Below are 72,089 nucleotides of genomic sequence, written 5' to 3' on the forward strand. Positions count from 1 at the left end.
TTAAAATTACCGACCAACGTTGGTCGGTTAATGTAGGGGAAGCATTTACCGACCAACTTTGGTCGGTAATTGTTATTTTCTGCAAAATAACCGACCAAAGTTGGTCGGTTATTACGTCAACATTGATCAAACTTTCGAATTACTTTTATATTTACTATCTAAATAATATAAATGTAATTCGTTAACACTTTTGTAATACAAATAATCAATACACTAACATATACTATATATAACATGCTATTTGTAAATTGATTCATCGACTTATAACTTACTTAGATGCATCGATGAATATTAAAAACAAAACGTTTGACCTATATCGACTAATAGTAAAAACAAAACGTCTCGACTTATATCGATTAATCTAGCTATGCCATGCATTATTAGTGATGAATGAATGAAAAATAAAAGAATTAATACTAAACATCTTTGACATATATATATATATATATATATATATATATATATATATATATATATATATGGATCACAAATTAAATAAACGAAAGAAGATATTAGTATTAAGTAAACGAGTTAAATTAATTGGTCAAACATGGTCAAACTTTAACAAGCTATATATATACACACTAACATATACTATAACAAGCTATATATATAGTTAAAGTATTACAGTGAAGTGTGTTTGTATGTGTATATATATATATATATAAGAACACGAAGCGCTAGAACCACATGGTCGGGTTCTTTTAGGGATAGACTTGGGAAGATACTAATTAGTATATATACTTTATCATCAAATATATCTATTTGTAAATTGATTCATCGACTTATAACTTACTTAGATGTATCGATGAATATTAATCGATGATTCATCAAAACGTCTCGACCTATATATCGATTAATCTATGTCATGCATTATTAGTGATGAACGAATGAAAAAAGAAGTTATTAGCATCAATTACAATATAGTGTATGTGTGTGTGTGAGAAATTACTCACATACTTAATTATAACTTAGAAAATTTACTTAGATAGATGCTATTATAATTTATTAAAATTAAATAGTTAATATAATTATTTATAAAGATTATGCTTATAGTTTATAATTATTTATAATAATTGCATAGTTAAATAAAATAAATGCTTGTAGTTTATAATATTTTTTTTATAGTTTATAATATTTTAAGAAAAAAAATACACAAAAAAGAATTTATTTTTTTAAAAAAAAAAACGACCAAAGTTGGTCGGTTTTTGGTCAAACGGTCAACACTTAATGTACCGACCAACTTTGGTCGGTAATTCTAAAATCAGAGAATTGAAAAACGGGGGAAACCCCCATTTCTCTGAAATTTTCCCCTCTTCACTCAAAACCTTCCCCTCTCTCCTTCTCCCAGCCCTCGCCGTCGCTGTCACCGCTGCCACTGCCACTGCCGCCCCTCTCATTCTCCATCTCCTAAAAATTCTAGGTTTGAATTATAATCCATTTATTTATTATTTATAGGTTTTTTTAATTAGTTATGAATTAGTTTCAATTGACTAGTGTTTCAATTATTTGAACATTGCATTTTATTGAGGATTAGGGTTTAGGTCTTGTTTTAATTAGTTTTGTTAATTAGTTTTATTAACTAATTAGTTTTGTTAATTAGTCAATTAGTTATGAATTAGTTTAGTTTAGGGTATGGGTTGAATTTCTTTAGTTTAGTTAGTTTATGTTTAAACTCGTAGGATATGAATTGAAATTTTAGTTTTTAGGATTTGTTCTTGTGAATTGAACTTTTAGGATATGAATTGAACTTTTAAGATATGAATTGGACCTTTTGGATATGAATTGAACTTTTAGGATATAAATTGGTGTAATTAGGAAAAAATAATTATCTTGAATTAACTAAAAAAGATATAATTAATTTATAATTGTAGAATAAATTAATTTGTTCTTGTGAATCGAACTTTTAGGGTATGGGTTGAATTTCTTTAGTTTAGTTAGTTTATGTTTAAACTCGTAGGATATGAATTGAAATTTTAGTTTTTAGGATTTGTTCTTGTGAATTGAACTTTTAGGATATGAATTGAACTTTTAAGATATGAATTGGACCTTTTGGATATGAATTGAACTTTTAGGATATAAATTGGTGTAATTAGGAAAAAATAATTATCTTGAATTAACTAAAAAAGATATAATTTAAAATAATATAGGGTCGCTACCAAAGTAACGTGGAGGAATTCATCCATAGTCATCCAGCTGGTGAATCGGGTGAGCCAACCCAACCTTCGGACGAGGATGCTGAAAAAATATGGTTGGAGTCTGTTGGCGGTCCAAAATGGGGGAAGGTATACGGGCTTCCTACTAAAAACTTTCATCGCTATAAGTGTGGAATGCGAGGAATAGGGACTTCCTCGCAAGGCGAGCAACTTAATAGGGAGAGCCTCTCCGCTATGCGGGAGACAGTGACAAAGCTCACATCAGAGCTAGAAGAGGCCAAGGAAAGAGAAAGGCTTAGAGATGCTCAATTCCTTGGCATGCAAGCTCAGATCAGAACTCTCCTATCTAGTGGAGCTTTTTCGTTGCCCCGATCTCGTGAGTCATTTCCAGAGGGCCGACCTCCACGTGATCGTTCCTCCCGTCCTGCTCGTGATCGTTCCTCCCGTCCTTCCCGTGATCGTGCTTCCCGTCCTCCATAAGACCGTTCTCTATATCGTCTTGTAAATGAAAGTTCATCAGACGATGATGCTGATGTTGTAGAAAACACCCCTTGAATTTTATATACTTTGAACTAGACAAATAGAACCAGTTTTAAACTAGTTATAATTAGTTTTAACTTGGTTTTGAATTTTTATGTTCAATTGAACTTTAATTTGTTAGTTTTAAAGTATTTATTGAATGTTTTGGTTGTTGTTGTTGTGTTGTTGTTGTTGTTGTTGTTGTTGTGTTGTTGTTGTTGTTGTTGTTGTTGTTGTTGTTGTGTTTTTGTTGTTGTTGTTGTTGTTGTTGTTGTTGTTGTGTTGTTGTATTGGTATGCTGGCAGGTGGTGTAGCTGCCAAAACAGGCATTTTATGCCAAAATTAAACCCAAAAAACCGACCAAAGTTGGTCGATTTTTAATAAAAAAATAAATTATTCCAAAATACCGACCAAAGTTGGTCGGTTAATGAACATTGAATTCCCAGAATTCAACATTACCGTCCAATTTTGGTCGGTATTTTGCTTGCATTGTTGAGATTACCGACCATAGTTGGTCGGTAATGTTTAATTTTAATTATTTTTAAAAAATATATATTTTCAATTACCGACCAAAGTTGGTCGATTTTTTTAAATTTTAATAATTAATAAAAAAAATATAATTTAGTTAAACCGACCAACTTTGGTCGGTAAAATTAAATTAATAAAATATGTTTCCGACCAAAGTTGGTTGGTAAGTAATTAAACTTGTCAGATGGTCGTTTTAATATACCGACCAAAGTTGGTCGGTAATTTCCGATCAACTTTGGTCGGTAAGCCATTCCGACCATCAAAACACCGTCTACACCGTAATGGTCGCGTTTTGGTCGGTAATTTTCCATAACCGACCAACGTTGGTCGATTTTTTTGGTCGATTTTTAGCGAATTTCTAGTAGTGTATCCTTATTTACCATGTTTTCACTTTGTTGTTTTACCTTATCGGATTAATTTAATCCACCTGTCTATAAACCACGCTATAAATTTAACTGTACCGTTTTTTCAATAAATAACATGGACAATGAAGATTCATGTAGCCAATCACGACTTTCTTGGAATTGAGACATACTTCTTGTTATATTGATATTGTGCTACAGTTTCATACTTTTTATCTCTCATGTTCAGGTAAAAGTAGATGGATAAAAGCAGTTGGATAAAGGCAGTGTTGTATGTTAAGAGACGATACTAGGAATAGAAGATGAAATAAACTAATTGAAACTAAGTAATTTTTTTGAAAAGAATCTTTATCAACACAAACCAACTATCGCTTTTAACTAAAAGAAACTTCAATATGATGCCACTGGAATTAAAATTACACATGAAGTTTTAAACTTTCAGAAACCCAGTATTCAAAATTTCAGAAAACTAAAATAAATAATCATACTAAGTTCTCATCCATTAGAAATAGAACCAAAGATTAGATTAGTATCGTAGTGAGACTATTTTAATAGTCGTTGCGTATAGAGAAGCAGGGAATTTTTTTCCAAAAATGTGGCCAGTGGTGTGTTGTTTTAGGGTGTGTTTGGTTTGGCGGAAAATATTTTTCGGAAAATGTTTTCCTATTTTTCACTGTTTGGTTGCAAAAAATAGTTTGAAAAATATTTTCCTACATTTTGCTAAAATTGGAGAAAAATGACCTCCCTAGAAAAAAATAGGAAAACATTTTCCAAAAATTCCACCTACCCTCACATCTAAACCCAACCCCCTCCTCCTTTTCTCCCCTACCCCACCTCTCCCGCCCCTCTCTCCAAAAAGGTTTTTTTTCAAATTTCAGTTTTTTTTCTTTTTCGTTACCACCCACCTTGCTAAACACCCCCTCCCCCCCTCATAAAAAAAATTATTTATTTATTTGTATTTTCAATTTCTGTTTTATATTTTTTTTATTTTTCTGCACCACCCACCCCCCTCCCCCGCGACAATTTTTTTATTTTATTTTATTTTATATTTTCAGTTCTGGGTTTTTCATTTTTCAGTTTACAAGTTCTAAATTTTACGAGTTTCAAAGTTATGAGTTCAGAGGTTTATGTGCTTAGAGGTTTGCGGGTTTAGAAATTATAGAGTTTAGGGGTTCGAGAGTTTGCGGGTTCGAAAGTTTAGTGATTCAGAAGTTTATGAAATTTGTGGGTTCGGAAAGTTGTTGGTTCGAAAGTTTATGGCTTTATGTTTATTGTATCTAAATTATTTATGAATACTATTGAGAAGCTATTTTCCTTAATTTGCATACCAAACACCGAAAAATGAGTAAGATTAGTACTTATTTTCCAAGAAAATATTTTCTTGAAAAATATTTTTCATAGAAAATATTTTTAGTTGTACCAAACACACCCTTAAAATTGCAATAGTGGAATGAGATTTACAAGTCGAATTCTATTTAGTGCGATTTATGCTTTCCACTGCGATTTACGTTTCTCCCCTTTTTCTAAAAGTTTTTTCCCATTCTGGATTTTGACTTTGGACTTTCTTCTTAATTACATTAAACTTTCTTTTTAAAATTTAACTCTTTATCTATAATTCTCCACAAGAAAGTGACTTTTAGAAGAAAGAAAAAGATTTCTCTCTAATGGTAGCTCTTTTATATAATCAATGATCGTCAATTATTTGATAAATGTAGTAATTTATTGATGTATATTTGTACTCAATTATACTACACTAAAGAATAACTTCTTACTCTTTATAGGAGAAATCTTATTTTTAAAAAATAGTTTTTATTTATAAATGAAGAACTAGCACTTTAAAAAGAAATTTTTTATGTGACAAACAGAATCAAAGCAGGAATCTAAGAATGGAAAAAAACTGAGGTGTGTCGGTTATTGAATATATAAATCGCATCAATAAATGTGACTTATGTAATTACTAGTTATAAATTTATTCTACAAATACGACTTATAAATCTCATGTGCCATATGAGACTCATAAACCACATTCAACGTATGCAAGTTATAGAAGATATAATAATGGCTTCCATATGTTCTTTCTATTATCGTTATCCTTAAATATTAAATTTCAGCTTTATTGATTTCATAATATTTAAGATTGTAATAGACAATATCTCGGAGTTGATTCAAACATTTAGATAGCAGATATAATAATTGTCACTTAGTGACAGATTTTTTTTCATGAACTTATTATTCATACTAACTCTCCTCTATATATATTTTTGGAAAATCACCCAGCAAAAAAATTGTCGTTAACATTTTGAAATATATTTGTATGGAGAATGTTTTGATTATTGTTTTTGGTATTCTAGTACTAGTATCGAATATTGTATGCGTTTAAAATTCATTAAATAAGTACAAATTTCGATCCTAGTAAACTAATGAGTTGTGATAAAATATAATTCCGAATTTAACATCCAAATCTTAAATCTGCAACGAACCATTCCACACAACTAAACAACAAATATAAACATGACTTTGCAGTATCTAAATACCAAAACATAAAATTAACATTATTTTTATTAAAAAAACAAAACATTAATCTAACACCAAATAATACTAGTCTGCACTACATGCATGCAGATAAACTAGACAATTTTGAAGAAAAAAAAAAAACTATTATGAAAAAAAAAAAATTTATTAGGCACCACCACTTGGTGGCATTCTAGCAAAAGAAGCAATAATGACAATAATAAGCAAACCAATACAAATTAGTGGCATAGGATTTGAAGTAGAAGTTGCTGCTGCTGCAACTGTTGCTGGTGATGGAGTCATTGATTTAATAAAAACTGCTACCAAAAACAAAACCCCGAAACCACCGACGAATAACGCGGTCTCGTCCATGTCGAGAGAGCGATCAGGGTTCAGGGTTTAGAGTTCGGGTTAACGGGCTGTGATGAGGAAGAATAAAGTTGTTCATGCAATGCAACTATATATAGGAGTACGTAGTTGTAATGTTTACTTGCCATAATTAGATAGTCATGTGGGAAAGGAGAATAATTAAGACACGGAATTAATATATGGAAACTTAAGGATTATGAAAACAGAAATTAAAATTACCATAAGTTATATTTTGAAAAAAATTACGCTATAACAAGCCAAAAGTTGTTTTTTGGTTCAAAAAAGCATCTAATTATGGAAACGAAACCATAAATTATATTCTGAAAAAAATAATGTTTACTTGCCAAATATGGATAGGTCGGAAAAGGAAAATCAAACGCGGAATTTATGGGAACTGAAAGATTTTTTTTTCAACATGGGAACTGAAGGATTGCCAAATCAACAAATTACCATAACTTGTATTTTGAAGGTATTTAATAATTTGTAATAGTAATAGATGGTAGAAATTAAGGGCTTAATTAAGTTTTGTGTCACCGCCGGTGCAATAAATATGTACTTATATGATAAAGTTCTTTACGGGGACAATGCAATTTTTTAGCTTCCGTAATTTTGATGTGGTGCATAGATATGTATTTGACAACTTACTAATATTTCAATAAATACCAAATGTACTCCTTCTGTCCTAACTTATGTAACGATGTTTATTTCTGCAGAGAATTAAAAAAAAGACTTTTAAATTTGTGATCTAAAATAAGTCATAAATATTTATATGATCATAAATATTTACTAAATATACAAGTGTGTCATTCTTTTTAGAACTAATTAAAAAGAAAATAGTGTCACATAATTTGGGACAAATTACAAAAATAAAATATTGAAGAGCTAACATAAATAACCGCCCACCCGACCACTTAAACTAAATATAGTCGATGATATATATATATATATATATATATATATATATATATATATATATATATATATATATATATATATATATATATATATAATATGTATATTAGCTAGAAAAAAATTAATAGTAAATATGTAGGCTATTTCCATAAAGATCTCAATAATATTTAACAACATTTGGTAGAGGAGAAGCAGTAATGTGCCTAATGTTTTGAAAAATGGACCACAAAATTAGGAGGAAAATCGGAAATAGCCAGATTTACAATTGATAATTGAAAAATAATTCACAGTTTCAAATATAATCGAAATTTAGCCACTTTTTCATGTAAAAATAAAACTGAACAAAAATACCCTTAAAAATTCGGAAAAATTCCAACATAATATGTTAGAGTTCAATTTTTTTACATGAGATTCCAGCATAATGTGCTGGAATTTCATAATGTGTTAGAGTTCCAACATAATATGCCAGAAGTTTATATGCAGGAGCTCTATAATGCAGCATATTATGCTGGAACTTTTCAATAACTTTACAAACTCTGACTATTTTTTAATTACCAGTCCGGAAAATGGCTAGTCCGTTTTATTTTCACTAGAATTAGTACATCCTAAAAGGCCTATTTGAGTGGATTAACCACAGGCCCAAATCCTCATTTCCATTGTAATTCTACATCTTGACCCGAATTTCCACAGATTTTGTCTTCACTTTTGAATTCTACCTCATTGCTGCAGTCAATTGCTTGAATTACAGGTTTCCCTCTTACCCTTTCTTCGATACATTCTCTCATTTTGCTTTTTTTTTCTTGTTTCGACATCAAATCCAAAACTCTAATTCTCTTTGAATAGTTCGGCAAAAATCTGTGCTCATTTCTTATTTGCATTTCTCTGTATTCTGAATTTTGCAGGTCCAATTGTACTTTTTCTGTAATTTGCTTACTGTGGCCTTTTTAGACAGAATTATTTGTTGAAAGATGTTTTTCTTATTGAGTTTATGATCTGTTTGAGAGGAATCCAAAATTTTAAGTCAGCGAATGCTCATAATTGCTGAACCCATTAGCAACGTGTGTGTGTGTGTGTGTGTGTGTGTGTGTGTGTGTACACATTTGTATATTTACATTGCTCAACTATGTTGTATACACATACACATTTGTATATTAAATTGCTCAACTATATATAGGTCGAGTCGAAAGCAATGGGCACCTGTTGCCAGAGGCGTATGTATTGTTATAGTACCGGGTTCATCTGAACCTAGTACTTTCGACACAAAGTATAAATTAGTGTAAAAATTCACCAAAATTGCAACATATAGTGGGTCTGAACCTATAACTTTAAAAATATAATAGGTTCAATACTAAGAACCGTAAATGCTTAACCCATAAAATTGAAATCCTGGATCCGCCTCTGCCTGTTGCACATATACTACCTTAGCCTATATTGGAAAAAGAAATCTTTTGGGGGGTTTCTAATAGTGTCAGATGTAGTGCATTGTCATGGGTTCATCTGAACCCAGTAGCTTTGGCTCATACCCTGTATATATATTAAAGATTGACTATGTATAATAGATTTCGAACCCAGTTAGTCAAATAGGCTGTGGTAGAATCTCGAACTCATAAAGTTCGAATCTTGGATCCGTCTCTGGTTTCTAACAAGGGTTTTGCCCCACCTTGAATGAAATATTTGGTTGATAAACTTATGATGTATTCTTTGTCAAATACTTGAATGCTTTCTTGTGTCTCTCTGGGTGTATATATTGCATTTGTGTGCTATAGACTGACACGATTCTGTAAATGTTGTTATGTAAGGAAAGATTCAAACTCAGTGAAGTGAGTTCAAAGTAATGGATAAGGAGAAAATTGAGCAGTTGCAGATTCAAATGCAGCAGTGGTTATATGAAGTTGAAGAATATGTTCACCATATACCTCCTACTCAACTTTATGCTGCAGTCGGGGTCGTCTTATTTACCATGATTTTGTTTCTAATAAGTAAGCTGTTACTGTATTCCTTGACACATTTTGCACTTTAAAGTCTTTCTTGGGTGTGTTCAAATGGCTATATATCCTTTCCTTTTGAGCTCATCTCATGTGCGATTTACTCTTATATTAAATGTATCGTCCTCCGTGTTTGACAATCCATTGTGTTGGGGCAAAAAAGTAACCACTATAAACAGAAGGAGAATTGGGTAGAACTACATTGTGGTTGTACCTTAAAGTGTTCGAGATTTTCCAAATCCTGCGGACTATTAATGCGTACGTCGGCTTACTACATCCAGTTATTTACGTAATTCAAGCAGTAAAATCATCAGCTATGTCCTCTTTTGTAACTTGGAAATTATCTTACTGTTCAAGAAATCTCTGTAATGCAACTTAATTTGCATATTGTGAAAAGGAAGTACCTCAAACTTGGAGAAGGATCTAGAAGGATAAGTATTTTAGGAGGTACAGAATAGAGGCGAGATGACTCTACCACATTATTGCCTTCCTTCCAAGTCTGAATTAGCTTTTGAGCCAAGACTTGGCAGAAGATTCCTAATTATTCTGGATAATTGAAAATTCTCATCTTCTTGTACTGGATGGTCAATAGGTTAAAGGAATCTTAGTGACTCTATTGGAATTTCAACCTATCTATCATCACTGTCATTGCCAATTTAAAGCAACCAATGCTGTCCATTTTCAGCATATCATTTATATCTGTATCAGATCTAATTTCTCTTGACGCAAAGCCCCAGCGTCCCAATATAATATCTCCTGTAGTTCATAGTGCTACTGTCTAGCATATCTTCTTCTTAAGTCAATTTAAAGCACCCACCGCTGTCCATTGTTCAGCAGATCATTTATTTATAAATCAGATCTAATTGCTCTTGTCAAAGCCCCAGAGTCCCTTATATAGTGTCTCCTGTAGTTCATAGTGCTACTGTCCAGCATATCTTCTTCTTAAGTCGCTAGGTGCTTTGCTTCTGACTTCATGGTGCTGCTTCTTCCTAACCTTAATGAAATATTTTTGACTTACTAGTGTTCTTCCTTAAGGATGTGTATGACCAATGAAGACAACAGAACCAACAAGTTCATCAATGGCCACTATTGTCTCTGCTGTTGTAATCTATAATTTTTTAAGTGTTATCAAACGTTTGATGCATTTTGAAATTGCTTTACATATGCTGGATCCATGTTGGGTGATAATGTGATAACAGAAGAAAGGATTTGTAGTAGTGATGCTTGTAGAGGATATTGATGTAGCCACAAAAGCAATGCAGATTGATTAAAGTTGATGTAGGTGTTGTAATCAATATGTGAACTCTGTTCTTTCTTTTCCTCTGTAAAGACAAGTCATAATAGTTCTGACAGTACGAGCATTTGTTACATATGTTCGATGAGTAGATGTTGTCCGGTTGTGGGTGTGAAGTGGAATATGTCAGTGGGAACACTAAGAGTTGGCTTGGGTGTGTAGTGGAAACACGAAGAGGCAAAAAATTGTGATGCCGATATTAACTCTTAGCAACAGTAGTATGTCTCCTGGTATCAGCTGCAGGGAACAATATATAGTTAATAAACTGAGTCACGTGATTGTAATAAATGATTCATGGAGAAGTGGATATAGAAATGAACCACATGCCGTTGAATTAAAATTGTCCTTAAATTACATGCCTCGCTCGGTCTTTCTGTTATTTTCTCCCAAAACATTTTTCTTTCTCTCTGTAAGGAACTTATAGATTAAGTCTTTTTTTAAAATCTGCTTCCTTCTTGGTCCCTTCCCCTAAACTTTTATGTCTCTCTTCTGTCCTTAAATGCTCCATGTTACCTTCTGAATTTTTTCTCATCAAAAGCTGAAATTTAGAAATTCTTAGTGTCTTTTTGCAGTTCGCCTTTTTAAACGTACAACATCTAATACAATTTTACTCACTGGATTGAGTGGAAGTGGCAAAACTTTCCTCTTCTACCAGGTAAGTGCTGTTGAATGAACGAATGCAGGACCTGATATAAGCTTTTTATAAAAGGTTATGTGACTTTATCTTTTTATGATGTCTGTTATAGCTTAGAGATGGCTCAGCCCATCAGGGTACTGTGACATCGATGGAACCAAATGAAGACAGTTTTATACTACACTCTGACAGAGACAAGGTAGTGATGACCGTATGTTTTTCTTTCCCTTTTCCTGCCATGTAACTAGATTATCATTCTTTCAACCTTCAATAAGGGTGGATTTTGTCAAGTGCTAGAAGTCTACCTTGGCTGTACTTAGTTTTTTGCTTAATTGATGTGCGGAAGTGCCATTTATTATATTTGTCCGCAAATGAACTTCACAATTCAAATTTTCAGACCTGTTTTTGTTTGGCTGCAGAAGGGGAAAACAAGACCTGTTCATATTGTTGATGTTCCAGGGCATTCTCGTTTGCGTCCGAAACTAGATGAGTTTTTGCCTCAAGCAGCTGGCATTGTGTTTGTGGTGGATTCAGTGGAATTTTTACCAAATAGCCGTACTGCTGCAGAGTACTTACTTTTAACTATTAATCTTCATCTGGATTATTTGCTTGATAACTGATTCTGACATTTTAACGCCCTCTCACAAAAGGTACCTGTATGAAATATTGACAAAAGCAATTGTGGTCAAGAAAAAGATTCCAGTACTTCTCCTGTGCAACAAGGTTGATAAAATAACTGCACATACAAAGGAGTTCATAAGGAAACAGCTGGAGAAGGAAATGTAAGATAACTCTACACTCCCATTTTAGTCAATAGTAGCGATATCGTTAGCTGCTATTTGCATCAGCAAGCTACTCAAGTCCGTGTTCTTAGAGTTTCTGAAACAATATCAGTTGATTATTTCAAAAAATAAAAACTAATGTCAGTTGACTAATGTTAGGTGTAAATATAGGATTATATTTGATAAAAAAAAGCGCGTCCTCTACCAGGACTGCCTCATGGGAAAGCTAACTCAATAGTTCTGCATTTTATCCTGTCACGTTTGTTTTCCTTTTATTTCCATTTTTCTTTATAGCAAACTTTTCCTTATGTCAATGGACTTATCTAAAACTGCTTTAACTTTATGTTGAACTCGGAGTTTTCTGTTTTCTAAATGTGTTCCGCGGTTGTTTTGCCATTGTTATTCAGCGACAAGCTTCGTACATCAAGAACTGCAGTATCTGAGGCAGACATTTCTAACGAGTTTACGCTTGGAGTATCCGGAGAACCATTTGGATTTTCTCAGTGCTGTAACAAAGTAATTGTTGCCGAAGCTTCTGGTTTGACTGGTGAAATCTCTCAGTTGGAGCAGTTCATCAGGGAGAATGTGAAAACTTGACTACACAGTTAGTCAACGACTCGAAGAGCTTTCCTTTTACCCTTTTATTTTCTTCCTCATTAATGAGTATGGAGGAGGAAGAAAAAGACATAGTTAGATGGGATGATCAAGATTAGAATAGAATTTGGATAGTCTTATTTTCTCTCTTTATAATTTGATTCATTCAAACTTTGTTAGTTTGTTATGTCTTGAAAAACTTGTTAATGGCAAATGCCTAGCTAGCTTGGACTATCTTTGTGTCTATTTTTGTTGCTCATTCCAATTCCCCTTGAGCCTTGGCGTAACTGGTAAAGTTGCTGCCATGTGACCAGGAGGTCATGGGTTCAAGCCGTGGAAACAGCCTCTGGCAGAAATACAGGATAAGTTTACGTACAATAGACCCTTATGGTTCGGCCCTTCCCCGGACCCCGCGCATAGAGGGAGCTTAGTGCACCGGTCTGCCCTTTATTCCAGATTCCCCTTTGCTTGTTATTGTTATTACCAGTTGAGGTTGGTTAGTTAACATTTGATAATTGGAAGTTCTTAGGGGAGGCTTTGAATTCTTTTATGGTAGTTGGAGTAAAATGATTGCAAATATTGAGATTATTTTGCTGACTGTTTTCACTCTTTAGGCAAATCAACTGACTAATTGGAAAAAAATAAAAATGGGGTGGGATGAAAGTGTTCATTGGTTGCTAATATTAGAGTTTAAATAAATATTTTGGAAAAGCTAAGGGAACCATAAAACGGTCAAGAAAAGAAAGATAAAAACAAAAGCCAAAAAATAATGAAAAGACAATTTGAAACAAAATCGTCCTCAAAATTGGTACCTATAATAGGAGCTCAATAACCACAAATTTTCTTTCCAAGATTGAGCTGTCCACATGGCAAAAAATCATTGGCTCTGAAACCTTTGTTTAGATAAGAAAATGGATAACATACCTTATGGAAATTCACTATTTCCTTTTTGTTCCTTACATGTATACATATTTTTAACTAACACCAAAGCCAAACCATTCCTTTGCACAAAACTGAAAGCAAGTAATAAGCAATCAAACTAGGAAAATTTTTGAGTTGATCAAATGGCTTCAATGACAATGACAACCTCCTTGGCAGGCGGCTCCGTCGCGGCCTTGACCAAAGTCTCGGCCGCGAACCGCCGAGGGGTTGTCATGGCGAAGGCAAGCTCAAAGGTGCCATTTGAGGGAGAAAATGTTGTAATGAGCTACAAGAAAGAGAGCAACAACAGTGGCCGGAGAGAGTTGTTCTTCGCCATGGCGGCCGTTGCCGCTAGCTCAGTGGCAAAGGCCGCCATGGCCGACGAGGAGCCGAAGCGCGGCTCCCCGGAAGCCAAGAAGAAGTACTATCAAGTTTGTGTTACAAATCCAACTGCTAGAATTTGCCGCAACGCAAATTAAGAGAGGGGAAGTGTTGTCTTTATTCTTGTTATTATGCATGTTTTTTGTTAATGTAAAAAGGAAAAAAAATTAAATAAGACATTGTTAAAGCTTTCTCGTGCAAATTTAGTATTTCAATTACCCTTCTACTATTAAATTGCTTTTTTACTTTTCTAATATATATGTACTACATTGTACATATGTGTATAAACTAATAATCAAATTCGAGAGCGAGGTAGTGCACGATTAGAAACTCAGCGAATAATGAGTCCGTTCGTTTTCTCAAATTATATAATAGTTTGAAATTAATCAATAACGAGATCATGCGAGGAGGTGTGGTGGAAGTAAAAGTTTTTATTGGAAACTACTTAAGAAAAGACCATCATCTAAATACCATAAAAACCAATTGTAAGTATTACATTAAACTATATAAATGAGTAATACATAAAATAACATAATCTTTAAAAGGATAATAGACTATGTATAAAAACACAGGCCTTCAAAATTTTCCAAACACCAATGAGTAATTCTGGCTGGAATTTGGCATTTGCTTTCCTTCATTTTTCTTTAAAAATTCCATTGCTTTTGAGTGAGTTTTGAACCAAAGAAAACCATAGCCCATAGATTTGCCAGTTTCTTTATTTCTAATCACCTCCACAGAAACAAGCTGAAAATAACAAATCAACTAACTAATCAAAATTTACTTCATGTTAAAGAACATAAAAATATGAAATTAGATAATTGACACATGATTTGTATAGAAACTGTTGGGCGATTCCAAAGTGTTAAGCATTAGATGTGTTTAGAGTCGGGTGCTTAGGGCGTAAGCCTCATAAAAATAAGTCTCACGTATGAGCCTCCGAACGTTTTGCGAGTGTTCCGCCTAAGGGCGAGCCTCGGGCAATCTCAAAAAAGCCTTTTAAAATACTTACCAGTCTGAAAATTATACTATGAAGAAAGATAAACAGTAAATTATGCTTAAAAATTAATTACCTTTTTGAATGTGTAACAACACTTGTAATAAAGATAATTCTCATCCATCCAGTCCTGCAAATTATTAACCTTAACACAGCAATGCTTCTCTTCTTCACATTCTGCAATAAATAACCCCATATCAAAAGAAAAAAAATAAAATATAAGGTGACCAACTAAATTTTAGGTGAATATTGTTTAAAAACATAAAAATTATTCCATACGTTTAAACAATAATAGCCTTTCACTTTCTCAAGTCAATTTTATCAAATTAGTATCTTTTGAAGGAAAAATACTAAGAATTTTAAGAAATATGAAAAATAATTTTATTTTTTTAATCTCCTAAACAATTTTACAAGAATTTCTACTCATAAACTGAATAAGAAAATGGAGTGTTATTTTTAGTAGAGTTTGACTTTTATGTATCAATATTGTACATACTATCATGTTTAGGTGACCTACAATAGCATGTTATTCACTATAATAATAATCTAATTTATTAATTTAAAAAAAATAACATAAATAACATACTATAGCAAGTTAAAATACATTATTTTTGTAAGAAATTCACTACTAAAATAACGAAAATTTCCGATGGACATTCCGTCGGAAATCCCTTGGAATCGGCTGTCGATAGAAAATTTCCATTTTTTAGTAGTGATTCGTACATCGTCGTCAGTATATATAAGTTAAATTATTTTTGATAATAAAGAATATAAGTTACCTGAGAGTTTCGGCGCATAAGGGGCAAGTCGAAAAATCTCAACTTTATAACCAGTGTTGATTTTTTCCCAGACCTTAGCTTGATAATGAAGAATTTTCCTAGAAGATAAATCCACGACTTCCAAAGTAATATAATAAATTGCACCAGCAGTAGGTTCAAAATTAACATTCATAATTCTCAATAATTCCAACTTTGAATTCTCTGATTTCTCATTGTATTTATCTACTGCAAAAGTTGTAGCTTTCTTTGCTTTTTCAAAAGCTTCAGAATCTTGGCCAATTTTCACTATTCCACAAGATGTTTTCCAACCAAAATCGTTCATCACATAGAAACCCTACATATTTTCATTTTAAAAAAAAATTATCAAAAAGAGGAAGAAATTAAAAAGTATTCAACAGCCAAGGAAATAAAGAAGAAAATTGAAGTAAACAATATCAAAACCTTAGAGACCATATAGCTACAACTAAAACATAATACTAATAAAAGTGAAATTACTAAAAAAGCAAAGAAAAATCGTACTTGTTGGATAGCAAGAAAGGGGAAAAAATTACTGTCTATTGATTATATATGATGCATCATAAGCGTGCTAATATGTGATAAGGGGTTAGGGATGATTAGATATAAACAGTGGCGGACCCAAATTTTTTACTAAAAAAATTCAAAATATAAAGTAATAAATACATGAAGAAGGCAAGGATTCAACATAAAGCTAGTATATATATGTAAAAAAAATAATTAAAACTACATAATGTAATTTTTCGATGTGAATTGACTTCTCTTAAATAAGGCTAGCTCCATCCTAGGATATAAAGGCAGTTATAACAGATTAACATTCGCGAAAAAAGTATTATACTAGCTTAGAATAACAATAACAACAAGAATAACACATATAACACAACAAACGGTTCACGTAATTGACGAAAATTTTATAGGTAAAATTTAACAAAAAAAAACTGAAAACTTAGATGAAGATTACCTGACTCTCAATTACATCTTCAAGGTATTCACTTTGTTCGAAAGTATACGTTGCCATGAAAATTGGTAATGAAGAAAAAGTTTGTTCTTAATTCTTATTGGTGAAGAAGAAAGAGATTAATTAATTGAAGATGAAAACAAGAAGTATAAGAGGAAAGAACCAAAATATATATAATAGGTGTTATAACCAACATTTATATGATAAATCCCATGCCAACAAGGAGTAGGAAGCAAGAAATTAAGTTTTATTCCTTTTAGGATTTTAACTAATAATTAGGGGGCGAATCCAGGTTAGTCGCGGCCTAATGAGTGTATAGAACATTAGGTGTAAAACAATTTTTTTTTTATATAGAATTGTTTTTTGGTTGGTTGAAAAAATGTTAAAAAACTCCAACTTCCTAAAAACTATCCTGTAGTTCGTTGAAAAATAAATTAAAACTCTAGTTAACTTTGCTAACAGTACTTTTGTAATATTTGAATTATTTTTTTCATTAATTATTGTAATTAATTGACTTCATCCTCAATATAGAACTAGAACATAAATAAAAAAGAAAGTCAAAGGAAAAGTAAACGATATAGAAAAAAAAAAAAAAAGACATTCAATTATCATGATTCATGCCATTGTTGGTATCATAAAGTCTGAAAATTAAGTTTTGAAGTGGCAAAGTGCTTGAGGAAACAAAACGGCCCCTTTCCCCTGGCATCACCTCACAAAAATAATTGTAATACAAAATAATTATTATTTAAAATAGAGGTATATTTATAATATACATTATGTATGCTTGAAAACTTTGTTCAATTATTTTCTTCCAACATTATATATGCCTGGAAATTATGTTTCCCTTTTTTACTTTATAAATAAGATTTATTTATTCCATAGGTAAGTTCATAATATAGAGTTAAAAAAAATTTATGATATCAAAAAAAGATAAAGGTTGAAATTTAGAGGTAAAATATATTTGGCCAGTGAAAGTTTGAGAATTTTAGTTAAATGACCTTCTGAGTGTTATAAAAATAGTTAAGTGATTTTTCTGTTACAAACAAAAGAATGTTTCTTCATTTTTGGTAAAATCAAGTCCAGCGCGAAGACATTCATAAATAACTCAACCGTCTTACTAGCAATTTAGATAGTTAAGTGATCATTTGAATAATGGACTCTCGATAAATATAAAGAAAAGTTTTTCATGTTGGGTATTGGACAATATGTCACAACCAACAACAATAACAAAACTTACGCCTTAGTTTCAACCAAAATTCGGGTTCACGATATAAATTCTCACTCTCAACTCATATTATTATAGCCGAAAAAGAATGAGAGTACTAATGGAAATAAGTTTTTCATTTTATATATAAAATATTTTTTCCTTGTATTAAATTTATAGCTCACTGAAAAACGTTGTTTAAGGGGATTATCAGTCCCATTCCAAAAGTAAACGGGTGTTATTTCCCAATCCTTAGGGCCGTTTAGTTGGGAAACAAGTTATCCTATGATTAAGTATTCTGAGATTGGTTATCCCGAAATTAGTTATTCTACCCTCTCATAGGGATAAAAAATACTATAATCCCGGGATAACTAATCCCGGAGTAGTTATACCACAATTAAATTCATCTCAAATTTAATATCGGGATTAATTATCCCTTATCTCTCGTGCCAAACAAGCCCTTAAATGCTAATGGGGTTATGTGGAATTTACTCAAAAAATAAAATAGTAGAGAAGACTGCTAAAACGTCACCGTTTTAAAGTACCCACCAATGGAGGTCGATCTTTCAATTCTAAACTGAAGAAAAAACTCTTTTGATTGGGCTGTCCGTAATGGTGATTTACAAATATACATAAGATAAGAGAGCTCCAATTGCATAATTTTGGTGAAAATGATGAAAATAAAATTTCAATTCATCTTATTACTTTCTTTTATAATTTATTCAATTGACAGATCCGTATCTCTTCCTTCAATTGACAGTCTCGGAATTTCCCCTCAAGGTTTTCCCATTAATTTGTCATACACTCATTTTTTTGTTTCAATTTATTTTCCTTAAAAATAATATAAATATTCAATCTTTGCTTTTTAATGGGATTACTGATGATCCATTTCGTGATTTTATAATTTTCCGGTGAAAATATTCGTTATTTTTTACTGTTGAAGTACAGATGAGAATTATTACAAGGGTTTATCATTGGGTGCTATAAAATGCAAAGATGGGTCCAAGAAATTCACCAAGTCTCAGTTCAATGATGATTTTTGTGACTGCCCTGATGGGTCCGACGAGCCAGGTGTGTGTTTGTGTGAGTGTGTGTGTGTTTTCCCTACTTTCCCTCTTATCACTTGTTCCTTTGTTTATGCAAAAAATATGCATTTGTAGTGCATTTCAATCAGTGAAGTATCGTGCAAATGTTGAACTATGTAGATCACTAGAGAAAGACACTTCCATTTACTTAGTTTAGGTTTGTAAACTGCCCCTCATGGAACCTTAGCACAACGGTAATAGCTGCTGTCGTGTGACCAAGAGGTCACTGGTTCAAGCTGTGGAAACAGATACGTACGATATAGATCCAATGTGGTACGGCCCTTCACCGGAACCCATAGATAAGAGGAGCTAAGTGCACCGGGCTGCCCTTTATAGTGCCTCTCATGTGGGAGCCTGATTGTTTATCTCGGTCCTAGCATGTGAAAAGGTTTTGCTTGTGCAGTTGTTGAGACTCGAACCACTAGGATCTCTACATGCTCTGATAGCAATATAAGTTGCTTTAACCACAGTATCTAAAAATGGACATCTTCCCTTATTTATTTTAGGTCAGCAACACCATAGTTGGGTTTGACTATACGAATCCTCTATATGCATTTCACATACTGGGGCTCATTTCATGCAAATACTAAATAATTTGTTATTTTAGAAAATTGAGGATTTATTTGCTGTACATTTCAGAGGCAATATTATGTTCTGACGAGCCATGTGTGCAACCCCCCCCCCCCCCCCCCCCCCATGAACCCTCTTTTTTCACTCGCTCCTTTGTTCGTGCAAAAATATGCATTTCTTGTGCATTCAATCAATCAACTATGCATCCATTTTAAATATCGAACTATGTAGACCACTACAGAAAGGCACTTCCATTTCCCTTATTTATATTAGGTTTGCAAAGTGCCCCTCATGCGGAGCCTGATTTTTTATCTCGGTCCAAGCATGTGAAAATTTTTCGTTTGTGGTGTTGTTGGGACTCGAACCACTGGGATCTCCGCATGCCCTGATAGCAAAATAAAATTGCTTGAACCATCTTGTCCAAAAATGGACACTTGCATTTGTTTATTTATTTATTTAATATTGGAGGTCAGTAAGAACATAGTTGAGTTTGACTATATGATCCTCTATATATATTTCGGCTTATTGGCTTATTTCATTCAAATACTAAATAATTCGTCTTTTTAGAAAATTAAGGATTTATTTGCATAGCATTTCAGAGGCAAAAGTATGTTAGAATTTCTTTTGGGTTCAAAGATGTTTGCTTTACCTTTTTTGGCTCTAATATGTGCATGTCGTTGAATGTTGTTTGTGCTTGATGATTGGTTTTGCAGGGACTTCGGCATGCCCTACTGGGAAGTTTTATTGCAAAAATACAGGACATGTTCCTATCTTCATATACTCATCTAGGGTTAATGATGGCATTTGCGGTATGAATCATTGCGCTCTTGCCTTTCTGTATAGTGTTTGATTAGCATCTTTTTATTTCTACGTCACAGTGCTTTGTGTGATTTGCAATAGTGCATTTTTAGTAACTGCAAAGATGTTTGAATGACGATCAATACAGAAGTGCTTATGAATAAAAAGAAAAAGGACGGTTGCACATCACCTATCTTTCAAATCCAGGACAAGCAAAGTTTCATAAATTTTCGGTTTTTGAAGAATTCATTGTTAGTATAGGATATTACTTCTTACATAAATAACCATTGTAGAATGATTTTTATTGCCTTTGGACTATCTTTGGCAATCTCTTCCTGTCAATTAAATCATATTTTTGTGTATATTCATGTTTCTCAAAATTTAAATCCTATTAACTATCATAATGGCACAATTGAGCAGATTGTTGCGACGGAAGTGATGAGTATGATGGTAAAGTTAAGTGCCCAAATACATGTTGGGAGTTCGGCAAAGTAGCTAGAGAAAAATTGAAGAAAAAGATTGCAACGTATCAGGAAGGTATAACTCTAAGGAGGAAGGAGGTTGGAGAAGCTAAACTTGCAATAGCAAAGGAGGAAGATGAACTATCTAAGCTGAAAAATGAGGAGAAGATACTTAAAGAGACAGTTGAGCAGCTTAAGGGTAATTTTTTTTTTTTTTGAGAATGAGCTTAAGGGTAATTTTCTCTTCCCACAAGTAAGATTGTACTTGAGAGGATTACTATCCTAGCTTGATGAATGCCACCTACATTTCTTTGTTATGTTACTATCACTCCAGATTGGGGCCGGTTTGCATATCTCTGGAAAATGGTTCTTTCTGATATTGATCTTTTCTACGTTATGGTACAAATGCAACAAGCCTAAATAGAAAAGAGAATGGACCTCATTTCCTACATTTCCTCATTTTTATGTATGACCCTCCTAATTTGGAGAATCAATTTTTTTTTTTTGCATGTAAGCAAGTCTTTTAGGAATCCATACTAAAAGAATGGCCTCTATACTGCCAGCTAGCAAAGAAATGCACCTTCTCTGGTGCTTCAGGAATCCACAAAAAAAAGAATAAGGAAGGTCGTCACTTCCCCTCCTCAAAACTCTCTAATAGCACAATCTTACTGTGAAGAAACCATTCTTTCCTGCCTCTTTCAATAGTCTCTGCACGTCATTGAGATCTTTTCCCTGTATAAGAGCCCAAGCAAGCTTTGAAGATATACCATGTTCCAATCTTTCAATTTTTTCCTGAATACGAGGTGCCATACAGCTCATGCTCTCTGCTCCCTGTATAAATAACAACTGGTTCCTATACGGTACCTCTCCGTAAGGCTAATCCAGCACTTAAAAGCAGATACTGATTTGACCATAGAAAACTATTCTAGAAAAGACTATAAACTGTTCGTTATACATATTTTGTTAATTTATAGGGAAAATTCTGAGTAGATACCTAATAGTAGGGGTGTACAAAGAAAACCGATAAACCGCATCAAACCGATAATCCGAGTCAAACCGGAAAAAAAACCCGATGTGGTTTGGTATTGGAAAATAAAACCCGACCATAATTGGTTTGGTTTGGTTTTAACTAAAAAAAGTCAAACCGAAACCAAACCAACCCGATAGTACATTTATATAATTTTTAAAAATATTTTATACATATAAATATTTATTGTAATGTAATTTATAAATTTTTCTTAAACTTTTTCACAGTTTTATTTTTTAACGCATTATTTCAAGTTTAGACTTAACATTCTTGAATGGTAAATAAATTTTATAGCCCATAAATGTAGTAACTCAAATAAAGTTCAAATTAATACTCATGCTAACAAAAGAAATTCAATTCAATACTAGGAATGACGATAGTGTTGGATAATTATTTTAGTTTTACATTGGTTTATAATGAAAATGCATAACTTAATTTATCTTTTTCTTTAGTGCTTAGTTATGTAATTAATATTAGTACTTATTAGCTATACTTATTTTAGCATAACCTATATAGTATTTTTAGATTATGTTAATTTTCATTATGGCTTATTAATTAGCAATATTTATTTTATGTAATTTTATTATTTTATCTTTGTTATTGAATATTTTAGTATAATGCTATGATTTATCTCATATTATTGTGTTAGTTTCTTGGAAAACACATTATATAGTTGTATTTTACTAGGACTTAAGAAATATTTGGAGCACAAGTTACATATTTTATGCTATGAAGACTTTACCGGAAAAAAAATCCGAAAACCCGAAAAAACCCGAAAACCCCGAGAAAAACCGAGATTGAAAAACCCGACTTTGTTGGTTTGGTTTGGTTTATAAATTTAAAAACCCAACACCATTGGTTTGGTTTGATAATTGAAAAATCCGAACCAACCCGACCTATGTACACCCCTACCTAATAGTTCCCTGATCTTAGACCTTGTGGAGTAGTATTTACACCTATGCCAAGTAGAGCAAGCTTCAAAACTTATTAATGATATCATTGTCACTTTTCTTGTTGTCCATTTTCCACAGATGACATGAGAAAAGTCCAATTTTTTTGTGTATTATTGAATTCTCACGCACTAATATCTCTTTTTCTCCTAGCAAGGTGATAGCTCATAAACAGTTCAATAATTTGCTTTTTGTCATTTCTTATAAGTTCACTGCTCCCGATCTAGAGAGAAAAGAACAAATAAAGAAGGCTGAGGAGAAACAACCTTGATATCTTATAAACAGTTCAATAATTTGCTTTTAATCATTTCTTATAAGTTCACTTCTCTTGATTTAGAGAAAATAGAACAAATAGAGAAGGTTGAGGAGAAAGAACGGTTAAAGAGAGAAAAGGAAGAGAAGGATCGAAAGGAAGCTGATGATGCTAATCTAGACGCAAGCAAAGCTGAGAAGGAAACTGAAGTTCACGAAGAAGCCGTGAAGAGTGACATCCATGATAAGATTGGCCTCCTAGAAGACTCTCCTTCCATAAAGGTTAGTTATTTTATATTTATAGTAGTTACACTATTAGATGATGTTAAACATGTGCCAAATTAAGTAAGGATATCAGAATATCTCATGGAAGTAGATAGTGGAACTTGGGAAAATACCTATGGTCTGCTGACTGATTTTTTTCCCTCCACATGTTTAAGACATTTGATTTTCCACATCTCTGTTGCACCCTAGTCCCTATCTACTTTTTATTTTGCAGTTTTTAGATATCCAAGCTATCAAAACCTATTTATGATTTTAGAAAGTAAAATTTTCTTTCACGGGTATAAAACTTGGTATCCTTACTTGATTCATCCACAGAAATGTCTATCAGAAGGAGGAGGCTTGCAATTTGTCCCATGCTTAAAAGAAGGATTACAAAATAGATATAGACAAAGGGCCGCATCTACAAAATTACCATAAAAGAAGAAATACAATCATTAACAAACTTCTAGGTGTGGAGGTTTTTACTGTTAATTTTTTATGGTTCCTCGCTGGGCTGTTAGCTCTTTAATTGTGGGCATTAAATGCCTGAAAAAGAAGGGACGATGTGAGGAAGTCTTGTGTCAACCATAACAAGACTAGACATTGCGAACATTTAGCTTGTTGGGAAACTTTGTGATAATTTCCACCAAGTTCTGAAGTCTTTATGGGAGAAGCAAACAACAACAACAACAACAACAACAACAACCCAGTGTAATCCACAAGTGGGGTATGGGGAGGGTAGGATGTACGCAACCTTACCCCTACCCTGGAAGGGCAGAGAGACTGTTTCCGATAGACCATCGGCTAAAAAAGGTGAAAGAAGCCCTGATAGCAAGTAATAGCAAGACAATATAATTAGAAAACTAAATCGAAGATATCAACAGAAAATATGAAAGAGGTATCGATCACAAGTAATAGCAAAATAATATATTTAGAAAACTAAATCCAAGGTAGCAAACGAGAATATGAACGAAGTACTGCTAGCAAACTATGGAATTACCAATGGCAAGTAATAACAGAACAAGAAATGTGATAATAGCAAACTAAGGATAAATGCGTACCGTACTAACACTAATACTATCGAACTACAACAACAACAACAACAATCCCACTAGTGGGGTCTGGGGAGGGTAGTGTGTACGCAGACCTTACCCCTACCCTGGGGTAGAGAGGCTGTTTCCGATAGACCCTCGGCTCCCTCCCTCCAAGAACTCCCCACCTTGCTCTTGGGGTGACTCGAACTCACAACCTCTTGGTTGGAAGTGAAGGGTGCTTACCACTAGAGCAACCCACTCTTGTCTAATACTATCGAACTAGAGAAGACAAAAGGGAAACACACGACTACCTACTAACCTTCTACCCTAATCTTCAACCTCCATACCGTTCTATCCAGGGTCATGTCCTCGGTTAGCTCAAGCTGCGCCATGTCCCGCCTGATCACCTCTCCCCAAGACTTCTTTGGCCTACCTCTACCCCTCCTCTTACCCCCCAAGGCCAACCTCTCACACATCCTGTTTGGGGCATCTGTGCTTCTCCTCTTAACATGCCCGAACCATCTCAGCCTCACCTCATGCATCTTTTCCTCCACAGGGGCCACTCCTACCTTGTCCCGAATAACTTCATTCCTAATTCTATCCAACCTAGTATGCCCATACATCCATCTCAACATCCTCATTTCAGCTACTTTCATCTGCTGGACATGGGAGTTCTTGATTGGCCAACACTCTGCCCCATACAACATAATCGGTCTAGCCACTACCTTGTAGAACTTACCCTTAAGTCTCAACGGCACATCCTTATTACACAAGACACCGGAAGCGAGCCTCCACTTCATCCACCCTGCTCCGATACGGTGTGTGACATCCTCATCTATCTCCCCGTCCTTCTGAACTTTATGGGAGAAGGTGATCTGGATTACGTTTGACTTGAGGGAATTTAACTTACTTCCTCGATTAGTCATTTATTCATTCCTTGTGTCCTTAAAAACTAAAGGCAATGGTATATCTTTTTAAGTAATCTGAAGCAAGTATGACTTAAATGAATATAAGTATCTCCTCAATATGCTATTCTTTCATTCCTTGTGTCCTTGGAAGTGAAAGTCAATGCTGTGTGTTTAGTGAAGATTTTGGCCTAGAGATGCCACATCTTTTCTTTTCTATGAATGATTATGTAGCTTCGCACTGCTTCATTAGCTCCAATATCAATAATAAGGTACTCTATTCACATTTCAAAGGAGGCTTCTTTTAACAATTTACAATTTGCGGCTTCATGAGATCTTCATATTTGGAGTTGGGCTTCGTGCTTGCGATTCTTTCTACTCCCACCTCTTCCTTTCCTTAACCCTGTTGGAAAATGCTAAGGATTTACCTAATCGTGGCTCCACAAAGTGTAGAACTACTGACAAAGGATGTTTTATGGTTCCAAAATCCTGAAGTTTCCTTATTTTTAGTGGTGAATCTATTTTACATTGCTCTTTCACAAGGATATGCAGGATACCTAATTTGGTTTTTGTGACAGATGTGTTATGTCCCATTATGCTTAGCATTTTTCTTTATGATAAAGTTCTGTAAACATTGTGAGATGTGCAAATTTGGCTGCAGGCTGGGGTACTCCTTTTGTTTAGAAGTAGAACTTTTCACTTTCTAAGAGATTTACGACTGTGCACACTCTGGAGATAATAATGCTGTTGAGCATAATAGCTAATGGGTCATTTAGTAAATGTAGAACTGACTCTAGATGTTCGTATTGCAACATTATCTATTATCTCCAAATAGTTGCTGTAAAACTTGTATGTGCTTTTTGGTAAACAAGTCTCCTTGATTATTCTTTGTTGCTTGATCTAGTACTTATGTTATATATTTATACCAGGATGTGGTGGAAGGCCATGACAAAAATGTGGATGAAGTACAGCATGGTGACCATTCTGTGAACAATGAGTTTCCTGTTGATGAGGTAGAGCATGCACCTGAAGATTCTTCTCAGGTTTGTTGTCTTAGAGAAGCCCAGGTTTCTTCACATGTGATCCTGTAAAAGTATTTGGTTTATCATGACTAACCAGAATCTCGTTTTGTATAGCATCCTGAAAAGAAAGAGGAGGCGTCCATCATCAATGATAAAGCTGATGTTAGTAGCCGAAATGAGGTATAGCTATTGATTTTAAAGTACCGTGTTTTAGTGGATGATATACCAAATACTTTTTATCTCCTTAAGCTTAATGTCAGCGAAGGGCATAACCCCTCTCTCTTCTGCTCTTCTGTACGGTGTTAAGTAATGTTTTGGAGAATCAGAGAAAGTCCTAAGTAGTGGTCCTCTGATGTCTTTTGCGTCTTCTCCTGGGTGAACAATTGATTTACTTTTCTAATCAAAGCATATGGAATTTGTCACTATATGACATATATTACTCTCCTGTGGTCAGGGATTTTGATCAACGATGTTAACATTCTTAATTTTGTGATTCATTTTTATGTTTTTAGGAGAAAGATGCTTCTGAAAATACAGAGTCACTGTCAAAGGAAGAGTTAGGTCGTGTTGTTGGTTCTCGTTGGTTAGGAAAAAAGAGCGAGCAGGAAATTGAGGAGGTTGGTGCTGGTACAGATATTAACTATGATAACCATGAGGAGGTGCTACCTGATACCCATGAAGAGGAGTATAACGGATATGATTCTGAGGTTGATGAACACAAGTATGACGATGATGACAGTGAGGACCAAGTTGAAGATTTTGTTGGAGAGGACCATGATTCAAGTTCTTCACATAAGTCCGAGTCTGATGATGATTCTGATTTCGCAGGTACGCAGGACAACAATCTATTGCATTTGATGCCTACAGCTAGTACCTATTTAATTTGTTATTTTTTAATTATCCAGATATTACAGCCACAAGTAGTCCTTCGTGGATGGAGAAGATGCAACAAACTGTAAAGAGCATTTTTCGAGCTGTCAATTTGTTCCAAACTCCAGCGAACATTTCTGGTAGTAATTGAGGTTTCATCCATTTTTCTGCTCTTGTAGTCTAATGAGGAGAAAAAGAATAGTCTGAGAAGGAAAATGATGGATGATGTTTTGTTTTTGCTCTCGTAGATGCTGACCAGATACGCAAAGAGTATGATGAGTCAAGTTCTAAGTTGACAAAAATCCAATCGAGGATATCTAGCTTGACGGAAAAGTTGAAACAAGATTTTGGTATGGAAATTCATGTATTTTTGTTTATTAATGTTCTTCTTCCTTGTGGATATTTTCATAACTTTCCTTCTATAAGAAGAAGGCGAATAATTTTGCATATGCTGAACCACTAGTTCTATTGCAGGACCGGAGAAGGAATTCTACTCATTCCATGGTCAATGTTTCGAGAGCAAGGAGAACAAGTGATGAATCTTTCATTGTCTTGTTAACCTAAGTCTTAGTTTTATTTTTAGTAATATATTACTAAGTTATTCTTTAGCAGGCACTAACTTTTTTTTTTTACTTAAGGTACACGTACAAGATTTGCCCTTTCAAAGAAGCTAGCCAAGTTGAGGGCTACAGTACAACTCGTTTGGGGTAGGTTCTTTAACATCTCAAGTATATGCATTATCTGCGTCGTTCTGTGCAGCAAATTTTAGTTGATTGTCTCTGAAGTAGAAGACAAGCATGACTAGTACTGCAAATATCCTTTCACGATTCTGGAGTACTTTCTGCACTTTGTTATCCTCTCTTTAGTTTAGATATTGATGGCAGACCTATCATAGAAATGATAAAACCGTTTGATAGCTAGCCATCTTATTTCTATGATAAGAACGCAGCACGCGTGATGTGTGGGGTAGGCGCATGTCATGGGTTCGAATCCTGCTGCAGACAAAAGCGAAGAAGGGTAGAGGGGGATATTATCCATCGAGTTTTGAACCATGCGCCACTGTCCCTCGGGGATTTCTCATTCATAAAAAAGAGAGAGACAGCTTTACTTGATTTTAGGTTTGACGTGTATAATTATGATCTGGAATTCCTTTTCGAGATCTTTATCTTTCTGCCTGAATGTTATAAGCTCAGAACTCATCATACTCCTTTTTTCTTTCTCCCTTGCTTCATCAAGAAACTGGGATAAATTTGAGGATTCCTATAAAACCATGCAATTTTCAAATGGCGACCATTGCTGGAATGGGCCAAATAGAAGTTTAAAGGTGAGGATACCTTACTAATTTGATGATCGGCATTCACTCTTAAGCATTCTTCTTAAGATCCATTATTGCCTTCTAAATTGTTTTTGATTTGTACAGGTCAAATTAAGGTGTGGTTTGAAAAATGAGCTTACTGATGTAGATGAACCTAGCCGCTGCGAGTAAGCATTTATCTATGTTTATATAAGCAGAATCTTGCATGATTTATGTGCTTAGTGAATTTTTTGTGCACTTTAATCTGACGTGTAGTTTGTTATGGCAGATATTTATCCTTTTTGTCTACACCGGCACTTTGTCTGGAAGAAAAATTGAAGGTGCTCTTCTTAACCACTATATCGGCTGCCCACCCCGGCACCCCCTACAAAAGCTTCTTCTAACACTGTATATATAATCTCCTCTTATTACATTAACTACTTATCGTAAAACTTCTAATGGTGAAATATCGAAATGTGATAGGAAATACAAGATAAACTAGAAACGATGAACAGGGAACAACCACATGGTCATGATGAACTGTGACCCCTCCAGTATGCTGTGGGAATGCCACCATTGACCTCAAGGGATGCAAAAACTGGCGAAGTAGACGTATGGGAATGCCACCATTGACCTCGAGGGATGCAAAAACTGGCGAAGTAGACGTATTGTCTCAAGAAGAGTATTAACGATATGAAGTCGTATCTCTTTACATTTTTTTGCTCTGGATCTCACTTCCTTATGTAGTTGCCAACACTGCTTCAAGCAAGAATGTAGGAGAGAGATGGCTTGAGGCTTTTTTTGAGAATTTCTTGGATGACTGTGGCCAGGATTAGGACACAGTTATCCCTTTTAAGGACTTATATCTTCGACTCGTTCGGACTTACAATACGATGTTCATTGGGTTAGGAAAGATGACCACTGAGGCCATGGCTGGTGCTCAGATGGTCATGGTTATAGCAAATTATTGTACTATATTTTTCAAGTTATCATATCAAGCTTGATATAGAGAGTTTACTTGCGAGCTTAACCTGATAGTGTAAAAATTCTTTACAATGTCGGCACAAAATCATAAATTCAGATGTACGGAAGACATGAGCTCCATCTCCATCTGGTAAGATTTAAGAATTTGTTTCTTCATTTCAAGTTGTAAATATCACGAAAACATTTACATGAGAGTAAAAAAAACAAGATACTCAACTTTAGAAAGACGATAAAACTATGAGAAAGACAGTTGAGGGCCGTTTCTCGCGACCCCGTGCATATAAGAATAAAAGGGCAGTGTGGAGCACTAAGCTCCTGCTATCTGCGGGGCCATCCCTCTGCATGCAAGAAGAGAAATTTTACTTTATGTCTCACGTAACAAACTTATTAATGCTCGACGAAATAGAGCATTTTTTAAACATTTCTATGCTCTATATAATCTATGGCTTTCAAAAGCTCATCACGGTCGATTCGTTTATCAGGTAAGTAATAATCCATTCCAACTTGAAATATCTTAGCTATGATCTCTTCTTCTGCTGAATGAGCTGTTAAAGCTATAATAGGAATTCGAATACCATATCGCGCTTCTTCTTCCCTAATGCATCTGGTTGCTTCAAATCCATCCATCAATGGCATCTTTCAATAAACAAAACAAACAACGATATAAGTTATATATACTGACAATGTAATAAATTTTATACTATCGATGTAGATAACTTGTTATCTATTCTATTTTTCAGGTTACTCGATTTGGCTTGGTATAAGTAGTTACCTGTTATTGTAGGCAACTTAACCTAACAATCTAAAAAAATTATACACTGGCAAAATTACTTCTTCTTATGGTAATATGTAAAAGTCTAATAATACAACATTTTAAGCTTTCCATTTATGAACCATGCAACAAAAATGTTAACTTAAGTCCTCTTTGACCTAAAAAAGGGCAGCCCGATGCACAAAGCATCCCGCATTCACGCAAGGGTCGGGGGAAGGACCGCACCGCAATGGGCGTGACGCAGACAACCTATCCTAATACAAGCATTAATGGCTGCTTCTACGGCTTGAACGCGTGACCTATAGGTCACATAGAGACAACTTTATCGTTGCTCCAAGGCTCCCCTTCTTAAGTCCTATTTAACCTATATTTCTCAAATCATCCAAAAGTGTTGCCACACCCATGTCGGATCCTCCAAATATTATGCATTTTTGGAGGTTCTGACATCGGTGCAACAACATTTTTGGAGTATATAAGCAACTAAGTTTTCAACCAGAAGAAATGAATATGAATCACATCTTACCTCACAATCCATCAGAATATAATCAAATGGTGGTGAAGGAGTAGACGGTCCTATATCGCGTTGATCACTAAGGCCTGTGCGAATATGAGCTAGAGCTTGTTCACCATTTTTACATGTGTAAATGGTTGCACCAAGCTGAGAAACCATTCTTTTGCAAACCATAAGTAATATCGCGTTATCCTCAACCACCAAAATTCTCTTTCCTGTTAAAGGTAAGTTGTTATTAGAACTTCCATTAACATCAACAGAAACATCCTGTCTTTTCGCTTCTAAGGGTGGACTTCTGGACCTTATTGGAGGTTGCTGAATCCTCATTCTTGAAGTTGTTTCATCCTTTGTTTCTTGTGTGACAGTTGGTAAAATCTTATCTCCGAACTCTGGTACAAATCCGAGCACATGATATAAACAAGAACCATGTAGTGGTTTTGTCAGGATTATATCTGTTGAAGGTAGCTTATCATCATCTAGCCCTGGTTTATCGAGCCAAACAACTCGAAGGGAAACATTCTTGGGAAAGTCCTTTCGAAATTCAGCCATAGCTCGAGTTATTTCTCGAATGGGGCCAGCACTTGTGTCAATTATAATCACGATGAATCTTATAAGCGCGCTCTTAGAATTAAGTCCTCTTTCCCTCCTATGAAACGACGGGATATGATCATCATATGTTCCATCTAAAGCACCGAGAGGAATTTCCTTTGATTTCCCTGAGGAGGAGGAGGCAGAGTTGTATGATGAAAAGTTGATAATTTCCTTTTTTACCTTCTTGAGCTTATGTGAAAATTGCTCGTGTTGCCTCGCCACATGTACCTCTAAGCCTATGATCCGCGTCACGAATCTACGAAGAACTCGGCTTCTTTCCTCCTCCCTGATGAAAAGAATGACAGTACTAGAACTTTCTGGTTTCTGATGGCTAGTGATACTATTACTACTTGCTACTGAATAATGATAGGAGTGATCACTAGATATATAACCTCCAAAATGTGACTCCAAATCTTCTCTTGCATTATTAACACTAAATGCTTGATGTTGTTGAGGCTGATCACATGATATCAGGAAAATGTTGAATCTAAAGCAAGTGCCCTTTGCACCAATATTCTTGTCGACGACACTTATTTCGCCTCCCATCAAATGTACCTACAGATTGAATCAAAACAAGAAAGAAACATGAAATATGAAGTAATGAAAAAAAAAAGGACAACCCGGTGCACTAAGCTCCTGCTATGCACGGGTCCGGGGAAGGGCCGGACCACAATGGTCTATTGTACGCAGTCTTACCCTGCATTTCTGCAAGAAGGTGTTTCCACAGCTCGAACCCTTGACCTTCTGGTCACATGGCCAGGAGGTCATAGGTATGAAGTAATGCATATGGGAGAGGAGACAACTCGGAAACATACAAAAGGCAACGCTTTTTGCTGTTCACAAATTCTTGTGTTTTATAGTGTTTCCATAAATATCTTTCTTGTTATATCACACATAATTTAGTTCCATTATATATATAAAAAGATTAGTACCAAACAGAAACTTCAGTAGCCACTGATAACACAAGAAACTTGACCAACAGGAATTTTTTTTAACCTTTACTGCTGTAAATTTTATTCTATTTTATCATCACTCTTATACAAGGCTAAGGGATTTGCTGGCTTTGTACAGTATCTATAAAATAGATGGCTATTAATATGATTGACGAATACATATGTAGGCAGTAACATATCTAGATTAGACACAGCAGGTTTGTCATATGCACGTGTAATTGTATCGTATATATAAAGAGCAGAACACACTGACTCTAAATTTTGAATTCGCTACTGTATGTAGTTTATAGTAAAAGATACACATACCAAAGACTGAGTAATGCTGAGGCCTAAGCCAGTGCCTGGTTGTTCGTGGTTAGAAGTCGTCTCATTCACTTGAACATAATTCTCAAATACAGACTTATGTTTCTCTTTAGGTATTCCTTTCCCTGTATCTTCCACCTCGAATATGAATTCCACGCAGTTGGGATCGTTCTCGACTTTTTTATGTACTTGAAATTCAGCAGAAACTTCATTATTATTGTGCAAAAGTAAACATAACATACAACCAATACCAGAATTACTTGTATTTGGAGCAGAACTAATGGAGCTTTGATCAAAACCAGGTTTTCGAGCCCAAACTCGAAGAGTAATGTGCCCCTCTGAGGTAAATTTAACTGCATTACTCAACAAGTTAGTCAAGATCCGTTCTAGTTCTGTCTTATCTCCTTTAACGCGAGAAAATCTTTTGATAGAGCCATCACATGGATCTAGTATCACATCTACATTATTCATTGCTCCTTTTGGATAAAATAAGTTGACAACATATTCTAGTAGATCTTCCATGTTGAATTCTTTTTGCTCAAGTTGCTTCTTCCCTTCTTCAATCTTGCTTTGATCAAGAATAGAATTCAATATTGCTGAAGAAAAAAGATCATAACTTTGTCATTACAGACACTTCATCACACACACAAAAACAAAAAAAGGCCAGCCCGGTGCACTAAGCTCCTGCAATGCGCGGGGTTCGGGGAAGGGCTGGACCACAAGGGTCTATTGTACGCAGCTTTACCTTGCATTTCTGCAAGAGGCTGTTTTCACGTGACCTCCGAGTCACAATCTCACACACACTATATATATGTGTGTATGTGTTTGAAATACAATTTAAGCTCAAATGCACTAAGCTATATTTTAGTTAAAATTATTCTATATATATATATATATATATATATATATATATATATATATATAGGGGATTTGCTATATTTTAGTTAAATATTTTCTATATAACATCTATAGGAGATTAGAAAAGGGAAAACAGAAGAGGAAAGTGAGAATTAAACCGGACACTTACTGTGTTAAAATATATTGATACTGACGAAATTCTTTAAACTGTCACTGTATAAGTTAAGAAGGCATTTGGATTGGCTTTTAAGCTGGACAAATCAGCTTTTAAGCTTTTTTTTAAAGTATTTTTTCAATGTTTGGCAAAGTCAAAAAGTGTGCTTAAAATAAGTTTAAAACTGCTTAAAACAGGCCAAAAGCAATAAACCGGGCAACTAAAACACTGGCCTAAAAGATTATTTGTGCAAGCTTCCATAAACGAGTAACCGTCCAATAAAGGTGAGATTAGTAACGTATAAAATAAGACAGTTACCTACTACAACATGTTAAAATACATTGATACTAACGATAATATCAGTGTATATAAGTTAAATCTGATGATATGAAAGAGTCAACTAAAACACTGACCTAAAAGATTATTTGTGCAAGTTTCCATATGATTCAAATTCTTCAGCAATTCGGATTTTGGCGAAGCATTGGCACGACACATCTCAATTAATCCACTAATTCCAGCAAGAGAAGCTCTAATATCATGATTTGCAAGAACAAATGCAGTGCTTTTGTTCATACTTTTCCTTTCTGCTTGTTGAGTTGCTTCCATTTGCTTTATAAGTGCTGCACACAAATACATTTCTCTTCTTGCTGCTCTTATTGTTAGAACCACAAAAGTAAATATGGAGATAGCCATTGAAACCATCATTAGGATTATAAGCATGAATCCAAATTTAATGTTCTTGTGAAAATGGCTTTGCAATATGTCTTGTGTATTGCCTGATATATACACCTGAAATTAAACCATACAATAACTTAGAATGATTCAAAAACGAGTGTTAGTTAATTCATTGATGTGCAAATTAAAGTTATATACACTAATAGTGTAAAACTTGGAGAAAATTAGGGTAGAGACTGTCTATATCACACTCCTTAGGGGTGCGACTCTTCTTCGAATCCTGCGTGAGTGTGGAATGCTTTGTGCATCGAACTGTTTTTTATTTTTTCTCAACTAATGGTGTAAACAAAGTATAATGTGGTATAATATGTTATCACTGTTTTTTCTAGGTTACCGTGCATTTTAGGCTTGTTTTGAAGATTTAAAGATTATATATATATATATATATATATATATATGAGTTGAATTCTGGTCTACCATAATTTTCATCTACTGCATTGGCTGTTAATGCTACAGTCTAGGCAAAGGTGCAATTCTTATTATTCTTGCGTTTTCATTTAAGTTTTATGCACTTACAGAGTAAAAAAGATAAATGTGAGGCATTACCTTAATTTCGTCTTCAATTTTTTTGACCTTATTGACCCAAAAAGGTATCAATACAGTGGGCACTAATAGCATTATGACTGCCTGCATCAAGAAAACACACTTTAGAGTCAGCTAATTAGATTTTTTTTTTGTTAAATATTAAAAAGGTATCCTGCTTCACGAAACATCCGGCGATGCCAGAATTCGAGAAAGGACCGCACCCAAAAGAGAGCGTTATGTACTTTAAACTTACCAGAACCAAGCAGAAACAAACTGGCTTTGGCACTTTAAATGAGCTTAGCTTCATGGCTTGATATGTTGGAGTTCCTTCATGGTGATTAGAAAACTTTAAACACTAGTCATAATACAACATAGAGCAATTAATAAATTCAAAACTGGAGGAATTGATTTTAATAAGCTCAAAATAACAACAATAACAATTACGCCTCGGTCCCAAACAAGTTGAGGTCGGTAATATGAATCATCGCTTCTTTATTTAAGCTCAATTCATGTCCTGAATTATGAGGATTTATCATGAATTGACAAGTTCTACGTTGGCTGCCAACCTACCGTAACCCTCCTTGTTTATCCGGCTTGAGACCTGTAATGTGAGCAAGCTCACATGGGCGAATTTTAATAAGCTTTAACATGGTAAATTAATGTAAGCATGATCATGTACAAATACAACTTACCTCAACTCGTTTACTCAAGTTAATTTTCCCAAGTACATGGCATTATCATATATATATATATATATACATATATATATATGGCAAAGAAAATCAAGAAATGAGCTTCTTAAAAGGTAAAATATACAAGAATGGATGGAACGGCCATTTTCTTAATGTTTTTTCCATTTTACAGTAGTATTTTTTAAAAACTCATGTTTTTTTTAAAGAAGATAATAAATTTACTACCCCAAATGGAATTAAGACTACCAGATTGGACATAGAACACATATAGTACATAATAATGAAGCTGGAAAACAGCTGTTCAAATATTGAGAATTTTAGGGTTTTTATTGAATAACTTAGGTAAAAAAAGAAGAGGTGACAAAAAAGGAAGGAAAATAAAATAAAAGAAAAGATGTGATTTTAGATGCCAAAATATATTTCTTTTCCTTTTTTATAAATGCACAATAATTTTGGTCCCTCAGAAAATATATATGCCAAGAAAAATATTTACTTAGTATACTACTACAGTTAATTAGTGATAGGCGAGACGTTCTATTATTTAACTTTGATATTTAAGTAGTAGATAACAATCTATGTAAAGACATATGCCATTTTGAAAAACTGATGCAAGATGAAGAATATAGTAAATTTAAATATATATAGTTTTTTTTGTCTTGCATTAGAATTGTACAAAAATTAGCTTACTAGTATTGTCACAAAAAAGAAGAAGCTATGTACTGTTTCATAAGCGTCACCATTATTCATGGTCAGATAAAAAGAAAATTCTGTGTTTTGTTTCTGTAAAAAAGATTTCAAAGCGTCGCAAAAACAAAATTTGTTTCAGTTACAATCAAATTATTTAAAAAAAATAAAACCAGTAGCTTCTATAGTTTAAATTAGCCTAAACCAATACGTTTAGTCCAAAGCGTATGTTTTTGTTTTTAAAAATATATATATATATATATATATATATATATATATATATATATATATATATATAGTTATTACTTAATTAGAACTCAATCGTAATTTAAAAAGACAAAAATCCCAAACTCGTAAGCTTCAAATCCTACTGGCTACATCCACTTTCGAGCCTACTTCTTAAGAAAATTTGCCGTGATAGGGCTTTGTGTAACAACTAATTATAGTGATCGGTAATTGTTACGTTTTTTAAATCGTAAAAAAGAAAAAAAGTATTAAGAAAGGTTCATTATTTTAGTACTCCGTAGTGAAAATACCTTGATGAAAATTCATTCAATCTCATGCATGTCCAATCTACTCTCCATGAGATGATTTCTTTTTCTTTCTCTGCAAACAATCAAAAAAACAAAGTTAAAAAAGAAATTGATAAAAATCAAATCCACCAATTTTAGTTCTATATTCCGTTCAATCAGCTGAGACATGAGGCAGAGAAAGAGAAGATATTTTTCTTCACTTAACTGCAAAAACCTGCTCTTATTAAGACCATATAAAAGATACTCCATATAAGGATGTTCTTAGTTTTAAAAAAGGAAAGAAATATATAATACGAAAAGAATACTAAACAGACACATGCATATGCTTTCTTTCCATTTGTCTTAAATTTTTAAAAGGTTTGACTACTCTGAAAGTTTTGAGTCTATGTGGAACTATTTTTTTTGTTTTAATTTATTTATTTTATAAACCATTCATCCGGGCTATGCTGGCCCGAGGTGATGGTGGATTTGGCATTATCCCCTACCTCGTATATAGATCGTAAAATTAAGTACAATAGAGGGGGACATAATACCTAACCTCCAGAAGATAAATATTAAAATAGATTATTGATGGTCTAGGACCTGGTGCGCATAACACCTTACAAAAGAGGCTGCATTGTTAGTAAAGATAATCAAAAGCAGCCCTTCTCAATAGATTATGGAGGTTCAAAGTACCATCCTGAGTGTTTCTTTGCCTTTAACCTGAAGGCTGGAACTTGTATTCTATTAACTCTAACAACACCTCTAATTTCAGGAGGGAGGTCATTCTCATTAGTGTAAATAACGCTGCGAGTTACAGAATTAGCATGCTTGGAAAGAATATCAGCGACTCCATTCCCTTCTCTATAATAGTGCATGACCTTGATATTGTGCTGCCTTACTATCTTTTGGATAAGGGTGATGTCTTTGTGAAGTTTCCATGGAATTTTGCATTGGTCAAGGACCATATTTACAACCAGTAGCGAATCTATCTCCAAGGTAAAGTTGAAGCAATTTCGAGCACAACACCACTGTATTTCTTGTAAGGCTGCTTGGACCTCTGAATAGTTGTTCGTCAAGAATTGGACTGGTGACGCAAAGGCCATCACCATATGTCCATTTTTGTTCCTATCAATGCCCCCAACTTTAACCTTGCCTTGATTAGCAATGTAGCTCCCATCAGTGTTTAGCTTCCAGAAGTTGCCTTCCGGTTTGGACCATATAACCATGGTACTTTTGAGGGTAGGTTTGTAGGATTCAACAGTCTAACATACCTTCCACCAGTTCCAATTCCAACCCATCTTACTGAATTTAAGCCCCATGGATATCTTAACCTGTAATAGAACTTGCTGGCAAATATTAAAAGTAGATATTGATTTGGTACCATACTTCTTGCTACATCTAACCTTCCATAATTCCCACAAGACAATCATAGGGGTGATGTGTAGGAGGAATAATTGAGCATGATTCTTGGTGGGAATGGACCACCAGTGATTAAGGATAGAGAGAATGTTTCTTCCTCTAGTCTTGAAGCCAAGGGGAGAAGAGATATAATTTCAAACACTAGATACCATATCACTAATGGTAAAGACATGGTTCAGAGATTCAATTTTAAGGGCTCTACAACAAAAATAAGTGGGTAGTAAAGCAACACCAAATCTCTAAAGTATGTCAGCAAAGGGAAGCTTTTTGTAAATAATTCTCCAGCTACTAAAGGAGATCTTGAAAGGTAGTTCCTTTATCCATACCTTGGACATCATAGACATGGGTTGTCTTTTTTGTCTTAGGAGATGGAAGGCAGAAGCACATGTGAGGTTTTCTTGAACATTAGGCGTCCAAATAGCCCTGTCTTTGCGATGCTGCTGGTCTATATCCACCTGAAAAATTTTGCTTAAGATATATTGGTTGACAATGTCTTGTAATTTCTCCATATCCCAGCCCTGGTTGTGGATAAATTCACAGACCCTTGTATTACTAGGTTTCTGAGTGTTGTTGTTGTGTATGTCGATAGGACCCCTAGGAGTCAATTTGTCCCACCAAAATAAGATGTTGCCTTCATGTATCTTCTAGAAAATGTGAGAATCAATTATGTCTCTAGTACTCATTAAATTTGTCTGCAAACAATCGAAAAAACAAAGTTAAAAAAGAAATTGATAAAAATCAAATCCACCAATTTTAGTTCTATATTCTGTTCAATCAGATGAGACATGAGGCAGAGAAAGAGAAGGTATTTTTCTTCACTTAACTGCAAAAACCTGCTCTTATTAATACCATATAAAAGATACTCCATATAAGGATGTTCCTAGTTTTAAAAAAAGAAAGAAATATATAATACGAAAAGAATACTAAACAGACACATGCATATGCTTTCTTTCCATTTGCCTTAAATTTTTAAAAGGTTTGACTACTCTGAAAGTTTTGAGTCTATGTGGAACTAGTTTTTTTTTTTTAATTTATTTATTTTATAAACCATTCATCCGGGCTATGCTGGCCCAAGATGATGGGGGGTTTGGCATTATCCCCTACCTCGTATATAGATCGTAAAATTAAGTACAATAGAGGGGGACGTAATACCTAACCTCCAGAAGACAAATATTAAAATAGATTATTGATGGTCTAGGACCTGGTACGCATAACACCTTACAAAAAGGGCTGCATTGTTAGTAAAGATAATCAAAAGCAACCCTTCTCAATAGATTATGGAGGTTCAAAGTACCATCCTGAGTGTTTCTTTGCCTTTAACCTGAAGGCTGGAACTTGTATTCTATCAACTCTAACAACATCTCTAATTTCAGGAGGGAGGTCATTCTCATTAGTGTAAATAACGCTGCGAGTCACATAATTAGCATGCTTGGAAAGAAGATCAGCGACTCCATTCCCTTCTCTATAACAGTGCATGACCTTGATATTGTGCTGCCTTACTATCTTTTGGATAAGGGTGATGTCTTTGTGAAGTTTCCATGGAATTTTGCATTGGTCAAGGACCATGTTTACAACCAGTAGCGAATCTATCTCCAAGGTAAAGTTGAAGCAATTTTGAGCACAACACCACTATATCCCTTGTAAGGCTGCTTGGACCTCTGAATAGTTGTTCGTCAAGAATTGGACTGGTGACGCAAAGGCCATCACCATATGTCCATTTTTGTTCCTATCAATGCCCCCAACTTTAACCTTGCCTTGATTAGCAATGTAGCTCCCATCAGTGTTTAGCTTCCAGAAGTTGCCTTCCGGTTTGGACCATATAACCATGGTACTTTTGAGGGTAGGTTTGTAGGATTCAACAGTCTAACATACCTTCCACCAGTTCCAATTCCAACCCATCTTACTGAATTTAAGCCCCATGGATATCTTAACCTGTAATAGAACTTGTTGGCAAATATTAAAAGTAGATATTGATTTGGTACCATACTTCTTGCTACATCTAGCCTTCCATAATTCCCACAAGACAATCATAGGGGTGATGTGTAGGAGGAATAATTGAGCATGATTCTTGGTGGGAATGGACCACCAGTGATTAAGGATAGAGAGAATGTTTCTTCCTCTAGTCTTGAAGCCAAGGGGAGAAGAGATATAATTCCAAACACTAGATACCATATCACTAATGGTAAAGACATGGTTCAGAGATTCAATTTTAAGGGCTCTACAACAAAAATAAGTGGGTAGTAAAGCAACACCAAATCTCTAAAGTATGTCAGCAAAGGGAAGCTTTTTGTAAATAATTCTCCAGCTACTAAAGGAGATCTTGAAAGGTAGTTCCTTTATCCATACCTTGGACATCATAGACATGGGTTGTATTTTTTGTCTTAGGAGATGGAAGGCAGAAGCACATGTGAGGTTTCCTTGAACATTAGGCATCCAAATAGCCCTGTCTTTGCGATGCTGCTGGTCTATATCCACCTGGAAAATTTCGCTTAAGATATATTAGTTGACAATGTCTTGTAATTTCTCCATATCCCAGCCCTTGTTGTGGATAAATTCACAGACCCTTGTATTGCCAGGTTTCTGAGTGTTGTTATTGTGTATGTCGATAGGACCCCTAGGAGTCAATTTGTCCCACCAAAATAAGATGTTGCCTTCATGTATCTTCTAGAAAATGTGAGAATCAATTATGTCTATAGTACTCATTAAGCTTCTCTGCAAACAATCAAAAAAACAAAGTTAAAAAAGAAATTGATAAAAATCAAATCCACCAATTTTAGTTCTATATTCTGTTCAATCAGATGAGACATGAGGTAGAGAAAGAGAAGGTATTTTTCTTCACTTAACTGCAAAAACCTGCTCTTATTAAGACCATATAAAAGATACTCCATATAAGGATGTTCCTAGTTTTAAAAAAAGAAAGAAATATATAATACGAAAAGAATACTAAACAGACACATGCATATGCTTTCTTTCCATTTGTCTTAAATTTTTAAAAGGTTTGACTACTCTGAAAGTTTTGAGTCTATGTGGAACTAGTTTTTTTTTTTTTTTAAATTTATTTATTTTATAAACCATTCATCCGGGCTATGCTGGCCCAAGATGATGGGGGGGTTTGGCATTATCCCCTACCTCGTATATAGATCGTAAAATTAAGTACATTAGAGGGGGACGTAATACCTAACCTCCAGAAGACAAATATTAAAATGGATTATTGATGGTCTAGGACCTGGTACGCATAACACCTTACAAAAAGGGCTGCATTGTTAGTAAAGATAATCAAAAGCAGCCCTTCTCAATAGATTATGGTGGTTCAAAGTACCATCCTGAGTGTTTCTTTGCCTTTAACCTGAAGGCTGGAACTTGTATTCTATCAACTCTAACAACACCTCTTATTTCAGGAGGGAGGTCATTCTCATTAGTGTAAATAACGCTGCGAGTCACATAATTAGCATGCTTGGAAAGAAGATCAGCGACTCCATTCCCTTCTCTATAACAGTGCATGACCTTGATATTGTGCTGCCTTACTATCTTTTGGATAAGGGTGATGTCTTTGTGAAGTTTCCATGGAATTTTGCATTGGTCAAGGACCATGTTTACAACCAGTAGCGAATCTATCTCCAAGGTAAAGTTGAAGCAATTTTGAGCACAACACCACTGTATCCCTTGTAAGGCTGCTTGGACCTCTGAATAGTTGTTCGTCAAGAATTGGACTGGTGATGCAAAGGCCATCACCATATGTCCATTTTTGTTCCTAACAATGCCCCCAACTCCAACCTTGCCTTGATTATCAATGTAGCTCCCATCAGTGTTTAGCTTCCAGAAGTTGCCTTCCGGTTTGGACCATATAACCATGGTACTTTTGAGGGTAGGTTTGTAGGATTCAACAGTCTGGCACACCTTCCACCAGTTCCAATCCCAACCTATCTTACTGAATTTAAGCCCCATGGATATCTTAACCTGTAATAGAACTTATTGGCAAATATTATAGGTAGATATTGATTTGGTACCATACTTCTTGCTACATCTAGCCTTCCATAATTCCCACGAGACAATCATAGGGGTGATCTATAGGAGGAATAATTGAGCATGATTCTTGGTGGGAATGGACCACCAGTGATTAAGGATAGAGAGAATGTTTCTTCCTCTAGTATTGAAGCCAAGGGGAGAAGAGATATAATTCCAAACACTAGAGACCATATCACTAATGGTAAAGACATGGTTCAGAGATTCAATTTTAGGGGCTCTACAACAAAAACAAGTGCGTAGTAAAGCAACACCAAATCTCTAAAGTATGTCAGCAAAGGGAAGCTTTTTGTAAATAATTCTCCAGATACTAAAGGAGATCTTGAAAGGTAGTTCCTTTATCCATACCTTGGACATCATAGACGTGGGTTGTCTTTTTTGTTTTAGGAGATAGAAGGCAGAAACACATGTGAAGTTTTCTTGAACATTAGGCGTCCAAATAGCCCTGTCTTTGCGATGCTGCTGGCCTATATCCACCAGGGAAATTTTGCTTAAGATATATTGGTTGACAATGTCTTGTAATTTCTCCATATCCCAGCCCTGGTTGTGGATAAATTCACAGACCCTTGTATTGCCAGATTTCTGAGTGTTGTTGTTGTGTATGTTGATAGGACCCCTAGGAGTCAATTTGTCCCACCAAAATAAGATGTTGCCTTCATGTATCTTCCATAAAATGTGAGAATCAATTATGTCTCTAGTACTCATTAAGTTCCTCCAGGAATTGGAGTCCTTAGGCACAAGAATTTTGGATAGTGGATTAGATCTAGGGAAATACTTTGCATTGAGGAACCTGGTCCATAAATTATTTTCTACCCTAAACCTCCACCATCTTTTAGCAGCAAATGAGTTACAAATGTCTTAAAGCTTCTTGAAACCAACTCCCCCTTTATTGTGGAGGTAGCTCAAATTCTCCCAGGAGCTCCAATCATAGCTCTTTTTGCCTTTATTTTCTCCCCAGAAGAAGTTAGAGAGGTACATTACAATTTGGCTAATAATAGCTTTTGGTGGTACCATAGCAGCAAGTAGATAGAGAATTTGGGATTGCAGAATGTGTTTGATTATGATAGCCCTACCCCCAAATGAAAGCAAGTTCCCTTGCCAACCGCCTGCTTTATTAAGGACCTTAGAGGCGAGATCAAAAAAGTAGAAGTTTTTTTCCTGCCAATAAAGATTGGGCAACCTAGATAAGTAAAGGGAAATTCCATTTGTTTGAAACCTGTCCACTTTTTGATCCTCCTGTTCACCCTTATGTTCTTGAATTCTGAGTGAGAAAGAAACTTTTATCCCTGTTAACTTCCTGCCCTGAAATATGTTGATAGTCATTGAGGACCTCCATGATGAGTTTGATAGAATTCCTATCTCCTGGGGAGAAGAGGACCAGGTCATCAGCATAGCTCAAGTGATTGATCTTGGGGCCACTAGTGCTCATAGAGAAGCCAATGAACTAGCTATTCTCATGGAGCTTATTTAGAGCTCTAGACAGTGCTTCAGCAGCCAAAATAAAGAGAGAGAGGGATATGGGGTCCCCTTGTTTTAAATCTCTGGAGGATTTAAAAAAACCATTTCTTGTACCATTGATCAGGATAGAATACCAATTGTCAGCAAGTTGCCTGTAGATCATGTCAATCACAACCTCACAGAAGTTCAATTTCCTAAGCATATCTGAAAGGAATCTCCAAGATAATTTGTCATAGGCTTTGGAAATATCGAGTTTAATGACAATGTTGCCTCCCTGGTTATTCTTACCAATATCATGGATAATCTCTTGGGCCAGAAGGATGTTCTCAGTAATAAGCCTACCCTTGATGAAGCCTGTTTGGTTATCATAGATGAGTTTGGGGAGTAGTTGGGATAATCTGGTAGATAAGATTTTGGAGATAATCTTGTTGGACACATTGCACAGACTAATAAGTCTGAGTTGGTCTAAGGTGGAAGGTGAGGATACTTTTGGAATTAGAACGAGGCTAGTGTGAGTGAAGTATTTAGTAATACTGGTCCCAGAGAAGTAAGCTTGGACAAATTGGCACACCTCCTTTTTAATAATATTCCAGGTAGCTTGATAAAAGTGCCCATTAAATCTATCAGGACCAGCAACACTATTGGGATCCATGGAAAAGACAGTATCCCTTATCTCTTCTTCATATGGCAATTCATACATGTATCTGTTGTCTTCATCTGTAATAAGTGAGTCCACACATTGTAAGATAGATAGATCATTGTCGCTGGGGCTGTGCTCAGAGTTTAGAGAAGTGGTCCACAACAGCATTAGAGATAGCCTCAGTACCCTCAATCCATCATCCATTGGCATCTTTGATTTTATGTATATGAGCTTTCCTTCTTTTCTCTTTCACTACACTATAGAAGTATTTGGTGTTGGCATCTCCTTCCTCTGCCCATTTGATTCTTGCTTTCTGTTTGAAAATGGACTTTTGTATTATTAGCCATCTGGTGTATTCAGCATGGGCCTTCATAAGAGTCTGCCTGTTATTGTCAGTGTCGTTAGCATCATAGATTTCCTCTAGTCGGCAGATATCAGTCTCTAGTTTTTTAATGGTTTCAAAAATATCACCAATGGTATCTTTGGACCATTTTCTCAGGCCTTTAGAAATAGCTTTAAGTTTCTGTTGTAATACCCAAAGATAGTTGCCTTGAACGTCAATGTTCCAAATTTCCTCCACTGTAGAGAGATAGCTACTTTGAGAGGTCCAAAAGTTGAGGAACCTGAAGTACCTGGTGAATTCAGCACTATCATTACCGGCTTTGAAAATCATGAGACTATGGTCAGATCCAGTCTTGCCTTTGTGGTCGACCCTGTTAGAATGAAAAAGATCTGACCAGCCTTCATTAATCATGACTCTATCCAGCCTCTCGCTTATTCTGTTTCTTCTACCCCTGCCATTGCACCATGTGAAAGGATAGCCATTGAAGCCTAGGTCGCACATCCCACAATCCTCCATGAATGAAAGAAAATCTATGTTCTCATTTAAGGAGTAAGGTGCACCACCTTTCTTTTCAGCAGCATTCGTAATGACATTGAAGTCTCCCAGAATAGTCCATGGCCCGTTGATGTAGTGATGGACAGACCTGATTTTGCGCTAAAGTTTCCTTCTTTTTTCGATAGTAGATTTAGCATAGATCCCTGTAATCCAGAAATTATTTCCATTGTGATTGGCCTCTAGAGTAATCTGTCGCATACTATTGCTGATGATAGTGCAAACAGTGTTGTTCTTACACAACACTGTTTGGAACTAGTTACTAATTAACTAGTTATTAGATTAGCTAATTTATTCTACAATCTAATAAATAAGCCTATGAGATTTGAAGATGAACTAAATATGATTAAGGAAAAATATAGAAATCATTGATAACATTATTGGTTAATTAAAGAAAGTTTAAGAATTAACTGAATGGAAGAAAGGCATGCATTGTTGGGCATAAGAGATCATTTGGAGGAAATTTCGCAGAAAGGGGTTATAGTCTAGGGTTTGACCACCAAATATCATGATGGAGCGGTAAGTACTACTTCATCATTAAATATAGATTTCGGGTTCGACCGTTCGATATATGAGTATGGAGTTGTATTTGGTAGGAGATATTTTATCCCCCTTAAGTGGAACTTTTTGGCACAAATTTGATCTTAGGCGTATCCCAAAGTGGATAGCGGACACCAAATGAAAAGCCAAAAAAATTAATCTAGGGCTTGAAACATGATAAAGAGAAATCATCAAGGGGAATGGGGCTATGGCCGAGAACAAGTCATTGTGGCGGTAACTCTACCTAGAAGACTGGAGATCCCAAGATCTAGGTTCAAGGAGATCAAACAAAGTCATTAATGACGGTTCAACATTGTCAAATAAAATTTTAGTCCGTTCTCGTGATGAGACAATGTTCAGTACCAAGGATAAAGCATTAAGGCTTTTTAATGATTTCTAAATTTGATACGGGGTATATCAAATAGTGTATCTACAGGATGACACGTTTAGGAATCACCTATGTAAGTGTGAAGTGTTAGCCGCTTCAAGGAGAACTTTGTAAGGCCAGTTCTCTACGCACTTATGAAACCAGGCGGTGTTCATGGCTGAAACGAACACAACAATGAGAACCAAAGACGGTTAAGGGTTGATTGTGTGACTTATGGTTGTCTAGGTATACACCAAAGATCGACGGTTCAAAGATATCAAATCTACCGATTGACCGAGTATATCCGACATAAGTTTACTACGGAAAGTTCAAAGGGAAACCTACTTATCCAGATGCAATTAATCCTTGCTTGTAAATCACACAGTTTTTCATGCATACTTCCGTGATATAGCCATTCCCCATTCATGTGGGGGATTGTTGAGGTTTTATTTTTAAGATGTAATATTCTTAAAATGAGGGTGAATGGGAAATGGAGGGAAAATGAAATTTTGAGTAAAATTTTAAGTTTCCCCCTCTTAACAATGAGACATTGTACCATATTGGAAGAGGAAGAGATTTTTGGTGGGTATATATATAATTGCACTTCTTGTAGCTCTTAAAGAGTTAAGAAGAAAGCAAGCCTCACGCCGTCGTCGTCGTCGCTCGCTCGGCTCGGCTTCGGCTACGGCTACGGCTACGGCTTCGGCTTCGGATTTGGATTTGGATTTGGTCAAATGATCGATTGATTGATTAATTTTTTGGACCAAATTTATTTGTTAATAGTAAATATTAACGTAAGATTATCCGCATTTGTAACGGATATTTTTCAATTCGTGTATTGACCACAAGGCAGCCGCCTAATGCTCTTCCCACCATGATTGTGCTTGCTCCACAAACAAGCTAATGCTTGCTCCACCATGGAGGGTGGACGATTGTTCTTCTTCAACACTGGCTGCTATATATATGTGCAGCAGCTGTTGAAGAAAGACACACAAGACACAAACTGAAATCGCTCAACAGATTTGGCTATACATTACACTCCTTCCTCTCAGCATTTCCATATGATTTTCTGAGTTTCTACTCCCTCGTTCTGCATTATTTTTAACTTCAAACAAAGCAACTGTAAGTGTGATTTGCTACCGAACTTTGTGTTCGCTAAAACACTGGGGTTTGAAGTACCGCTACACCAGTGTGTGATTCGTTCTATCCTGGGAGGAAATAATCCATTACCTTGAGTACTAGGAGGGGATTAAATTCCTTAAGAAAATACTGTGAATTCAGTGGGCTCGAATTAATTACTGTTTCATTATGATAACTTATATTTTGCAAAATTATTATTTACAAATACAGCAATATTGGCGGGACTAACAATCTTAAGGAATTTAATATTTATTTCAATATTTGTGTTATTCTTATTATTCTGCAAACTAAAACCTTTGTGGTTTTGTGTACTCCCGTTTTGGAGAGTAAAGCCTTTGTGGCGATTTGTTAGAGATTATAATCTACGTGATTTTTACTCCTGTTTGAAAACGTGTATTAAACGTTTGTTTGTGTCATTTTTTTTAACAGAAAAAAATGACGATTGAAAGCGAAAACCAAGCTGTTCCGATGGTGATTGCCAACGCATCGATAAGCCGAACACCGGCGTTGGCACCGGCAGAAAAACCCGAAAAAATTTTCGGGATTGATTTCAAGCGCTGGCAGCAGAAGATGTTCTTCTACTTAACTACGTTATGTCTACAGAAGTTCATCAAGGAAGATGTTCCTGATCTGCCAGATAAAACTCCAGAGAATGAACGCTTTCTCGTGATTGAAGCGTGGAAGCATTCTGATTTTTTATGCAAGAATTATATTCTTAGCGGACTGGATGATAATCTGTATAATGTATACAGTAGCGTGGAGACGTCAAAAGAATTGTGGAATGCGCTTGAAAAGAAATATAAAACTGAAGATGCCGGGATGAAGAAATTCGTTGCCGCAAAATTTTTGGACTACAAAATGGTAGATAGCAAGTCTGTTATTACCCAAGTCCAGGAATTGCAAGTGATTATTCATGATCTACTTGCTGAAGGTCTTGTCATCAACGAAGCATTCCAAGTAGCAGCAATGATTGAGAAGTTGCCTCTGTTGTGGAAGGACTTCAAAAATTATTTGAAACACAAACGAAAGAAAATGTCCCTTGAAGATCTCATTGTTCGGTTGAGAATCGAAGAGGACAATAAAGCTGCTGAAAGGAGAGGCCGCAGAAATTCAACAATAATGGGAGCAAATATTGTTGAAGATAACAAAAAGAGGAAGAAGGCTTCTGGTCCGATATACAACCCAAGCAAGAAGCGGTTCAGTGGAAACTGCTACAACTGTGGGAAAACTGGACACAAATCTATGGAGTGTCGTGCTCCGAAGAAAGACAAGAAAAGGGGTCAAGCAAACATGATAGTAAACCATGATGATGTTGATAACTTGTGTGCCATGCTTTCTGAATGTAACTTGGTGGGAAATCCTAAACTGTGGTGGTTTGATTCAGGAGCCACTCGCCATGTTTGTGCAGTTAAAGAAGCTTTTGCTACTTATGCTCCTGCTGGACCCGGAGAGACAGTTTATATGGAAAATGCTTCAACAGCAAAAGTTGAAGGATATGGGAAGATATTTCTGAAAATGACTTCTGGCAAGGTCATGACTTTGAACAATGTCCTTCATGTTCCCGAAATGAGAAAGAATTTAGTCTCTACTGGACTTCTTGTTAAGCACGGTTTTAAGTGCGTTTTTGTGTCCAACAAGGTTGTCATTAGTAAGAATGAAATATTTGTAGGAAAAGGTTACCTCACTGAGGGCCTTTTCAATCTGAATGTAATGGTTGTGGAAAACAATAATAATATTTCAGCTTCTTCTTACTTACTTGAGTCAAATGATTTATGGCATGTATGTTTGGGTCATGTCAATTATAAAACCTTGCGGAAAATGATTAACTTGGAAGTACTGCCCAAGTTTGAATGCGAAAAATTAAAATGTCAAACATGTGTGGAATCTAAGTATGTTAAACATCCTTATAAGTCAGTTGAAAGGAATTCAAATCCTTTAAGACTTAATTCACACAGATATTTGTGACATGAAGTCAACACCATCTCGCGGTGGAAAGAAGTATTACATAACTTTTATTGACGATGATACTCGATATTGCTATGTTTACTTACTGAATAGTAAAGATGAAGCAATAGACGCATTCAGGCAATACAAAAATGAAGTTGAAACGCAACTTAACAAGAAAGTAAAAATGATAAGAAGTGATAGGGGTGGTAAATATGAATATCCTTTTTGAAGAAATATGTTTAGAATATAGAATTATTCATCAAACAACAGCCCTTTACACGCCCCAATCTAATAGGATTGCGGAAAGAAAGAATCGCACATTAAAGGAGATGATGAATGCGTTGTTGATAAGTTCTGGTTTGCCACAGAACTTGTGGGGGGAAGCCATTCTTACGGCTAATCGAATATTAAATCGAGTGCCCCATAGCAAAACACAATCCATTCCATATGAAAAATGGAAAGGAAGGAAGCCCAACTTGAATTATTTTAAAGTGTGGGGGTGTTTGGCAAAAGTGCAAGTTCCTAAACCCAAAAGGGTAAAGATAGGACCGAAAACCATTGATTGTGTTTTCATAGGATATGCGACAAATAGTAAAGCATATCGATTTCTGGTTCATAAATCAGAAAATCCCGACATTCATAATAATACGGTTATAGAATCAGATAATGCTGAGTTTTTTGAAAACATATATCCGTATAAAAAGGAATGTGAGTCATTTGGTGAAGGATCTAAATGACCTCAGGAAGAAACAAAAGAAAGTACATGTAATCAGGAGGATCCAAGACGTAGTAAACGTCAAAGAACGTCAACTTCATTTGGACCAGATTTTGTAACTTTCTTATTGGAAAATGATCCTCAAACATTTAAAGAAGTTATGACTTCTTCGGAATCATTGTTTTGGAAAGAGGCAGTCAATAGTGAAATAGAATCCATATTAAACAACCATACATGGGAATTGGTTGATCTTCCTCCTGGAAATAAACCTTTGGGTTCTAAATGGATTTTTAAGAGAAAAATCAAAGATGATGGCACTATTGATAAATTCAAGGCAAGACTCGTAGTCAAAGGGTATAGACAACGAGAAGGTCTAGACTACTTTGATACATACTCTCCAGTTACAAGAATTACGTCCATATGGATGTTAGTAGCATTAGCTGCAGTGTATGGTCTTGAAATTCATCAAATGGATGTTAAGACGGCTTTCTTAAATGGAGAGTTGGAGGAAGAAATTTACATAGAACAACCTGATGGGTTTGTGGTTCCAGGTAAAGAAAAGAAGGTATGTAGACTTGTTAAGTCTCTTTACGGACTAAAACAATCACCCAAACAATGGCATGCGAAATTTGACCAAACAATGTTGTCAAATGGTTTTAAGATAAATGAATGTGATAAATGTGTGTACATTAAAAATGTTCCAAATCACATAGTCATTGTTTGCCTATATGTGGATGATATGCTGATAATGAGTAATGACATTGCCAACATAAATGCTACTAAGCGTATGCTCAATAGCAAGTTTGATATGAAAGACTTGGGAGTTGCTGATTTAATTCTGGGAATTAAGATCCATAAGACTCCTCAAGGTCTGGCATTGTCACAATCTCATTATATTAAGACAGTACTTGAAAAATTCAAGCACTTGGGCTTTAAAGTTGCAAAGACTCCAATTGACGTGAATCTTGCATTAGCAAAGAATAAAGGCCAAAGCATATCACAATTGGATTATGCTCGTGTGTTGGGATGCTTAATGTATATCATGAATTGTACACGACCAGATATAGCTTGTGCTATAAGTAAACTGAGTCGATATACGAGCAATCCAGGCCAATCTCATTGGATGGCAATGAAACGAGTTTTGGGATATTTAGAACATACCCAGAACTTTGAATTGCACTACAGTAATTTCCCTGCGGTGATTGAGGGATACTGTGATGCAAATTGGATCACCGGTTCAACTGATTCTAAGTCCACAAGTGGATATGTATTCACTATTGGTGGAGGAGCGGTATCTTGGAAGTCGTCCAAACAAACATGTATTGCCCGCTCTACAATGGAGGCTGAATTCATAGCCTTAGATAAAGCCGGTGAAGAAGCTGAATGGCTCCGGAATTTCTTGGAAGACATTCCATTTTGGCCCAAACCGTTGGCACCAATATGCATACATTGTGATAGTCAAGCAGCAATTGGAAGGGCTGGGAGCGTTATGTATAACGGTAAATCTCGTCATATACGACGAAGACATAAAACTGTTAGGCAATTACTCTCTAGAGGAATTATCACGATTGACTATGTAAAGTCAAGTGATAATGTGTCGGATCCACTTACAAAAGGCCTAACTAGAGAGGTAGTTGAGAAATCATCAAGGGGAATGGGGCTATGGCCGAGAACAAGTCATTGTGGCGGTAACTCTACCTAGAAGACTGGAGATCCCAAGATCTAGGTTCAAGGAGATCAAACAAAGTCATTAATGACGGTTCAACATTGTCAAATAAAATTTTAGTCCGTTCTCGTGATGAGACAATGTTCAGTACCAAGGATAAAGCATTAAGGCTTTTTAATGATTTCTAAATTTGATACGGGGTATATCAAATAGTGTATCTACAGGATGACATGTTTAGGAATCACCTATGTAAGTGTGAAGTGTTAGCCGCTTCAAGGAGAACTTTGTAAGGCCAGTTCTCTACGCACTTATGAAACCAGGCGGTGTTCATGGCTGAAACGAACACAACAATGAGAACCAAAGATGGTTAAGGGTTGATTGTGTGACTTATGGTTGTCTAGGTATACACCAAAGATCGACGGTTCAAAGATATCAAATCTACCGATTGACCGAGTATATCCGACATAAGTTTACTACGGAAAGTTCAAAGGGAAACCTACTTATCCAGATGCGATTAATCCTTGCTTGTAAATCACACAGTTTTTCCATGCATACTTCCGTGATATAGCCATTCCCCATTCATGTGGGGGATTGTTGAGGTTTTTGTTTTTAAGATGAAATAGTCTTAAAATGAGGGTGAATGGGAAATGGAGGGAAAATGAAATTTTTGAGTAAAATTTTAAGTTTCTTCCTCTTGACAATGAGACATTGTCCCATATTGGAAGAGGAAGAGATTTTTGGTGGGTATATATATAATTGCTCTTCTTGTAGCTCTTAAAGAGTTAAGAAGAAAGCAAGCCTCGCGCCGTCGTCGTCGTCGCTCGCTCGGCTCGGCTTCGGCTACGGCTACGGCTTCGGCTTCGGCTTCGGCTTCGGATTCGGATTTGGATTTGGATTTGGTCAAATGATCGATTGATTGATTAATTTTTTAGACCAAATTTATTTGTTAATAGTAAATATTAACGTAAGATTATCCGCATTTGTAACGGATATTTTCCAATTCGTGTATTGACCACAAGGCAGCCGCCTAATGCTCTTCCTACCATGATTGTGCTTGCTCCACAAACAAGCTAATGCTTGCTCCACCATAGAGGGTGGACGATTGTTCTTCTTTAACATTGGCTGCTATATATATGTGCAGCAGCTGTTGAAGAAAGACACACAACACACAAGACACAAACTGAAATCGCTCAACAGATTTGGCTATACATTGCACTCCTTCCTCTCAGCATTTCCATACGATTTTCTGAGATTCTACTCCCTCATTCTGCATTGTTTTTAACTTCAAACAAAGCAACTGTAAGTGTGATTTGCTACCGAACTTTGTGTTCGCTGAAACACTGGGGTTTGAAGTACCGCTACACCAGTGTGTGATTCGTTCTATCCTGGGAGGAAATAATCCATTACCTTGGGTACTAGGAGGGGATTAAATTCCTTAAGGAAACACTGTGAATTCAGTGGGCTCGAATTAATTACTGTTTCATTACGATAACTTATATTTTGCAGAATTATTATTTACAAATACAGCAATATTGGCGGGACTAACAATCTTAAGGAATTTAATATTTATTTCTGTATTTGTGTTATTCTTATTATTCTGCAAACTAAAACCTTTGTGGTTTTGTGTACTCCCGTTTTGGAGAGTAAAGCCTTTGTGGCGATTTGTTGGAGATTAAAATCTACGTGATTTTTACTCCTGTTTGAAAACGTGTATTAAACGTTTGTTTGTGTCATTTTTTTTAACAGAAAAAAATGACGACTGAAAGCGAAAACCAAGCTGTTCCGATGGTGACTGCCAACGCATCGACAAGCCGAACACCGGCGTTGGCACCGGCAGAAAAACCCGAAAAATTTTTCGGGATTGATTTCAAGCGCTGGCAGCAGAAGATGTTCTTCTACTTAACTACGTTATGTCTACAGAAGTTCATCAAGGAAGATGTTCCTGATCTGCCAGATAAAACTCTAGAGAATGAACGCTTTCTCGTGATTGAAGCGTGAAAGCATTCTGATTTTTTATGCAAGAATTATATTCTTAGCGGACTGGATGATAATCTGTATAATGTATACAGTAGCGTGGAGACGTCAAAAGAATTGTGGAATGCGCTTGAAAAGAAATATAAAACTGAAGATGCCGGGATGAAGAAATTCGTTGCCGCAAAATTTTTGGACTACAAAATGGTAGATAGCAAGTCTGTTATTACCCAAGTCCAGGAATTGCAAGTGATTATTCATGATCTACTTGCTGAAGGTCTTGTCATCAACGAAGCATTCCAAGTAGCAGCAATGATTGAGAAGTTGCCTCCGTTGTGGAAGGACTTCAAAAATTATTTGAAACACAAACGAAAGGAAATGTCCCTTGAAGATCTCATTGTTCGGTTGAGAATCGAAGAGGACAATAAAGCTGCTGAAAGGAGAGGCCGTAGAAATTCAACAATAATGGGAGCAAATATTGTTGAAGATAACAAAAAGAGGAAGAAGGCTTCTGGTCCGAAATACAACCCAAGCAAGAAGCGGTTCAGTGGAAACTGCTACAACTGTGGAAAAATCGGACATAAATCTACGGAGTGTCGTGCTCCGAAGAAAGACAAGAAAAGGGGTCAAGCAAACATGGTAGTAAACCATAATGATGTTGATAACTTGTGTGCCATGCTTTCTGAATGTAACTTGGTGGGAAATCCTAAACTGTGGTGGTTTGATTCAGGAGCCACTCGCCATGTTTGTGCAGTTAGAGAAGCTTTTGCTACTTATGCTCCTGCTGGACCCGGAGAGACAGTTTATATGGGAAATGCTTCAACAGCAAAAGTTGAAGGATATGGGAAGATATTTCTGAAAATGACTTCTGGCAAGGTCATGACTTTGAACAATGTCCTTCATGTTCCCGAAATGAGAAAGAATTTAGTCTCTACTGGACTTCTTGTTAAGTACGGTTTTAAGTGCGTTTTTGTGTCCAACAAGGTTGTCATTAGTAAGAATGAAATATTTGTAGGAAAAGGTTACCTCACTGAGGGCCTTTTCAATCTGAATGTAATGGTTGTGGAAAACAATAATAATATTTCAGCTTCTTCTTACTTACTTGAGTCAAATGATTTATGGCATGTACGTTTGGGTCATGTCAATTATAAAACCTTGCGGAAAATGATTAACTTGGAAGTACTGCCCAAGTTTGAATGCGAAAAATCAAAATGTCAAACATGTGTGGAATCTAAGTATGTTAAACATCCTTATAAGTCAGTTGAAAGGAATTCAAATCCTTTAGACTTAATTCACACAGATATTTGTGACATGAAGTCAATACCATCTCGCGGTGGAAAGAAGTATTTCATAACTTTTATTGACGATGGTACTCGATATTGCTATGTTTACTTACTGAATAGTAAAGATAAAGCAATAGACGCATTCAGGCAATACAAAAATGAAGTTGAAACGCAACTTAACAAGAAAGTAAAAATGATAAGAAGTGATAGGGGTGGTGAATATGAATATCCTTTTGAAGAAATATGTTTAGAATATGGAATTATTCATCAAACAACAGCCCCTTACACGCCCCAATCTAATGGGATTGTGAAAAGAAAGAATCGCACATTAAAGGAGATGATGAATGCGTTGTTGATAAGTTCTGGATTGCCACAGAACTTGTGGGGGGAAGCCATTCTTACGGCTAATCGAATATTAAATCGAATGCCCCATAGCAAAACACAATCCATTCCATATGAAAAATGGAAAGGAAGGAAGCCCAACTTGAATTATTTTAAAGTGTGGGGGTGTTTGGCAAAAGTGCAAGTTCCTAAACCCAAAAGGGTAAAGATAGGACCGAAAACCATTGATTGTGTTTTCATAGGATATGCGACAAATAGTAAAGCATATCGATTTCTGGTTCATAAATCAGAAAATCCCGACATTCATAATAATACGGTTATAGAATCAGATAATGCTGAGTTTTTTGAAAATATATATCCGTATAAAAAGGAATGTGAGTCGTTTGGTGAAGGATCTAAACGACCTCGGGAAGAAACAAAAGAAAGTACATGTAATCAGGAGAATCCAAGACGTAGTAAACGTCAAAGAACGTCTACTTCATTTGGACCAGATTTTGTGAACTTTCTTATTGGAAAATGATCCTCAAACATTTAAAGAAGCTATGACTTCTTCGGAATTATTGTTTTGGAAAGAGGCAGTCAATAGTGAAATAGAATCCATATTAAACAACCATACATGGGAATTGGTTGATCTTCCTCCTGGAAATAAACCTTTGGGTTCTAAATGGATTTTTAAGAGAAAAATCAAAGATGATGGCACTATTGATAAATTCAAGGCAAGACTCGTAGTCAAAGGGTATAGACAACGAGAAGGTCTAGACTACTTTGATACATACTCTCCAGTTACAAGAATTACGTCCATATGGATGTTAGTAGCATTAGCTGCAGTGTATGGTCTTGAAATTCATCAAATGGATGTTAAGACGGCCTTCTTAAATAGAGAGTTGGAGGAAGAAATTTACATGGAACAACCTGAAGGGTTTGTGATTCCAGGTAAAGAAAAGAAGGTATGTAGACTTGTTAAGTCTCTTTACGGACTAAAACAAGCACCCAAACAATGGCATGCGAAATTTGACCAAACAATGTTGTCAAATGGTTTTAAGATAAATGAATGTGATAAATGTGTGTACATTAAAAATGTTCCAAATCACATAGTCATTGTTTGCCTATATGTGGATGATATGCTGATAATGAGTAATGATATTGCCAACATAAATGCTACTAAGCGTATGCTCAATAGCATGTTTGATATGAAAGACTTGGGAGTTGCTGATTTAATTCTGGGAATTAAGATCCATAAGACTCCTCAAGGTCTGGCATTGTCACAATCTCATTATATTAAGACAGTACTTGAAAAATTCAAGCACTTGGGCTTTAAAGTTGCAAAGACTCCAATTGACGTGAATCTTGCATTAGCAAAGAATAAAGGCCAAAGCATATCACAATTGGATTATGCTCGTGTGTTGGGATGCTTAATGTATATCATGAATTGTACACGACCAGATATAGCTTGTGCTATAAGTAAACTGAGTCGATATACGAGCAATCCAGGCCAATCTCATTGGATGGCAATGAAACGAGTTTTGGGATATTTAGAACATACCCAGAACTTTGAATTGCACTACAGTAATTTTCCTGCGGTGATTGAGGGATACTGTGATGAAAATTGGATCACCGGTTCAACTGATTCTAAGTCCACAAGTGGATATGTATTCACTATTGGTGGAGGAGCGGTATCTTGAAAGTCGTCCAAACAAACATGTATTGCCCGCTCTACAATGGAGGCTGAATTCATAGCCTTAGATAAAGCCGGTGAAGAAGCTGAATGGCTCCGAAATTTCTTGGAAGACATTCCATTTTGGCCCAAACCGTTGGCACCAATATGCATACATTGTGATAGTCAAGCGGCAATTGGAAGGGCTGGGAGCGTTATGTATAACGGTAAATCTCGTCATATACGACGAAGACATAAAACCGTTAGGCAATTACTCTCTAGAGGAATTATCACGATTGACTATGTAAAGTCAAGTGATAATGTGTCGGATCCACTTACAAAAGGCCTAACTAGAGAGGTAGTTGAGAAATCATCAAGGGGAATGGGGCTATGGCCGAGAACAAGTCATTGTGGCGGTAACTCTACCTAGAAGACTGGAGATCCCAAGATCTAGGTTCAAGGAGATCAAACAAAGTCATTAATGACGGTTCAACATTGTCAAATAAAATTTTAGTCCGTTCTCGTGATGAGACAATATTCAGTACCAAGGATAAAGCATTAAGGCTTTTTAATGATTTCTAAATTTGATACGGGGTATATCAAATAGTGTATCTACAGGATGACACGTTTAGGAATCACCTATGTAAGTGTGAAGTGTTAGCCGCTTCAAGGAGAACTATATGTTTGGCCTCCATTTCCTCTTCTCTCGTATCTGTCCATCTTTCTGATGGTGAAGGAAGAAATTAAGGGGGACACGTTTAGGAATCACCTATGTAAGTGTGAAGTGTTAGCCGCTTCAAGGAGAACTTTGTAAGGCCAGTTCTCTACGCACTTATGAAACCAGGCGGTGTTCATGGCTGAAACGAACACAACAATGAGAACCAAAGACGGTTAAGGGTTGATTGTGTGACTTATGGTTGTCTAGGTATACACCAAAGATCGACGGTTCAAAGATATCAAATCTACCGATTGACCGAGTATATCCGACATAAGTTTACTACGGAAAGTTCAAAGGGAAACCTACTTATCCAGATGCGATTAATCCTTGCTTGTAAATCACACAGTTTTTCCATGCATACTTCCATGATATAGCCATTCCCCATTCATGTGGGGGATTGTTGAGGTTTTAATTTAAGATGTAATATTCTTAAAATGAGGGTGAATGGGAAATGGAGGGAAAATGAAATTTTGAGTAAAATTTTAAGTTTCCCCCTCTTAACAATGAGACATTGTCCCATATTGGAAGTGGAAGACATTTTTGGTGGGTATATATATAATTGCTCTTCTTGTAGCTCTTAAAGAGTTAAGAAGAAAGCAAGCCTCGCGCCGTCGTCGTCGTCGCTCGCTCGGCTCGGCTTCGGCTACGGCTTCGGATTTAGATTTGGATTTGGATTTGGATTTGGTCAAATGATCGATTGATTGATTAATTTTTTGGACCAAATTTATTTGTTAATAGTAAATATTAACGTAAGATTATCCGCATTTATAACGGATATTTTTCAATTCGTGTATTGACCACAAGGCAGCCGCCTAATGCTCTTCCCATCATGATTGTGCTTGCTCTACAAACAAGCTAATGCTTGCTCCACCATAGAGGGTGGACGATTGTTCTTCTTTAACATTGGCTGCTATATATATGTGCAGTAGCTGTTGAAGAAAGACACACAACACACAAGACACAAACTGAAATCGCTCAACAGATTTGGCTATACATTGCACTCCTTCCTCTCAGCATTTCCATACGATTTTCTGAGATTCTACTCCCTCGTTCTGCATTGTTTTTAACTTCAAACAAAGCAACTGTAAGTGTGATTTGCTACCGAACTTTGTGTTCGCTGAAACACTGGGGTTTGAAGTACCGCTACACCAGTGTGTGATTCGTTCTATCCTGGGAGGAAATAATCCATTACCTTGGGTACTAGGAGGGGATTAAATTCCTTAAGGAAACACTGTGAATTCAGTGGGCTCGAATTAATTACTGTTTCATTACGATAACTTATATTTTACAAAATTATTATTTACAAATACAGCAATATTGGCGGGACTAACAAGTTTCTCTAAACTATAGGATCGAAAACTATAAGTTTCTAGAAAGCTAATGAACTACTAAAAAGAGGAGAGTTCAGTTCCCTTCGAATGCTTTTTAATGACTTATCAACTTTTTGATAGATTCTGCACAAGACCCAACTGTCGAGCTGCAAAAAGGACAAAGAAAAACATCACACCATAGGAAAAAAGGTTAATATAGGAACAAACTCAAGAGCCTAGTGTATGAAGACGCCAATTGATCATGAACTTGGATCACAAAAATGGGGTCGAACTTATTCAATGGATTTTTAAAGAACTTGTTCTTGCTCTTGTTTTTTCAATATTAGGGTTTTGATCAGTCCTAGAATTAACATGCCTTGAAATTCGCCTGAATTTGCTTATCAGACGCCTGAATTTTTTCAATATGAAGACGCCATTGTTTTGCTTGAGAAGGACACTCGGGAAGAGTCCAACTTGAAATATATGATCAGGTTTTGTTTCAACAAATTGGTTATATAAAGATTTGGGTTAATCTTTATATAAAATTTAATCCTATCATATCTAAACTACCTGATATGAAATCATTATTTTAAGTGGTGAGGTTAATGGTAAATTTGGTTTTAACTATGTAAAATGAATTTTAATGGTTAAATAATTAGAAAAAAGAGTTTTGAACGAGAAATAATATTTGTTCACTTGCGATACGTTTTACTAAAGCAAGAAGATTTCATGTGGTATGCTTAAAACTTTTTCTTTTAGAGTAGACTAAAAAACTGATGAATGGAAATAAAAATCATGCATAAATAAATATTTGTGAGAAAATGAGAATTACAATATTATGCATAAATAAATATTTGTTGTAGATAAATGGAAATAAAAATATTGATCTATACTAGTGTCCTTTTCAGGTGGCTAATAGTGGATTTTTCTTAGTACTTGTACATGTGTTCGTTTCTTTTTCCGTATGCATGGACAAACTTAAAACTTAAAAAATTAAGTAGTTAATTAATTGATAGAAAGATTGTCTTTTGTCGGTAGAAAAAGAGTTTGATCCTTTCTTATGAGGCTTGCAATATAGCAAGAAAAATGATTTTTTTTATTAGACTTTTCTATAGCACGGATAAGTTCTTACGCTGTTTCATTTTATATGACACAATTCTATAAACATGGTGTCAAGTAATTTAGGGGCGGATGTAAGTGAAATTGTATATGCTTTTGTTCAGACCTTTATATATATAAAGATTAAGAAATATATATTTATACTAACTTCGTCCATTGATAGAAATGCTTAGTGAATGCAATGATACTTCAGGTACATTATCAGAGACGTCGATGGTTGGATTCAGAATATAAATGTAATGATCCGATATGTCATCTTTAAATTTAATATTCACTTTTGTGTTCTGAGGCCTCAAATAGCACCATTCATCTTTTCGCGATTTGTGTGCGCAACCCATACAATTTTTCGGAAAGCTTTTATGTGAAAAATCGATAAAAATATGAATTTGTGCTTTAAAACTCACTTAAGTTGATTTCGGTCAACATTTTGAGCAAACAGATCCGGATTAGTGTTATAACAGTTCCGGTAGGTCCGTATCATAATTTCGGACTTATGTGTATGCCCGGAATTTAATTTGGAGGTCCCTAACTCGAGTTATCGTCATTTATTGAAAATTAGAAGTTTAAAAGCTTAAATATTCCCAAGTTTGACCGTGAATTTGACTTTATCAATATCGGACTCGGGTTAAAATTTCGAGAGTTGAAATAGCTCCGTTATGTCATTTATGACTTGTGAGCCAAATGTGAAATCACTCTGGATTCATTTAATACATTTCGGCACGAGTTTTGTGAAGTGAAAATTTCATAAACTCTTAAATGTGAATCGAGGTGTGAATTGCAATTTTGATATTATTCGACGTGATTTGAGACCCCGAGTAAGTCTGTATTATGTTACGGGACTTGTTGGAATATTCAGATGAGATCCCGAGAGCTCGGGTGAGTTTCGGGTGAAATTCGGATCGTGTAGAGCATGTTGAAAGAAGCTGAAGCTCGTTCTTGGCAGAACCTGATGTAATCGCACCAGGTCGGAATTTAGGATTTGAAAGACAACCCGATGTCGGAATTTGATAATTTTTATATGGTTGGACTCGTCTCAGAATGGGTGTTCTGATTTCGTGAGTTTTTCCGAGATTCGAGACATGAGCCCCGACTACTGTTGATTAAAAAAAATTAAATTTCGGATTTTAATTGGAAAATTTAGTATTTTCATATAGAATTGGTTTCTATAATTCGTGTTAAGTATATTGAATTATTTGTGACTAGATTCGAGTCATTTAGACACCAATTCGCAAGGCAAAAATTTATTGGAATCTTGAGTTGGTTGCAAAGAGAGGTAAGTGTCGTGGTTAACCTTGACTTGAGGGAGTAAGACTTGTTTGTCTATTTGCTACGTGATTTAATGTGCAGGTACAACGTATATGTGAGGTGAAGAGTACTTATGCATTGTGGTTGAGTCAAAGCATGCGGGAGGAATTTGTTCATTGTGATTAATTGCCTATTTAATTAAGATATTCCATCTTAAGTTTATTATTAATTATTTGATCATTATTCGTGAAATTATTATTGATTTAATTATTGTTGAATATTGTGGAAGAGAGTAAAAGCACGAAGGGTGATACCGTGCCATTTATATTATCCTTTTCATGGTGAGAAAAAGTGTAAAAGCACGAAGGGTGATGCCGTACCATTTTCAAAGAGTGTAAAAGCATGAAGGGTGATGCTGTACCAGAAGAGAGTTAAAACACGAACTCATTTTATTATTGATGAATTAATTGGCTGCTACGTGACACTTCTCCTGCTGAAATTATTATATCATCCCCCTTCGCATCTTCCCTCTCAAATTTATAAATTGTTATTTATTGTGTTATTGTTGCTTCGTATTTGTATATACATGTAAAGGTTGTTTACGTACATGTCTTGTCATAGCCTCGTCACTACTTCGTCGAGGTTAGGCTCGATACTTACGGAGTATATGGGGTCGGTTGTACTTATACTACACTCTGCACTTCTTGTGCAGATTTTGGTGTTGGTCCCAGCGGCGTACCATAGACTTGCTCGGATTCAGCTACCCAGGGGAGATTTGAGGTATAACTGCACAACGTCCGCAGTTCCGAAATCCTCTTCTATCTTATCTTAGTTGTGTATTATCTTTCAAACAGCTTGCATTTTATTCAGACCTTTATTTGTATTATTCTAGTAGCTCGTGCACTTGTGATACCAGATTCGGGGATATATTTTGATGATTCGGTAGTTATGGTCATCCGCACTTTATTTCAATACTTGACTTCCGTTTAATTTAATTTGTTTACAGATGGTTAAGATTATTCTAACGTTGGCTTGCCTAGCAAGTGAAATGTTAGGCGTCATCGCGGTCCCGAAGGTGGGAATTTCGGATCGTGACAATAAATTTAATGGAATTAACTTGAGGGTTCGTTGCACTAAAACCTCAGCCCACTATACTTTTGAATTTATTGCTTCAAAATTTAATAGAGGAATTTTCAAAAACCACTATTGTTTAGTTGTTATTAGCTTTCTATAGCTACCATATAAATAAGTACGTCCTATAGCTACCACTTTTCTTAGTGACAAGAAGAATTACAATATTATGCATAAATAAATATTTCTTAGATGGAAATAACAATATTGATCATATACTAGTGTCTTTTTCAGGTGGCTAATACTGGATTTTTCTTAGTACTTGTACATGTGTTTTTTTCTTCTTCATATGCATGGACATACTTAAAACTTACATGTAATTTGGGTGGGAGGACATTTGTTTTTAGTCCTAAACTTATTGGTATAATAGCTAAAGAGCAGAAAAAATTATATAAGAAAATGATGAAGAATAATAACACTTCAGATGAAAATCTACGAGTTACGTACCATTGATTTGAAACTCCATTTGCCTAATTGTATGTAAATCGATAAATGCTTATTCCGTTTACTTTTTCTTTTGGAGTTCGGTTTCTAGGATTCTTCATATACAGAACTCGAGACTCTAGTTAAGGACGAACGGATAATACCATCTCAGTAGTTATTGGTGCACTTAATTTGGTATAATAATTTTGCTTACCAATGGGATGAATGAATGATTCATATCATATAACTTACTAATTAGTTTGTGATTGAAGTAGCTACTTAATTTATTGATAGAAAAATTTTCTTCTGATGGTAGAGAAAGAGTTTTTTCCTTTCTTATGAGGCTTGTAATATAGCACGAAAAATGAATTTTTTTATTGGTCTTTCCTATAGCAAGGATAAGTTCTTACGTTATTTCATTTTATATGACACAATTTTATAAACCTAGAATTTAGGGACGGATGTAAGTGAAATTGTGTACGTTTTTGTTCAGACATTTATATATACTAGTATTAAGATACACGCGTTGCACGTGTACCCCATATCAGAAAGTAATATTTTATTGGAAATTAGCTTGAATTATAAATAAAAATTAAGAAAAATTATAAGTTCCTATGAATACAATAAATTTATATACTTTGAAATTTTTATGCTTTATAGCTAAGAATTCATATATAAGCTTTCAAAGGATTAGCACGAGGTACGATATAGCACGCATAAAGACATCTTTAAACTCCAATTTCAAAGAAACTTTTAGATTTCATCTTTGAAATATTATAGTTCAATTTTTTTGAAGAATTATAAGTCAATAAAAGTTTAATAAAAATGATAAAAAATATTATTATCACAGTTTAAAGTTAGTTTATACGGTTAATATTCAAAAGCAAATAGGTCTAAAACTAAGTGCATCTTTTCTTTTTTGATATAAACGTGTATATGTCTCTTTATTTTGAGGTTTATTCAGTAAAGATTGTTTTTGTTGCTGAAATGGAGTCTTCAATTACATTCCATTATAAATTGTATAACAAATTTCAAATTAAAAATATTAGAAAACAATTAGTTGCAATTCCATTAACATTATATTAATGCTTTATTATTTTTAAACTTCGTATATGTAATATATTATGTATGTATAAATTTATTCGGTTCGATTAGGTATTTTTTATTTAATTTAAAAAATACCTAATCGAACTCCCAATTATTCGTTGCGGTCATAGATTTTTATCGGACCTATAACTTTATCAAGAAAAACCTAATAATCGGTTGGAAAGGTTCGGTTAATTTGGTTATTAGTTGAGTTTCAGAGAATCATTGACATCCCTATGTAAAATCTAATGGGAACGTTTTGTTTATTTTTCATAAAAACCAACTTTTAATTTTTTATTGTTAATTATTACTCCCTCCGTTTCAATTTATGTGAACTTATTTGACTGGACACGGAGTTTAAGAAAAGAGAGAAAACTTTTGAACTTGTGGTGTAAAATGAAGCACATTTATTTTGTGTGGCTATAAATCATTGCATAAAGGTAAATTATTTTCAAATAGGGAAATAAGTCATTCCTTTTGGCACGAACTAAAAAAGAAATAGGTTTACATTAATTGAAACGGGAGGAGTATGTTTGTTTTAGGCAAAATAGAAAGAAAAGAAAAACATGGTATTTGCCTTTGTTTGCTTAGAATTTTTTGAGCATCTTTGTTCACTTGGCCTTGAAATTTTAGATTATTTTTGACATTTCTCGCTATCATATTTGTAGCCATATAAAATTTATTGGATTTAAATTCAATAAATAATCTGGATGATATTTTAAACGGAAAAGGTCCAAATATGCCCTTGTACTAAACGAAATTGAGCACATTTGCCCTTCGTTAATAATTTAGCTCAAGAATGCCTTTACCGTCACATAGTTGGTCCATATATGTCCTTAGAGTTACACAGTTGGCCCATATATTCCATTTTTGAAACGGAATCCGCCCAAACTAATTAGCTCTTTCGTTAATTGTATTAAAGTGTATTACAAACACTATTTCCTTTATACTAGTACTTTTTTTCCTTTACCTTTCTCTTTTTTTTTCTTTCTATTCTTCTCTTTTTTTTTCTTTTCTTTCTCCCTTATCTGATTTCCTCCATTGCTGATGTCTTCTCCATTTTCGTCACCAATTTCACTCGACAAAACTCATTAATTTCAATTACTAAGAAAATTCTCCCATAAGAATATTTTAATAGATCATATGCTTGTCAATTTTTTAATTTTTACTAAATATATATTTAATTATAAAAAATTGAACAAAGTAAGATTGAAATAATATTTATGTAACAAAAAACCCGAAAAATCCAACAAAACCGAACCAATCCAAACCGATATAATTGGTTTGGTTTAGTTTTGATAAAAATCGAACCAACCCGGTCCATGTACACCTCTAATTTACATAGTTAATAAAAAAATAGAAAATATTCAGCTGAAAAAAGATGAAAAAAGCCTAACAACTCAAATTTATAATACTAGAACTTGAACTCTGGGCTTTTAATCATTAAATTATATTTCTTGAAATAATTTAAATATTTTGGTCTTTTGAGTATTGTTAAAGGTTGAGATGTTTTTATTAGTTTAAAGTTTAAACCATAATTTTTCAAATAATTTAATTTCGTTTATTTAGAGAGCTAGTGAAATTGGAACTTGATTACCTTATGGGAGAATTTTCTTAGTAATTGGAATTCATGAGTTTTGTAAGTGAAATTGGTGAAGAAAATGAAGAAAACATCAACAATGGAGGAAGTCGGATAAGGGAGAAAGAAAAAGGGAAAAAAAGAGAAGAAAAGAAAAAAGAAAAGAAAAAAGAAAAGAAAAGAGAGAAGTAAAGAAAAAAAATGTACTAATAAAAAGGAAATAGTGTTTGTAATACGCTTTAATACAATTAACGAAAGAGCTAATTAGTTTGAGTGGATTCTATTTCGAAAAAGGGCATATATGGGCCAACTGTGTGACTCTAAGGGCATTATAGACCAACTATGTGACGGTAAGGGCATTCTTGAGATAAAGTATTGACGAAGGGAAAATGTGCTCAATTTCGTATAGTACAAGGGCATATTTGGACTTTTTTCCTATTTTAAATATACTAGTTCAAATAAATATTATGAGCTAATATAATTGGATCAATTATATAAGTCCCATATATATGGATTAAATAAATAAGCCTTAATCCATTGGCCTAGCCCATGTAGTTGGTTACAAAACATGGCCCATTTCATTAAGCCAAAAATGTCTTCTTCCTAGAGGTCCAGTTTGGTGCCACGTGCCAAATGGCGTGGAACGCCAAGTTAAACTGAAGTGCCAATATGATCATGCCACGTGTCAAAATGACAGTGCATGCCAAGCCAAATCAAAAGGCCAATGAAACTGCGCCACATGTGCAAGTGACATGTTCTGGCCAATCAAATACGGTCATGTCACACTTCAATTTGATTGGTCAGAAAGAGTTTGTTCTTATCAGAACTCTTCCCTCCCACAACTATAAGGTCACGACCCAAACTAACCCTGTCGTGATGGCGCCTATCGTGATACTAGGCAAGCCGACCTTTCCAAGACTCTTTCAAAATTTAAAGAGAAGTGAATTAAAATATTTAAAATATCCTGAGTTTTTCATAAATACGGGGTAAAACCCAAATTAAAACATAAGTGCGGAAAAATAGCCCGACATCGGGGTGTCACTAAGTCATGAGCATCTAGATAACCAAACTAATACAACGAGTGTCTAAGTATCAATACAAGACACAAAGAAATATATAGAAGAAGAGACAAGGCCCTGCGAACGCTGGCAACTACCTCGTAGTCTCCGATACTCAATCATTCCGGACTCAACGACCTCCGTAATCAAACACACTTGGATCTGCACATGAGGTGTATGGTGTAGCATGAGTACAACCAACTCAGCAAGTAACATAAATAAATAAGGAACTGAGAAGCAGTGACGAGCTATACATTACAGTTCATTTTAAAAGTTTTCAGCAAAGAGTGAACGTCCTTTCAAATCCTGTGGTATAAGTCAAAACAGTTCGCGCTCATGTAAAACATATATGAATCTTCTAGAAATTTCACAACAACAACAGATAACAACCAAGTGCAATAATAAATAAAGAAGGTACAACCTCCCAAGGCAGCAGTCACTCAACCCATCTCAACCTCACACTCTCGGCTCTCAGCCCTCAGTACACACTCTCAATAGGTGCATGCGCTCACTGGGGGTGTTCAGACTCATGAGGGGCTCCTACAGCCCAAGCTCTATAAGCACGGACAACTCACGTGCTATAAAATCATATCTGAATCCTCACGGACAACTCACGTTCTGCACGGACAACTTACGTGCCATAGTATAAACATAAGTATCCGCACAGACAACTCACGTGCCATAGAACAATACCTCACAACCAGGCCTTCGGCCTTACTCAGTCATGAACCTCTCTAGTCTCATAGCTCTCAATAAAGAAAGAAAAAGCAACCCAAATCAAAGTGTTATAGTATATCATTAGGGAAAAACAAATAACAGAGATTGAGGTAAACATGTACAAGAATCACTATGACTAAGTATAACTACCATGAACGGAATATAGCCTAAGTATGACTTCTAACATGAAAGGAAGTCAAGTTCTAGTAAAAACAGGAATGCACATAAACACAAATAAGGGCTATTAGACTTCACAGTCTCCCGGGACGGATCAAGTCTCAATCCCCCACGGTGTACAGTCACACTCCCGTCACTTAGTCGAACCTTCGAATCACTCAAAATAACATCCAAACACTAAATTACCCTCAGATTCAAGCCTAAGAACTTCTAAGTTTCCAAATTTGGCAACCGATGCCGAAACTGACCAAAACACGTCCGAATGACCTCAAAGTTTGCACACACATCACAAATGACACTACGAACCTACTTCAACTTCCAAAATTATATTATTACCCCGATATTAAATTTTCCACTATCGATCAAAATTGCCAAATTTCCAACTTTCGCCAATTCAAGCCTAATTCCACTTCGGACCTCCAAATCATATTTCGGACGCGCTCCTAAGTCCAAAATCACCTAACAAAGGTAATGGAACCATCAGAATTAAATTTCGAGATCTTTTACACATAGGTCAACATCCGGTTGTCTTTTCCAACTTAAGTTTCCACTTTGAAACCACTCTGGACCCGAACCAACCAACCCGGTATAACATAATATAGCTGAAAAGCATAAAAGGAAGAAGACATAGGGAAACGGGCTATGACTATCGAAACGACCGGCCGGGTCGTTACATCCTCCCCCTCTTAAACAACCGTTCTTCCTCGAACGAGTCTAGAAAAATACCCGGAGTCTCGAATAGGCGTGGATATCTGCTTCGCATCTCCTGCCCGGTCTCCAGGTGGCATCCTCCATAGGCAGACCTCTCCACTGCACCTTTACTGAAGTTATATCCTTTGACCTCAACCTTCGAACGTGCCAATCCAAAATAGCCACCGTCTCCATCTCATAAGTCATATCACCCTCCAACTGAACCGTGCTGAAATCCAAAATATAAGACGGATCTCCAATATACTTCTGGAGCATGGAAACATGAAACACATGGTGCACACTCGACAAGCTCGGTAGCAAGGCAAGCTTATAAGCCACCTCCCCAATCATCTGAAGAACCTTAAAAGGCCCAATGAACCGGGGGCTCAACTTGCCCCTCTTCCCAACACTCATAACACCCTTCATGGGTGATACCTTCAGCAAAACCTTCTCCCCAACCAAGAAAGATACATCACAGACCCTCCTGTCCGCGTAGCTCTTCTGCCTAGATTGCGTCATGCGAAGCCGCTCCTGAATTAATTTCACCTTATCTAATGCATCCTGGACCAAGTCTGTAACCAAGAGCCTAGCCTCACCCGGCTCGAACTATCCTACTGGAGATCTACACCTCCTCCCATATAAAGCCTCGTATGGAGCCATCTGAATACTCGACTGGTAACTGTTGTTATATGCAAACTCCACGAGTGGAAGAAACTAGTTCCATGAACCCCCAAAGTCAATGACACAAGAGCGCAACATGTCCTCAAATATCTAAATAGTTCCCTCGGACTGCCTGTCCGTCTGAGGGTGAAAAGTTGTGCTCAACTCAACCTGAGTACCCAACTCTCACTGAACGTCCCTCCAAAACTGTGAAGTGAACTGAGTGCCCCTATCTAAAATGATGGAAACTGGGACACCATGCAGTCGAATAATCTCTCGGATGCAAATCTCAGCCAACCGCTCTGAAGTGTAAGTAATACCAACTGGAATGAAGTGCGCGGACTTAGTCAGCCGATCCACAATAACCCAAATAGCAGCGAACTTCCTCGAAGTCCGTGGGAGCCCAAATACAAAGTCCATGGTGATCCACTCCCACTTCCACTCCGGAATGTCTAATCTCTGAAGCAAGCCACCCGGTCTCTGATGCTCATACTTAACTTGCTGACAGTTGAGACACCGAGCTACAAACCCAACTATATCCTTCTTCATCCACCTCCACCAGTAGTGTTGTCTTAAATCCTGGTACATCTTTGCAGCACCCGGATAAATGAAATATCGCGGGCTGTAGGCCTCCTTAAATCAACTCCCGAAGCCCATCTACATTAGGCACACATATCCGGCCCTGCATCCTCAATACACCGTCACTGCCAATAGTCACATCTCTAGCATCACCTCGCCGAACTCTATCCTAAAGAACAAGCAAGTGAGGGTCATCATACTGACGCTCCCTAATACGGTCATAAAGAGAAGACCTGGAGACCACGCAAGCCAATACTCGACTAGGCTCCAAAATATCCAATCTCACAAGCTGGCCCGCTAAGGCCTGAACAACCAATGCCAAAGGTCTCTCTGCTACTGGAAGATATGCTAAACTCCCCAAACTCTCCGCCCGACGGCTCAAAGCATCGGCCACCACATTGGCCTTCCCCGGATGGTACAGAATAGTGATATCATAGTCCTTAAGAAGCTCCAACCATCTCCACTGACACAAGTTAAGATCCTTCTGCTTAAACAGATGCTGCAGACTCTGGTGATCAGTATAGATCTCACAATGAACCCCATACAAATAGTGACGCCAAATCTTCAAGGTGTGAACAATGGCTGCTAATGAGGCATAGGCAATCACCCTTCCCTCCTGCATCAAAACACAACCAATGCATATCCTCGAGGCATCATAATACACGGTGTAAGAACCTGAAGCTGATGGCAGAACTAACATTGAAGCTGTGGTCAAAGCACTCTTGAGCTTCTGAAAGCTCTCCTCACACTCGTCCGACCACCTGAATGGAGCACCTTTTTGGGTCAATTTGGTCAAGGGCGAAGCAATAAATGAAAATCCCTCCACAAAGCGACGGTAATAACCCGCCAACCCAAGAAATCTCCTAATCTCCATGGCTAAGGATGGTCTAGGCCAGCTCTGCACCGCCTTTATCTTCTTCGGATCCACCTGAATACCCTCAATGGACACCACGTGCCCCAAGAATGCTACTGAACTAAGCCAAAACTCACACTTGGAGAACTTTGCATACAACTTCTTCTCCCTCAATCTCTGTAATACAATCTTCAAATGTTGAGCGTGCTCCTTCTCGCTACGGGAGTACACCAGGATGACTTCAATGAATACAACAACGAATGAGTCCAAATAGGGCTGGAATACACTGTTCATCAAATGCATGAACGTTGTTGGGGCATTGGTCACCCCAAAAGACATCACCAAGAACTCATAATGGCCATATCGGGTCCTGAAAGCTGTCTTAAGAATATCCGTATCCCAAATCTTCAGCTGGTGATACCCGGACCTCAAATCAATCTTGGAGAACACCCTCGGTCCCTGAAGCTGGTCAAATAAATCATCAATACGAGGCAAATGATACTTATTCTTGACTGTGACCTTGTTCAACTGCCTGTAATCAATACACATTCTCATGGAACCATCCTTTTTTTTTTACAAATAGAACTGGTGCACCCCAAGGTGACACACTAGGCCGAATAAACCCCTTATCAAGGAGTTCCTGAAGTTGTTCTTTCAATTCCTTTAACTCCGCCGGTGCCATACGATACGGTGGAATAGAAATGGGCTGAGTGCCCGGCACCAAATCAATACCAAAGTCAATATCCCTGTCAGGCGGCATGCCCGATGGGTCTGCAGGAAACACATCCGGAAAATCACGTACTACCGGAATAGAATCAATGGCAGGAGTCTCTGCACTAACATTCCTCATAAAAGCCAAATAAGACGGGCAACCCTTCTCTACCATACGCTGAGCCTTCAAATATGAAATCATCCTACTTGGTACATAATCTACAGAACCTCTCCACTCAACCCTCAGAAATTCCGGCATAGCCAACGTCACGGTCTTTGTGTGACAATCTAGAACAACATAACATGGACATAACCAATCCATACCCAATATCACATCAAATTCAACCATACTGAGCAACAATAGTTCCATTGGAGTATCCAGACTCCCAATAGTCACCACACATGACCGATATACACGGTCCACAATAATAGTATCGCCCACAGGAGTAGATATATGTACAGATGAAACTAAAGACTCACGGGACATATCCAGAAAATGGGCAAAATACAAGGAAACATATGAATACGTGGAACCAGGGTCAAATAATACGGAGGCATCTTTGTGACAAACTGAGACAATACCTGTAATCACAACATCTGAAGCAATAGCATATGGTCTGGCAGGGAGGGAATAGAAACGGGCCTGGCCACCCCCTAATCTGCCTCCCCCCTAGGGCGACCCCTAGCTGACTAGGCTCCGCCCTTAGCTGGTTGGGCGGGTGGTAGAGGAATTGGTGCTGGTGCTATCGACCGAGTACTCTGTTGTGGAGTCCCACCCAATAGCCTAGGTCAATCTCCCATAATGCGACCAAAATCTCCGCACTCGAAACAACCCCTCATTTGACGAAACTGCTGCTCCTGATGCCCAAAAGAACTACCCGAGGATACCTGAGCGGGCGGGGCATGATGAGAACTCTGCGCTGGTAGTGCACTGAATGATGACTGGACCTACTGATGACTGTGAGAACCATGGCCAGATGATGCACCACGGTGAAATGGCCGAGCTGTCCGAGCCTGTTTGAAATGACGACCTCTACCGTGGTGAAAGTGACCCCCAAAAGGAGCACCGCTGAATCCACCCGGACCACGAGGCCTCTTGGCCTCCCTCTCAATCCTCTCCTGATTGCGAACCATCTCAATCTACCGAGCAATGTCGACAACTTCATCAAAGGTAGCACCAAACACCCTTTCTCTGGTCATGAGCAACCGTAGCTGAAAAGTGAGACCATCTATAAACCTCATGATCCTCTCCATGTCTATGGTAAC

At 35.9% G+C, this 72,089-nt stretch overlaps 6 protein-coding genes across 10 annotated transcripts; 3 read left to right on the forward strand and 3 right to left on the reverse strand.

Annotated features, from left to right (window-relative positions):
* The first annotated feature begins 7,985 nt into the window (after positions 1–7,985).
* Positions 7,986–12,880, forward strand: LOC104085228 (uncharacterized). Of its 4 annotated transcripts, none has more exons than XM_009589220.4 (7): positions 7,986–8,105; positions 9,157–9,336; positions 11,209–11,291; positions 11,383–11,469; positions 11,690–11,838; positions 11,921–12,052; positions 12,460–12,880. In XM_009589220.4, the coding sequence occupies exons 2-7, from the start codon at positions 9,192–9,194 to the stop codon at positions 12,647–12,649; spliced, it is 786 nt and encodes a 261-aa protein (XP_009587515.1). In that variant the 5' UTR covers positions 7,986–8,105; positions 9,157–9,191; the 3' UTR covers positions 12,650–12,880. The 4 variants fall into 4 exon arrangements, with proteins under 4 accessions (XP_009587515.1, XP_009587516.1, XP_070048027.1 ...); XM_009589221.4 differs by having other exon boundaries at positions 8,008–8,105; positions 9,162–9,336; XM_070191926.1 differs by having other exon boundaries at positions 8,009–8,119; positions 9,170–9,336.
* A 736-nt stretch (positions 12,881–13,616) lies between these two features.
* On the forward strand, positions 13,617–14,150 carry LOC104085227 (photosystem II 5 kDa protein, chloroplastic-like). Its single transcript, XM_009589219.4, has one exon. It carries the CDS (start codon positions 13,711–13,713, stop codon positions 14,044–14,046), a length of 336 nt encoding a protein of 111 aa, XP_009587514.1. The 5' UTR covers positions 13,617–13,710; the 3' UTR covers positions 14,047–14,150.
* On the reverse strand, positions 13,652–16,863 carry LOC104085226 (uncharacterized). The gene is made up of 4 exons (XM_009589217.4): positions 16,698–16,863; positions 15,722–16,055; positions 15,019–15,119; positions 13,652–14,692 (listed from the first exon to the last, which is right to left on the reverse strand). Exons 1-4 carry the CDS (start codon positions 16,752–16,754, stop codon positions 14,525–14,527), a joined length of 660 nt encoding a protein of 219 aa, XP_009587512.1. The 5' UTR covers positions 16,755–16,863; the 3' UTR covers positions 13,652–14,524.
* A 1,605-nt stretch (positions 16,864–18,468) lies between these two features.
* Positions 18,469–29,447, forward strand: LOC104085225 (glucosidase 2 subunit beta-like). 2 transcript variants are annotated; one of them, XM_009589215.4, is made up of 16 exons: positions 18,469–18,678; positions 18,847–18,969; positions 20,267–20,362; positions 20,772–21,011; positions 23,127–23,323; positions 26,174–26,287; positions 26,381–26,446; positions 26,779–27,094; positions 27,172–27,276; positions 27,385–27,486; positions 27,611–27,668; positions 27,775–27,843; positions 28,373–28,460; positions 28,557–28,618; positions 28,720–28,771; positions 28,914–29,447. In XM_009589215.4, the coding sequence occupies exons 1-16, from the start codon at positions 18,570–18,572 to the stop codon at positions 28,974–28,976; spliced, it is 1,860 nt and encodes a 619-aa protein (XP_009587510.1). In that variant the 5' UTR covers positions 18,469–18,569; the 3' UTR covers positions 28,977–29,447. The 2 variants fall into 2 exon arrangements, with proteins under 2 accessions (XP_009587510.1, XP_009587511.1); XM_009589216.4 differs by lacking the exon at positions 26,381–26,446.
* A 13,560-nt stretch (positions 29,448–43,007) lies between these two features.
* LOC138903436 (uncharacterized) lies at positions 43,008–43,472 on the reverse strand. The gene has a single exon (XM_070191407.1). It carries the CDS (start codon positions 43,470–43,472, stop codon positions 43,008–43,010), a length of 465 nt encoding a protein of 154 aa, XP_070047508.1.
* Positions 43,473–44,443: 971 nt separating this feature from the next.
* On the reverse strand, positions 44,444–45,106 carry LOC104085229 (uncharacterized). Its single transcript, XM_009589224.1, has one exon. It carries the CDS (start codon positions 45,104–45,106, stop codon positions 44,444–44,446), a length of 663 nt encoding a protein of 220 aa, XP_009587519.1.
* Positions 45,107–72,089: the final 26,983 nt, after the last annotated feature.

The sequence above is a fragment of the Nicotiana tomentosiformis genome, chromosome 12 (genome assembly GCF_000390325.3).
Source record: "Nicotiana tomentosiformis chromosome 12, ASM39032v3, whole genome shotgun sequence".
Taxonomy (NCBI): Eukaryota; Viridiplantae; Streptophyta; class Magnoliopsida; order Solanales; family Solanaceae; genus Nicotiana; species Nicotiana tomentosiformis.

Excerpts from the sequence above, each read along its gene's own strand:
- LOC104085228 (XM_009589220.4), top strand. The coding sequence starts at position 9,192 with ATGGATAAGGAGAAAATTGAGCAGTTGCAGATTCAAATGCAGCAGTGG. Across the intron at positions 11,839-11,920 it reads AATAGCCGTACTGCTGCAGA|GTACCTGTATGAAATATTGA; the intron begins GTACTTACTTTT and ends CTCTCACAAAAG. Across the intron at positions 12,053-12,459 it reads AAACAGCTGGAGAAGGAAAT|CGACAAGCTTCGTACATCAA; the intron begins GTAAGATAACTC and ends ATTGTTATTCAG.
- LOC104085227 (XM_009589219.4), top strand. The coding sequence starts at position 13,711 with ATGGCTTCAATGACAATGACAACCTCCTTGGCAGGCGGCTCCGTCGCG.
- LOC104085226 (XM_009589217.4), bottom strand. The coding sequence starts at position 16,754 with ATGGCAACGTATACTTTCGAACAAAGTGAATACCTTGAAGATGTAATT. Across the intron at positions 16,056-16,697 it reads AAGATGTAATTGAGAGTCAG|GGTTTCTATGTGATGAACGA; the intron begins GTAATCTTCATC and ends GAAAATATGTAG. Across the intron at positions 14,693-15,018 it reads GTTGTTACACATTCAAAAAG|CTTGTTTCTGTGGAGGTGAT; the intron begins GTAATTAATTTT and ends TGTTATTTTCAG.
- LOC104085225 (XM_009589215.4), top strand. The coding sequence starts at position 18,570 with ATGATGAAAATAAAATTTCAATTCATCTTATTACTTTCTTTTATAATT. Across the intron at positions 26,288-26,380 it reads CACCTGAAGATTCTTCTCAG|CATCCTGAAAAGAAAGAGGA; the intron begins GTTTGTTGTCTT and ends CGTTTTGTATAG. Across the intron at positions 27,487-27,610 it reads AAAGTTGAAACAAGATTTTG|GACCGGAGAAGGAATTCTAC; the intron begins GTATGGAAATTC and ends GTTCTATTGCAG.
- LOC138903436 (XM_070191407.1), bottom strand. The coding sequence starts at position 43,472 with ATGACTATCAACATATTTCAGGGCAGGAAGTTAACAGGGATAAAAGTT.
- LOC104085229 (XM_009589224.1), bottom strand. The coding sequence starts at position 45,106 with ATGGAGGATTGTGGGATGTGCGACCTAGGCTTCAATGGCTATCCTTTC.